The sequence below is a fragment of the Balaenoptera ricei genome, chromosome 1, assembly GCF_028023285.1.
Source record: "Balaenoptera ricei isolate mBalRic1 chromosome 1, mBalRic1.hap2, whole genome shotgun sequence".
NCBI classification, from domain to species: domain Eukaryota; kingdom Metazoa; phylum Chordata; class Mammalia; order Artiodactyla; family Balaenopteridae; genus Balaenoptera; species Balaenoptera ricei.
Window position 1 is genome coordinate 191444841 of NC_082639.1, and position 72089 is coordinate 191516929.

At 45.3% G+C, this 72089-nt stretch overlaps 1 long non-coding RNA gene across 1 annotated transcript; it reads right to left on the reverse strand.

Annotated features, from left to right (window-relative positions):
* Positions 1 to 12564: 12564 nt before the first annotated feature.
* LOC132354313 (uncharacterized) lies at positions 12565 to 47896 on the reverse strand. Its single transcript, XR_009499232.1, has 3 exons — positions 47825 to 47896; positions 46110 to 46178; positions 12565 to 13012 (listed from the first exon to the last, which is right to left on the reverse strand). It is a non-coding gene; the product is annotated as an uncharacterized LOC132354313 (long non-coding RNA).
* Positions 47897 to 72089: the final 24193 nt, after the last annotated feature.

Here is a 72089-nt window from a genome sequence, read left to right on the forward strand (position 1 = left end):
ACCGAGGGGAACGTCCTTTCCAGCCGTCTTTTCTACCAGGAGAAGGACCATTTCTCTCTAAGTAAGCACCTCACGGGGATTCCCATTAAATAAAACTGCTTGACGATGACCTAATTTGTTCATTCAAGAGGATAAACTCGTCCTATCCATACATTATTTTTGTTATGGTTTCCGTTGTTAAATTATACATAAAAGGCCACCAAGCCTACTTTAGAAATGCAACGTTTTCAGAACATGAATGTTAATGAGATCCTTATTTTACATGGTGCCTGAGAATGTGTGTTATTTTAGATGCCTCTTTATGTTTTCACCAATTTGTAATCCTAAAGGCGCTTTCTAAAAATTGTTGTAAAATGCATTTTCTTAGATTATGTTCATTCACTACCTTAGACCGGCCTGTTGCCTTTTTGGTTTTAGGTTATTTTGAGGTGAACGAAAGATAAAATATATAATTAAAAGAGGTTTTCCAAAATCATGCACCCTTTCATGCCCATCACCTGCAAATTAAGCCCCTTTACAGTTTCGCCTTTCCTAGGTCCACTCTTCTTCTGTAGACCTTTCCCACTTTTCCTCTGATAAAGTCTTTTCAAACTTGAACAAATACATAAACGCGTGTTTCCCGAGGTGTGGTTCTTTGTACGCCAGCCCTGCAAGATCATCGGTGGAAAGAAAATTGGCCAGCGCACCTGGGAAACCCTGCTCCTTCGCCCCTTGGGATGTTTACAGATCACATTAAGGCTCTCAATCAAGACACCTGCAGAATTTGGTGTAGCCCCGCATTTCTCAAATTTGCATGTGGAACCTGTATCCAAACAAGGCTCATTAACATGCTGTGGAACTTTTATGTCTAGGATTACATGTTGGGAATTAGTGATTTAAACCATCTAATATACAGAATAAGTCACCTAAAACTGGGATAAGTCAAGATGCAGCATAAGAATTTTTTTCAGAGAATGAAGAGGAAGCGGACCCTAACTGCCATTTGTGAATTTCATAAATCCACTGAGTTAAAAAAAAGAATGCTTTAAATATCTAGGTGAACAATCAATAGATGAATGGATAAGAAGATGTGAGATAGATATATGTACACACACACACACACACACACACACACACAATGGAATATTACTCAGCCATAAAAAGGAATGAAATTGCCATTTGCAGCAACATAGATGGACCTAGAGGGTATTATGCTAAGCGAATTACATCAGACAAAGACAAATACTGTATGATTTCACTTATATGTGGAATCTTAAAAACAAAACAAATAAACATAACAAAACAGAAACAGAGTTACAGATACAGAGAACAAATACATGGTTGCCAGAGTGGAGGGGAGCAGGGGGAGGAGAGAAATAGGTGAGGGAGATTAAGAGGTACAAACTTCCAGCTGCAAAATAAATGAGTCACAGGGATGAAATGTACAGGGTGGGGAACATAGTCAAGAATTATGTAATATCTTTGTACAGTGACAGATGGCAACTAGATTTATCATGGTGATCGATTTGAAATGTATAGAAATATTGAATCATTATGTTGTGTAACAGGAACTCACATAGTGGTGTAGGTCAATTATACTTCAAAGACAAACACACAAACAAACTCACAGAAAAAGAGATCAGATTTGTGGTTACCAGAGGCAGGGGATGAGGGAAGGGGTATTGGATGAAGGTGGTCAAAAGGTACAAACTTCCACAAGAAGGACCCACCATATAGTACAGGGAACTATACTCAATATTTTGTAATAAGTGATAAAGAAAAGAATCTGAAAAAAAATAGATATGTATGTATAGTTATACTTTGTTGTACACTTGAAACTAACACAGCATTATATATCAACTATACTTCAATTAAAAATAAATGAATAGGGACTTCCCTGGTGGTGCAGTGGTTAAGAAACCGCCTGCCAATGCAGGGGACACAGGTTTGAGCCCTAGTCCGGGAAGATCCCACATGCCGTGGAGCAACTAAGCCCGAGAGCCACAACTACTGAGCCCGTGTGCCACAACTACTGAAGCCCATGCACCACAACAAAGAGTAGCCCCCACTCACCGCAACTAGAGAAAGCCCGCATGCAGCAACGAAGACCCAACGCAGCCAAGAATAAATAAATAAATAAATAAAATTTTAAATAAATAAATACATTTTAAAAAAAATAAAAAGATCTCTGGAATTTGGAGGAAACAGAACATTTTAAAATATATCAATTATTATGAAAGTAATCTGATTTATTACAGATCATTTGAAAGCAAAAGGCCAGTGAAAAAAACAGGAATAAAAAATCTCCCATATTCCTACCAAAAAAAAAGAAAGGTACAAACTTCCAGTTATAAGATAAATAAGTACTAGGGATGTAATGTACAATATGATAAATGTAGTTAACACTGCTGTACGTTATAAATGAAAGTTGTTGAGAGTAAATCCTAAGAGATCTCATCACAAAAAAATAAATTTTTTTTCTATTTCTTTAATTTTGTATCTGTATGTGATGATGGATGTTCACTAGACTTACTGTGGTAATATTTTCGTGATGTATGTAAGTCAAATCATTATGCTGCACACCTTAAACTTATACAGTGCTGTGTGTCAATTACATCCCAATAAAACTGGGAGAATATATATATAAACTATATATATAAACTATAAACTAAATGTATATATATAAACTATAGAAACAGACACTGTATCAAAACCCTGAAACTACACAGAATAAGAAGTTTCCAGAAATATCTTTTTTCTCCTGCAGGAACTACAACCCAAAGTGTAGTAGATTCCATCTTTGTTGAGTCAGACTTCCTCAGCCCCCAACTCACCTGGAGTATTTAAAACTCATCCCCTAGATATAGACTCCTCCAGTGTTCTTGGAAGTGAATGCAACTCTCAGGAGAAGGGCCCCCAGTCCTAACCTGCTCCAGTGCTTGAGCCCCACCTTTGTCCCAAAAGACAACCCTGCACCCCAACAGGCTGTGTGCTCCCAGAAGGTCTGCATGGTTGACAAGTCTTTTTGACACCTTCTTTCCCTTAAGGCAGAGGAAAAAAACACGCAAACATCACCCTTGAGAACGAGAAAGTCATACTAGCAGCCTAAGGGCTGCTCAAACCTTGGCCCATCTGGACCAACTTTGATTGAATGAAAACATTTTATAAAAGGAACTCCAGGTGTCTCAAGCACCTGGCCTCATAGGAAGGGAGGAGCAGCCAGATGAAGGGAGTTGCATTTAGTCCTTTTCCATCAGAGATTCTTCAGAAAGTGAGAGAGAAGTGTTTACGTTAAAACACTTAACAAATTGCTTTTAGATACCCCTTCCCATCCATGGCTCCCACTAGCACCCTTTCTCCTCCACCCTAACCCCCCCACCACACACACACACACACTTTAAGGCACAAAAGGTAACATGAATATAACTAAGAAATTATGCATTAAATTTGTCTCATGTTCCTGTCAACACTTAGCAGAAACACTAAGCAAAAAATAGATGCTCCATAAATACTAATCGATTGGTTACTTAATTGATCAACTAACAGCCCTTCTAAAGTTACTTATTATCAGAGAGAACCTGGACTTACACTGTAAACACTTTGTTCCTGTTTTACCCAGGAGATTATTTTCTATTTCAAGAGAGTCTCACAGTTTAAACTGAACTGTGAAAAATGAACCAAAACAGGCGGGCAGATACTTCTCATATTCTATTCCACCCACAAAATTTGCATTATGTCTGATGACATTTGTCAGATGCCACCAGGCCCTTCCTATCCATCACCCTCTCCCACATAGAACAGCCTGAAACTGTGCACATTTGCTTTCTGTCACCTAATAATTATTAATTTTATGGAAGCTTTTAAAAGGAATGAAAATGATAGGCAAAATATATTTCATCTAAAGCCCACTGAATGGTTGCTTTTTAAGACACAAGCACAGGCTTAATTTCATCACTAAGAAATACAGGTATCACATTACATATACCATTAAACACATGAGTTTATCTTGAGAAATTTCATCGTACTCAGCCATATGAAGACCCAGCGTCTGCTACTTAAAACGCTTATATTGGCTAGATATGTTGAAAGTAGAAAAAGTTATCCAGTGCGCATCTGGTTAAGAATTTGCAAGCAAAGACCCATGCTTCTCATACTTTCACAGAAAATGAAAGTGATACTTAATTAGCAAAATAAAAATCCTCTGAATCTACATGCCTAAGACAACTTCCCCTTTTTCTGTTATTTTTAATCCCCCAAGGAGTGGAAGAACTGAAAGAGATCTTTCGGTGTTGATTCAAAGAAACTAAAGTCTTTTTCCGTTCGGAAGAAGTAATTTCTTAAGGCAGCTCATATAGTCTTTAAATAATGATACTTTGTAGTAAAATCAAGTATTAGTCTTACCTTGGAAAATTATATTCGATTTTATTCTATGTAAATGTAAGTGCTTTTGATTCAAGCAATGATTGAGCTCTGTGCCTTCCTGGCATTGGTGCTCAACGTCCTAAGAAAAGAACACCCAACTTTTGTCTTTCAAGTTTTGTGACCTTAAAGTCCAGGACTGCTCCTTCAGTCTTGCTCTCCTCCTCCAGGGCTATTTTAGGGAGGTTTGATGGGACCCATATCCACAATCTATCCAAGCCAAAGCAAGGTTACTGATGGGATATCCTATCATTGTGTTTACCCTTGAGAGTTCTCTCAGGTCAGGAAAATGGGGCAGCTGCAGGCTGGTGTTTATGCTGCCACCTCTCAGCCTTATAAGGAAAGACATCCCAGGGAGAGGAACGCAGACCTGTGTTACATGCTGTGTCCGTGTGGTATTCATACTTTTTACATGTGGGGAGGGCAGCTCACAGACCCTCTGGAGAGAACATTAGGAAAGCCCTGGACCCTCTTCCTGGAAAAAAACACATGCACACAAAAATTCTGACTCTGAAGCCCGTCCACGTACCCCTGTGTAGACCACACATGCAACAGATCAATCTCATTCTTTGTGCTATATCACAAAAATCTGTAACATGGAAGAAAGAGAGTTCTGGGAGGATGATTAGAATGCGACATTCAGAAAGGAATTTTGAGTTTTAGTTCAAAGTTGGTTGTGTATTGAAAGAAAAAAAAACCCTCCATCAACTTTTCCCTGCAGCCGTGAATGTTTGGATTTCATTTCAAAGTTAATCAATGGGAAAGGCTCATTGGGAGTTCTGGGTGGTATTTCCAACAGAAACATTATGCTTTGACACCTCCCTGGTTAACCCCTCAAATCCTCCCAGAGCTGCATTTGGGTCAGATGATGATCTGTAGTCTCTTTTTTGGGGGGGCGGGGGGGGGGGGAGTTCGTTGGGTCTTCATTGCTGCACACGGGCTTTCTCTAGCTGTGGCGAGCAGGGGCTACTCTTCGTTGTGGTGCGCGGGCTTCTCATTGCGGTGGCTTCTCTTGTTGTGGAGCACGGGCTCTAGGCACACAGGCTCAGTAGTTGTGGCACATGGGCTCAGTCGTTGTGGGTCTCGGGCCTAGTTGCTCCGCGGCATGTGGGATCTTCCCGGACCAGGGCTGGAACCCATGTCCCCTGCATTGGCAGGCAGATTCCTAACCACTGCGCCACCGGGGAAGCCCTGTAGCCTGTAGTCGCTTCATTGGCTTAGTTTACAGCAATGTCGCCTGTTTCTGCCAACACTTTTGCAGTCCAGGTAGCACAGGATCCTCAGCTGTCTCTACGTTGTTTTGAACATATCCCAGCTCTTTCCTGATCTGGAAGCCTCCCTGGTCCAGCTGGAAATGAAGCCACTGCCTCCCATTTCTACCTAGGGAAGGGGACGCGTCCTTAGAGCATCTGAGAAGCTGCTGGAACTAATCCACCCGGTCTTCCTCCCTAATGGGCGATTGGCAGACACCTAAAGAGCTATGGACTGGCTCAGACAGTCCAGCGCCCTGGTCATTTTACCTGTCAGTGTGACCAAGGTATTGACCCAGGAACATTTGGGACCCTATACACGTTCCCTCCGCGAAACTAACACTCTCTTTATGAGATCCCCCTTGTACCTGCTGTTTACTGAGGAAGGAAGCTATTTTTAACATCGTCAGAGACAGAACCTGATTGCTCCGTCTGCCTGAAGGACAAGTTCTCCCAATCTGCTTTTTGTTCTCATTGAGTTTGATTTTTATCTCTGCTTTGTTATACCCATAGCTCTCAGGTAGTGTGTAATTCCATCAACATCCAGTATTTTATCTTGAAAAATAAATCATCATTATTTTATGGGGGGAAAAGTTTTCCCAACGTGCTGCATGTTGGCTACAGCTAACAACGATTTGACAGATTCTTAGCTGAGGAAGCCATGAGCCCTAATAATATTGCCTCTACCCGGAGCTGGGCTGCTTCAGGAGTTTTATTAATGTAATAAAATGTAGCTTTTACAGTTATCTACAGTATGTAATTACAAATGCATATTATTGATATTATCAGTGTGATGCTTGAGTTTCCTTTTCCATTAATGGAAACTCTGCATTTTATATATTAGTTATACAAAGAATTAATGATGGTTTATACAAGTCTGTCTACAAGTAGACATTTTAGAAGCAATTATACTCATACTAGAGCAGTCCTCTCTTGAATAATGGTTTTGTTCCAAAAGATGATTTTAAATGCATTTGTTCATAAATATAACGTGGTACTCTACAAGGAGTAAAATGAACACGGTCAGGAAAAGCTCAGTTTTACAAGAGAACAATAGATGTGGAACATGGCAGCAGTTCTTGCGAAATTTCATGCAAAGATATTTTCGTTTGACTTTATTCTTTGCATCACTAAAAGTGTTGATAACACGGACTCCAAACTCAACTTCCACCTTCCAGGCCACACATCACAGGGGCTTCGAGGCACTAGTTCTGTTCCCAGTTTCCTGGTTAACTGTACTCATCGTTCAGATCCCCAGCTCGAGCTCCATTTGCTCAAGGAAGTTTTCCCTTACTAAGTCAGAGTCTCCTACTGCGAGTTTCTTAGCACCTTGTACGTTTTCCCAATATTGCAATTTTGTGATTATTAATGTTATTATGATTAATATCTCCCCCATCTCTCCGTTTTGTGAAGGCAATGTCTGCTGTGGTCCTCTCTCTAGTCCCCAGTGTCTTCAGTAACCAGCGTATAGTAGATGACGAATGATTGATTGAATGAATGAGTGAGTGAATCACAAAACAGTGCCTCATGCCAGGCATTGTAAGAGTCATGGACTCTGCCGCCAGACTTCCCAGTTTTGAATTCCAGTTCTGCCCCCTACTGCACGAACACATTTTCCACATCTATAAAATAAGAGCAATGATAATTCTTACCTTATGGGAGTGTTATGAAGTTTAGATAAGTTAATAGGTACAAATCACATTGAATTGTGCTGGACACATAGGGAGCACGTATATGTATCATTAAATAATTATTATTATTATTATTGTTGTCGTTACCTCTGACTTTAACAGTGATAAAGAAGAGTCTTAAAAAAACTAAAGACCTCCAAAACCATTATGGGGAATTCCCTGGCTTCCCAGTGGTTAGGACTCTGAGCTTTCACTGGGGGGGGCCCGGGTTTGATCCCTCGTTGGGGAACTAAGATGCCACAACCCGTGCAGTGCGGCACCCCCCAAAAAAAAAAATTATGATGTTAAATCCCTGGAGTTCTTATCCTGATCCTTGTGGCAAATTGAATTTATGACCCAGCTGAGGACCCGTCCCTTGACCAAGTACAGCACATGTCCTTGTTCACCATTTAAAAAAATTTTTTCCACGTTTATGTTGCCTCTCCTTACTAGAATTTTAAACTCTCTTGCTGGTTCTGCACTTGCAGGTCGTGAAGAGGTTAATCGTGTCTGGATGGCACTTCAGAAGTAAGTCCTGGCTCAGCAAGTGTCCCATAGGCTACAGCTGAATTAACATGACCCCAGGCGCCACCGGTCCCATCGCTGGTGGTGTGACTCACTCCTGTCACTCATGCCCTGGAGGGGACCCCTCCGGACAGGTACTCAGAACAGCCTTCCCAGCTCTCCTGCTCTTTCCAACCCACTTTTCTTTTCGTTTTTAATAAGGTATTTTATTTATTTATTTTTGGCTGCGTTGGGTCTGTTGCTGCGCGCGGGCTTTCTCTAGTTGCGGCGAGGAGGGGCTACTCTGCGTTGCGGTGCGCGGGCTTCTCATTGCGGTGGCTTCTCTCGTTGTGGAGCGCGGGCTCTAGGCGCACGGGCTTCAGTAGTTGCAGTACACGGGCTCAGTAGTTGTGGCGCAAGGGCTTAGTTGCTCCAAGGCATGTGGGATCTTCCCGGACCAGGGCTCGAACCCATGTCCCCTGCACTGGCAGGCAGACTCTCAACCACTGCGCCACCAGGGAAGCCCCTGGCCCATTTTTTAAAAAGTTTTTTATTGAAGTATAGTTGATTTACAATATCGTGTAAGTTTCAGGCGTACAGCACAGCGATTCAGTTATACGTGTACACGTATCTATTCTTTTTCAGTGTACGTGTATCTATTCTTTTTCAAAGTCTTTTCCCATTTAGGTTATTACAGAGTATTGAGCAGAGTTCCCTGTGCTTTACAGTAGGTCCTTGTTGGTTATCTGTTTCAGCCCATGATTTTTAAAACAATGCTAACTCCAGCTTGATTAAAAAGCCACCACACAGATCATCTCTAAAATTCAACGACATTAAGGGTCTAGTCTGGACTTCTTAAGCAACCAGAGTTAAATGGAATTGGAATAAGAACTTTTGGTTTACGGAAGGTGAAAAAACTTCTAGAACACGTTTCTTCCCAAGAATGGGATGGACCTCATCGGGCTCATGAAATCTGAGGGGAAGAAGAGGTTGGCATCCTTATTTCAGAACTGGGAAGAGAGAGGGGAGGCCACGGTGTTCCTGGGGCAGTGGGCAGGTGTCAGCCCCCAAGCTGGGCCCTCCGGGGCAGTTATCTCATCTAATTCACAGTGAGCACAGCCGCTGTGGTCTCATCTTCATTCGACAGATTAAAGACTCGATGCTCAGAAGATTCACATCTTACGCTAAAGGTACCACAGATATCAGCTGGCAGAATTAATACCTGAACGCTGGGCTGACACACAAGTGCATGCTTTTTCGTAAAGCAGGATGGGTGCCCTGTGAAAACTGTCCCCTCATCTGCCTGAATAGGGAGCTCTTCACCATGGAATGACGTCTACATCCCTTTCCTGTCATACAGTACAGCTACTGTTAATTTTCCTTTTTTTTAAATTAATTTTTATTGGAGTATAGTTGTTTTACAACGTTGTGTTAGTTTCTGCTGTACAGCAAAGTGAATCAGCTCTATGTATACTTATATCCCCTCTTTTTTAGATTTCCTTCCCATTTAGGTCACCACAGAGCATTGAGTAGAGTTCCCTGTGCTATACAATAGGTTCTCATCAGTTATCTCTTTTATATATAGTATCAACAGTGTATATATGTCAATCCCAATCTCCCAATTCATCCCATCCCCCCCTTTCTCCCTTGGTAACCATAAGTTTGTTCTCTACATCTGTGTCTCTGTTTCCACTTTGCAGATAAGTTCATCTGTACCATCTTTCTAGATTCCACATATAAGCGACATCATATATTTGTTTTTCTCTTTCTGACTTACTTCCCTCTGTATGACAGTCTCTAGGTCTATCCATGTCTCTGCAAATGACACTATTTCATTCGCTACTGTTAATTTTCTCTCCATATTTCCCTTCTCACTTATCTTCTAGAATGCTAAAATTGACCTCACCTCTGGGTTTTGGTACCTCACACAGACACCCTCTTTCCCAGCCTTGTTCTCTTCTCAGTGACCTCCACCCACTAGGGACATGGTGTGACCAGGTGTGACCGTCCCCAGCCCTCTGGGAATCTGAGCACACTCGCTGACCCTTCCCAGGATGCTCAGAGATCCTCTTGGATTTTGACATTTGACAGAAAAGCTATGAATAAAACACACATGTAAACTTGGTCTTGGTCATTGGTGACTATATAGTTATCACTCAACAACCTTCCACCCTCAGGAGTCAAGCCCGGACCAGTGATGACAAATGACACCAGCACAATGACCACAGTAATTCACTGTCCTGTTTACAAATATCATTTAGCAAAGTCAAGGTTAAAGCCACGTAATGGAACAGATTAAGGGGTGGTATTACGGGACCCTCCACAAGACTTGCCGTCCACCTCAACTAAGATGCATAGCTATATTTCATATTCATCTAAAATTAAAAAAATTTTTTTCTCTGTAACAGCCTTAAAATACCTCAGGAGAGATTGTTGGAACCCTCGTGAAAACTTTTTTCAGAACTTTTAGCCCATAGAGTCTTTACTTTTTCAACTTCCTTTTAAAACCCCTGACTATGGACAATTTAAGATTAGGACAACAGGATTGCTTTTTTCATAACTAACAACAGAATCCCATGAGAGTCTGATCAGTGTTAGCCCAATGCTACCATGTAATTCGCATTTATTATGGGGAAAAAAAGTCCATTTGGATTTTTTTTTAAGAAGCTGTAGTGAGAAGGTTCGCAGACATGAGCCCTGCCCTAACTTTGCACAGAGGGAAGGCCGCTGAGCAGGGAGACCGGCGAGAGCAGCCCGGATGTGTGCAGAGACTCTGCATCCTTGGTTTTAAAGGGAAAGATGTGAAAAGAGAATAGTTCATTCTGAGATGAATGGGGGCCCTGCTTAACCTGCCCCCTTTGTAATCACCCTGTGTATGAAACGAAGGGCAAGTGGGCGCTGCATTTTTAAGAGCTCCACAAGCTCACCTTTGGCGACACAGGATGTTTACAGATCCCTGGAGGGGAGGGTCAGGGTCCTCAGCCCACAGCCTCTGCTGACCGTCAATGCCACAGATCGGCAGTGATTTCACCTGATTAATAAATAACCACGGAGGTGAAAGAAACCATTTCACAATCTGCAAGTCGCCTCAATTTTCAAATTCCTCCAGGTCAAAAGCAATCACCAGCCAGGCTTTCTCCCCACCCCGGAAATATTTATTCTTCCTCTTCAGATGCAAACCATTCCAGAAGGTGAACAAAAACTACAGCAAACGCGGCCTGCTTGTCCACGGCATTTACACGCCTTACGTACCCTAAAAGTATGTAGCTTATTAATGAACTGAGTTTCCAGCCTCTTCAATAAGCCTTTTTATTAGCATGACAGTCCTTCACTTACAAGTGTCAAGCCATCTCGCCCTGTGTGAGCTTCCTTTCTGGTATTTAATATAAAGACAGAACAGTATTTATATCCCTCACAATAAGAGAACGGATTGTTTTCAGGTAATACAGCCATGGTGTGATAAAGAAAGAAGGAACCTTACGAAATGATAAATATTTTCATTAAAAAACTTTAAAACTAAAAGTTCAAAGATATGTTCTCCTCTCTTATTTCTTGTCAAAACATGACTTAAGACCCAAAACTAATCTACTTTCAATTTTATTCCATATTTCAGTGCTGTCATAGTACTCAGCGGAGAGTATTGGAATACGATCATTTTTTTATTTTGTTGATGTTACCGACAGCTTTATTTCACAAAGCAATCTTATACTATGTCTACCAGTGGCAGGTCACAGAGGTCAAATAGTCTATCCTTACAGGTAGAGAGCTTATTAAACGGCACGTCTATTAAACCCGATGGACAACATAAGGAAACATTCCAGCAAAATACTTTAAACATAGTTCAGTGAAGATATGGCTCCAAAGGGTAGTAAATAATTTAAACGGAGACCAATGAGGAATTTGTTATATTTTTTACTAGCATCTTCAAAATTACATTTCAAACAAAGTGGTTAGAATAGACAGAAACACAAAAGCTGCAGCGAAAGGCCCAGGTTCTATGGCAAATATTCAAGAACGTGGCTACTTCGATGCAAATCCCAGCATTAATTAATCAACAGTTCTATTGCCAAGTTCATTTAAAATAATCTAGGCGTAAATATTATATAATCGTGAGCTGAGATAACCGCTTTTAAAAAATCATCTTCCTGACTGTCATTTTTATTCTTGTTTTGGAAAACGGTTGATTTTTAAATTCGATGTAAGATAACATTTATTCATGACACCACTTCGCTTCTAAGAGAAAAAAACTGCGTCAGAAGAGTACAGTCAAAATAATGTGAAAAATATTTTCTTAATTATTACATCTTAAAATATTACATAATATTTTACATACACATCAAGTATTACATAATACCTGGTGTGAAAATCTAAATGTGATTACAAAGGATTTTGTAAAAGAAAAAAAGTTTTGATAATGCAGGATTTTCTTTTTTTCCCCTGGTATCTCTGGTAACTCTTCGATGATCAAAACATTGAATCTATCGTCTTTCTAATCACAGTGTTCCCCCCGTATTTGATTAACCACATTTACCAAAAAGAAAAAAGGGAATCCATGAAAGCGAACACAATTTCTTGTCCTCCCATGCAAGCTGTGGGTTTTCTACCAAAATGACAAACTGAATCAGTGCCTTTTGATAAGTTTATCGTAAGTAAGAGTATTTATGACATAAATAAGAGACAGAGCCTCTTCATGTTTTTTAACAAATTTATTTATTTTATTTTATTTATTTATTTTTGGCTGCATTGGGTCTTCGTTGCTGCGCGCGGGCTTTCTCTAGTTGCGGCAAGCGGGGGCTACTCTTCGTTGTGGTGCGCGGGCTTCTCACTGCGGTGGCTTCTCTTGTTGCAGAGCACAGGCTCTAGGCGCATGGGCTTCAGTAGTTGTAGCATGCGGGCTCAGTAGTTTTGGCTCGCGGGCTCAGTAGTTGTGGCTCGCGGGCTCTAGAGCGCAGGCTCAGTAGTTGTGGCGCACAGGCTTAGTTGCCCCCGCGGCATGTGGGATCTTCCCGAACCAGGGCTCGAACCCATGTCCCCTGCATTGGCAGATGGATTCCCAACCACTGCGCCACCAGGGAAGTCCTGAGTCTCTTCATCTTGATGTTGGTTACCTGGTGTCTGACCAGGCAGTTGGGTCCCTGATCTCTTACCAAGAATATAGACGACTTGATCAAGGGTCACTAGTAGATTCACCTGGCAGGACAATTAATAAGATACAGAAACGTAAAACATGAGTTGTTAAAGTTAACAATTACCTTCCCTCCCAGCATCACTCCAAAGGCACCGTCCCTGCTTCAGCGCCCAGTAAATCATCTACCTAAATGCATTTGCACCCAATCATTTTTTAAAGTCACAATCTTTGCAGTGTCAACTTGTCAAGGGTCAAAGGGAAGAGCAGGCAAGATTCCCACATCAATCTGCTTGTAGAAACCATCTCATTTCATTTCAAATCACCTGCTGTGCTTGAAGCCGACGATGGACAAACCGTCTTCCTCCATAAAACCGTGACAGCCCAGGTCGAACTTGGGCCATCATTCATCGGGGCAAGTCAGGCCACTTCTGTCATTAACTACTTTTAAACGGCTGTGCAGGGTTAAGTGATCTTGCAGGACAGCCACAGATATAAATACTGTTTGGACAGTTTAATGTCGAGACCATTCCTCTGAGATGAAAACTGTGTAACCCAATAGAACGGTTGTCGATACAAGGATTAAGGTGCCTGTATTGTCACTGGGAGCCGTGCCTTTACATGGGTTTTGTGTACATGACCCCATAGGAGACTCTGAATGTTGTCCATCCACCTGACACAGCTCCTAGACAGTGTTCTGAGAATATTAAAAACGACTTCAGGCATTCAGAGGGCCACCCTTCGGTAGGTGTTCTTAGAGGGTTTACATTTGTCCTTGAGAGGCTGATGGGAAAATGAGGGCGCCCTGCTGCTGTGGGCGGTTCCAGAGCCTCACGGTCAATTGGAATCTCAAAGGTCTACAGCTGGCCATAAAATCAGGGTGGGCAGTACAGTAACTTGTGCACAGAAGAGTCACGATCGAAGAAATAAGGCTGAAATGATGATCCCATCTCCTTTAGAGAGCTCTTTCCTGGAGGCCAACACTGTAATATCTAAAGGTGACAATTAATATGTACCCAGTACTTAGCATATATGGGGCACGCACTAAGTGCTTTGCATGCACGACCTCATTTAAATCTCACAACCCAATGAGAAATCTATTTTTAGTCCCACTTTACAGGTGAGAAAGCTGTGGACCAGAACTGGTAAAAATCTGCCCCCGGGTTGCACAGCTGGTAATGATGGAGAATAGAACAAATGTTGTGTCTGATTCAGGAACTAGTACAATCAGCTACGGCGCTAGACCACCTCTGCTATAATGATGTTCCCTGTGGGAAATTCCCCTTGCTGGACTTATAAAGTATTTATAATACACACTGGCTTAGCTCTCTTTAACATGCTTTAGCTGTGTGCAAAAACAGTCTGAATCATTAAAAGAAGAGAGTTGCTAAGTTACTCGGAGACCTCGAGTGAGTTAAATCCAGCCAATATACAAATAACATGAAGACTTTTCAGGGGGTGTGTGGGCATGGATAGTTCTGAGAAAATCCATTTCGAAATCCTCAGTGTCAGTACGTTTTCTTTCCTAAAATTGGTCTACCTGAGTAAACATCATACACATTCTAATTTTCTACCCCATTCACAACTGCAATTCTCCAACCTTACTTCAAAGGCACCCTCTCCACCCCCGGAGTCTTACCCGGCCCCCAAGGTGAAAATCTCCAAGTCACCAAAGACTATCTACCAGGCCCCTAAAGATCCCTCCACAATTTATCCTGTGAAGAAATGAATTTCAACCAAGAGGTTTCTGTGTTTAAAACTCATCTATCAGGACTTCCCTGGTGGCTCAGTGGTTAAGAATCCACCTGCCAATGCAGGGGACAGGGGTTCAAGCACCGGTCCGGGAAGATCCCACATGCCGTGGAGCAACTAAGCCCGAGAGCCACAACTACTGAGCCCGCGTGCCACAACTACTGAAGCCCGCATGCCTAGAACCCATGCTCCGCAACAAGAGAAGCCACCGTGATGAGAAGCCCGCGCACCGCAACGAAGAGTAACCCCCGCTCGCCGCAACTAGAGAAAGCCCGCGTGCAGCGACAAAGACCCAATGCAGCCAAAAATAAATACATAAAACAAATAAATTTTTAAAATAAATCAATAAATAAAACTCATCTATCGAATGTTGTAATATATACTTACGGTGTTTGATCGATTTCTAATGCTACCTCAATATGGGAGGAAAGTGTTAACCTTTAGAACCTCACAGTTGTAGGAATTGGAAACAAATTCAATTTACATGCAGAGTTTTGTAGCAGAGAATTACATGGTAACTAGTAAGGCTTTCAAACATAAAGATATTTCATCAGGATAAAATTCTGTGGGGAGTGAGAATGGAAATACAATTTCAGGAAGAAAAAAGAACAATGTTATAGAAGATGATGATTTTTTTGAACGGATGCTGCTGAATATAAAAGCACCATGATATTCATATTCCTTAGGGAACATTCAAATCAAAGTTTCTCAAACCTCAGCACCGTCGACATTTTGCCCTGATAATTCTTTCATGCACGTTGCATTATAGGATGTTCAGCAGCATTCCTGATCTACACACACACGCACACATGCACACACGCACACACGCACACACACACAGAGTTGTGACCACCACAAATGCCTCCAGATGTTGCCCAGATGCTTCCCTGGGAGGCAAAACCGTCTCTGGTTGAGAATCCTTAAACAAGGGACGTAACATTTATTACACGTTTTCCAAATTTAGTATTTAAACTTATGATGAAAAATGTTAAATTGTTCACTAGGAATTATGCAAGAGAGAACACAATTTTTCAAAATTATTTTTAGAGGAGTACATGGACAAACACATTTCAAGACCATCGAGTTCAATAGAAACATTCGTGGCCAATGTGGGGTGAGCAGGAAGAATGTGGGCCGAGCCCGGGACCCCAGGGGACCTCGGCGGGGGCTCATCCCTCTCAATCTTAACTGCCAGGTGACCCAGACCCACAGAACTTGAAGAGTAGCTGGACCATCCTAAAGGCAGGAGCAATGTCATATTGGAACATGGCGACTTTGAATAATGAGCAATTTAAAAGAAGCAGAAATAACAACCAGTGTGCACTCTTCTTCAACAATTGCAAAGTGACATCTTTTGAAGAATAAATCGAGAAGGCCAGGTTCGGGGGAACATGAAGAATTTCCCAGAAATGTTAAGAGCAAAAGGTCACAGATGACATGGAATTTCTGTGACTCTGTTGTAGTTCTGTGTATCGTAGTTATTCATGCTTACAGGGCACTTGCAAAATTGTTTCACTATCATCATCTGGATACAAAGTTGGGAGTCTGGAGTGGGTAGAGCCCAGGGGACCTTAGTTTCTCGTAGGCCTGATGAACAAGCCACACACCAGAAGCCAGGCCGGATGAGGGACCAAACCACCTATCAGACTGTGGCAGGAAAACCACAACCCCTAAAAAAAAAAAAAAAAAAACAATGGAAACCATCCTGTTATTTTATATTAGTTATACAATCACCTAGCTACATCTATTGTATAGTATCAGATATTTACAGTAATGATCCTCAAGTATCAACTAAATATCAAAGTGTAAGTACAACCTTCTTCTTGGATATCTTTAATGACTTTTTTTTAATGACTCAACTAAGTTAAAAAAAAAGTTCATAATAGCAGAACTAGGAAATGCAGATAGGCAAAACCGAGGAGATGAAATTACCCGTAAGCTTATCACTCAGAGATAACAAAAGTAGAATCTCGGGCATATTCTTTTGAAACTCTGTGTTAAAATTGGCACCTTGGGCTCTGTTCCAACCCCTGTTTTTTGCTAATAAACTCTCCAGATGCCCCCTTTTATTTTCATGGTCCTCTGCAACGATAATGCCCTTATGACGGGTCGTCTCTCCTGACCTTGGGGAGAGCAACGCTCCAGCTTTATAAGTGAGGAAGCAGAGGCCCGGGAAGCTCAGGGTCTCAAACCCACATCCTGTGCTCTGTCCTCTGAGCCACGAGCCTCCAAAAACGAAAGTAGCAACAGTCCTGGAAGCGGGCCTCATGTTCACTTCCAGGTGAGCTGCCAACGTGAAAACACTTTCATACATTTGATCCTAGTTAAGAAGGATCAAAGCAGAAACAGACTCAGAGACATAGAGAACAGACTTGTGGTTGCCAAGGAGGAGGGAGGGTGAAGGAGGGATGGACCGGGAGTTTGGGGTCAGCAGATGCAAACTACTGCCTATAGCATGGATGGACAAGAAGGTCCTACTGTAGAGCACAGGGAACTATATTGAATATCCTGTGATAAACCATAATGGCAAAGAATACGAAGAAGAATGTAGGTATGTGTATAAGTGAATCACTTTGCTGTACACCAGAAACTAACACAACGTTGTAAATCAACTCTACTTCAATAGAAGAAGAAGAATCAGCCAGCCAAGGGTGCATTTGGTACCTGAATCTTTAAAAGCAAAGAAAGTCAGGACGCTTCATCCTTGGATGTTCAGAACAATCTTTCTGGAAAGTTCTACCTGGATTCTAACAGGCTGCAGCTCCGTTGCTGGATATGTGAATACATCCATCCAGCCCCGGGGGTGGGGATTGACAGCACACAAACGAAGGCTTAACAACAAGAAGGTTAGTACTGATGAGAGAGGTGTGGTACCACGCAAGCCAAATACTGCAGCGCCCAGCAAACAAAGGAACGGCAGGGTCAGGAGACTAGCGTTCACACCCTCAGCCTATGTGCCAGGCAGCGTCCTGGGCTCTGGGGACACAGCGATGGTACAGACCAGGCAGCCAGGTGCATTGGGTCAAGCCAGGCAACTGGGAGCTTAAACCCTTCTGCCCCTCCCTCGGCCAACAAGACAAACTCTGTCCTCTCTGAGCCTCAGCCTCCTCGACGACAAAATGAAGGGAATGTCTAGTCCCTTGTACGAAATCAGGCAACATATCTAAACTACATGGTACATAGTAGGAGAACACTTGTTGTTAGGGGAAGCTCACCTTGACTGAGAGCTGACCAGGTCCGAGGGGTTGTGCCGTCACGTCACATGCGTTAGTTCATTTAACCTCGTAATTTAGCCTCATCCTGCGGTGTGGACTCGGAGGCATGGTAACTGGTCCAAGCACGTCAGGCACAAAGGGTAAGGTCAGTATTCAAATCCAGAGGACCTGTCTCCAGAGCTGGTGCTCAGGGACGCTCGAAGTACGTTAAATGAACAGCAAATCTCTAGGGATAACAACCCGCAAAGAGCTGGCATTATCCAAGACTCTTCAAACATGAATGTAATAACCACAATTAATGAGACCAACTTGGGAATTCCCTGGTGGTCCAGTAGTTACGACTCCAAGCTTTCACTGCCGAGGGCACGGGTTCAGTCCCTGGTTGGGGAACTAAAATCCCGCAAGCCGCATGGCTCAGCCAAAAAGAAGAAGAAGAAAAAAAGAGGCCGATTCTATGGAACTTCTACAGAAGTAGTATTTTTTACATGGAATTAGTACAGTGTGTTTTATAGAATAGATCGACAAAATAGTGATAATGCTGATTTTATTATTTTATTATTATGAGTTCAATGTTTGCCTGCCAGGGTTAGCACACGGTCACTACCTGCCGGGTGCACAGCCCCTGGGGGTGAGGCCAGAGGGCTGCACTCTGCCCTTCCTGTCTAAGGACCGGGCAGGAGCTGAGCTTTCAGATGGGGGACTGGAAAGCCAATGCTGGAAACTGAGAGGAGCCCCACCCTCTTGCCACCTGGATCCCTCACCCTGGCTGGCCAAGTCTTCCCACCCTGGCAGCTGCACCTGGAGGAGATGCGCCCCGCACCCCCATCCCATGGATGTAGCCTCTGCCTTCCTGGTCCCTGACCTCGGAGGGCCTTCCTTACAGCACAGCTGCTTCTCCATCCTCCTCTCCCGCCTCCCTCAGCGGTCCCCCTGCCACCCCACCTGCAGCTCCCTCTCCAAGCCCCCACCCCTACCTCCTGCATCTTCAGTACATGGTCTTGCCTCCTTGCCTATGAACACAGGCAGAGCCAGAACTCTCAGCTCTCGGGGCTCTGCCTGCATCTCCCCACCTGCCCCCCAGGACCCCACCCTCTGTGGGCCAGGCACCGCTGCCCGGTGAGGAAACGTGGAAGACACACTACGGGCTTGCAGGAAGCTCACTTGCCTCCGCCTGCCCCTCCCCTGTCCACGGTGAGATCCTGGATCTGGCCTTCAGAGCGTCCCCTCCTGAATCCCCCGGGACCTTGTTCCATGAAGCATCCCGTCACCAGGCACTTCTGTTTCTAATCTCTCCTTTTCAACCGCCTCTCCAGCCTAAACACGGGCTGCAGAATTCTCCTTCTGTTTAGTTTCAAAGCATTCTTTTCATACACACACTACTATATATAAAATAGATAACCAACGAGGCCCTACTGTCTAGCACAGGGAACTCTACTCAATATTCTGTGATAACCTATATGAGAAAAGAATCTGAAAAAGAATGAATATATGTATAGGTATAACTGAATCACTTTGCTGTACACCTGAAAGTAACACAACACTGTAAATCAACTACACTCCAAAACAAAATTTTTTTTAATTAAATAATAAAGCGTTCTCTTAGCCCTCACTCTCCTTCTAGCAATGTTACACATTCTCCCAACTCTCTACATTATTGAAAAAGTGAGTCTCGCCTCCCCAGGTCCCCATCGCCCGCAATCTGGCCTCCACCCGCAGTGCAGGCTGGCAAAAGTCCACTCTGGAGAAGGTAACTCGGAGGACGCCCTCCAGCCTCGTCTGACTTCATTACGACAGGGAGGCCTCTGTGTATGGTATCGGGCCCTTTTCACCACTCTCTTTTCCCTGACACTATTTTCCTTGGCTCGGCCCCTTTCAGATTCCCTCCCTGACCCTCCTCCTCCCGACCCACAAGCAGCCGTGTCCACCTGGGCGCCCTTAGGCCTCCGGCTCTCACTCTGGACACACATTCCCCTTGACCTGTGAACTGTCATCCCTCGGACACAGCCCCAGACGAGATTCTTCTGCCAATCCTTTTTATAAGAGGAAAAGAAAACAACATAGGGGACTTCCCTGATGGTCCAGTGGTTAAGACTCGGTGCTTTCGTTGCCGGGGCTCCGGGTTCAATCCCTGGTTGGGGAACTAAGATCCTGCAAGGCCCAAGGCACGGCCAAAAAAAAAGAGAAAACAATATAAATACCCCAAGCCGTTCCACAAAACGAGCACCCGTGACTCTGGTTCCCTCGGCATCTCTTTCCCTAAATGTCTCTGGACGGTGAGTCTCATGTTTCCAGACACTCCTGGCTCCGAATGCAAGCCACGGCTTCCTCCCAGGTTCAACTCAAACTCTGGAGCAAAAGGTGTCATTGTTGGACTTGGACGTCACCCTCCAACCCAGCGCCTTCTCAAGAGTTTTCAAGTATAATATACGCAATTTCACCTCATACCTTACCTTAATCTGAAGAAGGTGTAAGGTCTAAAGTCAGCGAGAAGGTGAAACTGAAATATACTCAGAATTACTCCCTGGAAAGTCCCATGCATGGTCCATAACACACAAAACACTATTCGGATACATATAATCCTATACAATAATGCATATGGATACAGTGAGGCCCAATCTGTAAAAAAGAGTATGCAAAATACTTTAGAGCTGAACCACTAGATGAGGGTTAGCTCACATTCCGAGTCCCTATTGTAGGAGAAATGCAGAGGTCAATTTGCACTTGTAAATTAAGTTATATTTGGGACTTCCCTGGCGGTCCAGTGGTTAAGACTCTGCCCTTCCAATGCAGGGGTGCAGGTTCGATCCCTGGTTGGGGAACTAAGATCCCACATGCCCTGTGGCCAAAAAAAAAAATCATAAAACAGAAGCAATATTGTAACAACTTCAATAAAGACTTTAAAAATTGTCCACATTGGGGCTTCCCTGGTGGCACAGTGGTTAAGAATCCGCCTGCCAATGCAGGGGACACGGGTTCGAGCCCTGGTCCGGGAAGATCCCACATGCTGCAGAGCAACGAAGCCCGTGCGCTACAACTACAGAGCTTGTGCTCTAGAGCCCACGAGCCACAACTATTGAGCTCACATACCACAACTACTGAAGCCCGCTCACCTAGAGCCTATGCTCCACAACAAGAGAAGCCACTGCAATGAGAAGCCCGTGCACAGCAACGAAGAGTAGCCCCCGCTCGCCGCAACTAGAGAAAGCCCGCGCACAGCAATGAAGACCCAATGCAGCCAAAAAATAAACAAATAAATAAATAAATAAATTTATTAACAAAAAAGGTCCACATCAAAAAAAATCTTTTAAAAAATTAAGTTATATTCATATCTGATCCTTACTATGTAATCAATGCTTCTTAGCTCTCTCTAAAGGGTCCCAGAAAATCTCCCCAGAGAATAAGGGCAGGAGTTGACCCCTCTTTCCTGCTCAGTCAGTGTCATTGAATTAAACGGGAACAATATATAAAAAGATTGAGGGCTTCTCTGGCGGTCCAGTGGTTAGGACTCTGTGCTTCCACTGCAGTGGTTGCGGGTTTGATCCCTGGTAGGGGAAGTAAGATCCCGCATGCCACGTGGCCAAAACAAACAAACAAACAAAAATATGTAGAAAGATTTAGAGAGAAAGAAGAGCACAAGTTTTGGCAGAAAATACCAAGTAATACCAAATACCAGATATCAGTGCTGTGCAGGTATAAAGTGTGAGGTAGGGATGAGGGGTGGGAGGGGGGAGGGCAGGTGGGCAGTGGTGGAAGATGGTCTGGACAGGTGAGCGGGGCCTACCTGTCACGTAGCCCCCTAGGTACTGGGCTGGGACAGAACATAAAGCCTTGTGTGCCAAGCTGAGGACTAGAGATTTCACTCTGGAACCTCTGGGAAGCTTGTGCAGGGGAACAAGGAAAGAGGTGGCAAGGTAGGATTGGCATTTTCGGGTCCTGGACACCAGACAGAGCGTCAATTGGGGTGGGAAGAGAACACGGGCAAGGAAACCCCTTAGGAGTTGGTGAGAGGCGACCTCCTCTTAGAGGGAAAATAAAGACGTGGCTGTTTGACCCTCAAGGCAGTTTTAAGGAAAATAGTCTTAGATTAAAACACATCTGGTAAATTGATGATTTGCTGCTTTGCAGAGATTAAAATCATGACGTGTGTATTCCTTCCTCTCCGTGTTAAAATGTCACCATATCTTAATCCATTCTCTTTTCTCCCATTTGTGTCTCTGAGTAACTCTCCACACCCCTCACCCCAGCCCTCTTGCTGGTCCTTCCTTCTCCCCTGGCTCCCCTTTGTCTGTAAATGCAAATGCTCTCAGCCACCGGGGGCTGAGTTTTTTTTCTTCTGGAGCTTTCTGGAGCCCTCTGGAGCCACCTGAGCCCAGCACCCGACCCCTCGCCCACCAGCCCGCCCCGCTCCCTCTGCCCAATGTCACCAAAGAACGAGCGGTACTCAGAGCCTCACCACCGGTGCAGCCTGGCCTTGACCCTCCCGGATCCGGCCTGCAGGGGCCCTGACTCTTGCAGGATGAAGCTCGTACACAAACTGCACATCCCAGCGCAGTGCCAGAGCAAACAGAGAGCCACGGGGGAAGGAGGCAGGTGATGACCTGAGCTGAGGGAGACCTGAGCTGGTGCGTGACCTGTGCCTTGAAAGACATGCCACCTCCTTCTCGTAAGTGACAAAAAATCTAATTCAAAATAATTGAAGCAAAAAAGGGACTTGACCATCCCCAGTGGCGGAGAAGACCACGGCTGAGGCCAGGGCTCAGCTGGTGCCTCCAGGGCACATCTTCCCACCCTTCACCTCCTGTGGGAAGTTGTTCTCAGATAGGTTTTTCCAAGTCCTGGAATGAATGGCCAGGCAGCCTTGGAGTCGATGGTCCCAGAGTCCCTCTCCAGGGGTCCACATCAACCCTGAAAAAGGCTGACTGCACAGCTCGGGTCACCCACCCTCTCCCCAGCCTCCAAAAAAGGACAGCCTGTGACCCTGAAAGAATAATCAGCCAGTATGAAAGGATTTTAACCAACGATCACATGGAGGCAATGGTGAGATGGAGATGATGACTGACAGGGCATATTTTGGGGAGAACACATGTTCCTGTGTGCAGGGAGGAAGGTATGAAAAGACATTGTAAATAAAAAAGAAGCTTTGGGGCTTCCCTGGTGGCGCAGCGGTTAGGAATCTGCCTGCCAATGCAGGGGACACGGGTTCGAGCCCTGGTCCAGGAAGATCCCACATGCTGCAGAGCAACTAAGCCCGCGTGCCACAACTACTGAAGCCTGCACTCCTAGAGCCCGTGCTCCACAACAAGAGAAGCCACCGCAGTGAGAAGCCCGTGCACCACAACAAAGAGTAGCCCCCGCTCGCCACAACTAGAGAAAGCCCGCGTGCAGCAACGAAGACCCAATGCAGCCAAAAATATAAATTAATTAATTAATTTTAAAAAAAAGAAAAAGGCTGCGATAAAACATGGAGTAGGGAGTTCCTGCTGGTACAAGGAATCACTAGTCATGGTGGTGGCCCTCCTGGACTCATCTGGGTAGGGTGGGCGTCGCTTCACAGTCAGAGCCTCAGGTAAGTAGGCAAAATAGCACCCTCCCCAGTAGGAAAAGGGGTAACTACTTCCTGTGGAAAGACAGTGGGTAGGACAGCAGACTCGTGGTCCTGAAGATTCCCGGCGAAGGATGGTTGGGCAGGGGGAGTATCAGCATAGTTTCTAGTGATAAATCCTCCAAGCCTGGCAGGACAGCCATGCTAGCTGTTAAAATATTAAAATACTTGTGTGTCAGTTGATAAATAGTCAATACCCTAACACTCCCTCCCAGGGCCACTCCTCTTCATCTTGAACCCCAGAACCCTGAGACCAGCCCATGTTCCAGCAACTACTGCATGGAGTCTGAGCCCTGGGGGGCTTCCAGAACCTTGTGCCTCCTTCCCTGGCCCACATCCTCTGTGCCGACTGGCTGATGCCTGCGCCATATTGATTACTGAGTGCTTTGGGTGAGAGCAGACCCCTCGTGGAGAAGCGCCCTCAAACTATTTCCCAAAATCCAGGGAGCTGGAGAGGCTGGACCAGGGAGGAGTTGGGGGGTGGGAGCTGCCCCTACAGGGATGGGCCAGTCCCCTCCTGTGAGCTCACTGTGTCCCAGGCAGGCAAACGCCCCAATCTTCGCTATGTCCACTTCCACCAGGAAGTCGCCAGCCAATGTGATGTTGGGAGATCATCAGTTTTATCTGTAATCATGTTATTTCCCATCTACCTGCCTTGGGGAGCCGTGACATTTAAGCAGAACTCAGCATAAAATGGAAGATGAGCGCTAACTCGATCTGCCCTGGGATTACTCTGTATCCACCCAAATCACGAAGGAGATTAGAGGGCTGCCATCTGACCCAGAAAGTATAAAACCAAAGTGGGCAGTGACCGTATAATCGATTTATAACCATCCTCTTAAGAGATGCTGGATTTTGCAAAAGGCTGAATATTGTAGGAAAAAGCCAACTCTGCCAGGAAGTAAATACAAAGTGGTTTGTGTTTGCTTGTTCATTTAGCAAACTATTCTGAGTGCATTCTGGCCCCAAAGAAACCTCTTAGACTTTTAATATTCAGTCTAGAAATATAACCATTCTTTAACACATCCCGTAATTTATTTTGTAATATCAATTGTGCAGTAAATTTTTATTGTAAGAGGGGCATTTAAAAAGCAAGAGAAGGACTTCCCTGGTGGCGCAATGGTTAAGACTCCACCCTCCCAATGCAGGGGTCCCGGGTTCGATCCCTGGTCAGGGAGCTAGATCCCACATGCATGCCGCAACTAAGAGTTCACCTGCTACAACTAAGGAGCCCACGTGCCACAAGAAAGGAGCCGGTGAGCCGCAACTAAGGAGCCCACTTGCCACAACTAAGACCCAGCACAACCAAATAAATAAATAAATTTTTTTAAAAAAATAAGCAATTAAAAGGCAAGAGAAAAGACAGTCTGGTGGTTTCTCAATAAGTTAAACATAGAACTACCACATGATCCAGCAATTCCACTTCTAGGTGTGTACCCGAAAGAATTAAAAACAGGCTTTCAAATAATAACTTGCACATGGATGTTCATAGCAGCATTATTTACAACAGACAAAAGGTGGAAACAACCCAGATGTCCTCAAGGGGTGAATGGATGAATGAAATGTGGTCCATCCATACAACTGAATATTATTCAGCCATAAAAAGGCATGAAGTACTGACACACGCTGCAACAGGGATGAACCTAGGAAACACATGCTATGTGAAAGAAGCCAGATCAAAAGCCACATATTGCATGATTCCGCTTGTGGGAAATGCCCAGAAGAGGCGAATCCGAATCCATAGATGAAAGGCGGGCGCGGGGCAGGGAGAGATGGGGGAGGACTTAACGGGGCGGGTCTCCTGCCGGGGTGGAAATGCTCTGGAATTCGATCATGGTGATGGTCGCACGACATGGTGAACGTGCTAGATGCCACTGAATTGGAACACTTTAAAACGGTTAAATTGGTGAATTGTGTCATATATACTGTACCACAATTTAAAAAAAAAAAAGGTAAGAGAAGACCACGGGGTTGTGAGGTCCTGAATACCTGGTCTGGTGCCCACAGCTCTGAGAGAGCCTTGGCATCAACTCCCCGCCCCGTCCCCTGCCCCCCTCCGCCCCCCCCCCCCCCGCAAAAAGCACCACCTCCCCTCCCCCAGAGCGGCAGTCTCTCAGTCCCCGTCCCACAAACAGCAATGCTTCCTCCCTGGCTGGCCTTTTTCTTTTTTGTTTTTAAAGAACGCTCTGATTAGGTTTTGAATCTTCAGTATTTAACTTCTCTAATGACACTGCAAAGACTTTTGCAAAGTATTTACTTCCCTGACACTTTATGTAAAGGAACTAAGGACAGACTACCTCTTCCTTAAAAAAAATAAGGCATGGCTCAAGCAAACCAGACATGGTTAGCTCTGTTTTTAAGGGCAAGCCTGTCCTGAGGTCCAAGCCAGAGAAGCTTCAAGTTAAAAAGCCGTCTGACGGCCACAGATTATAACCTGAAGGCCGCTGGGCTGAGCAGCTCTCACGACCAGGACTCACGGAATGAGAAAGCAACCCGTCACCAAAACCAACACAGAGTCTCCCTCCTTCTCATGCCAGGGCGTCTGCACACGTGCGTGCAGAAAATACCAACATCATCGCATTGTTCGCTACCAGGAATAGAAGCAGCTCATTTCTTGTCTGTGGAAAATACGGAAAATTCTTCCACACACACACAAGCACACACATAAAAAGAAAAAAAAAAAAAAGATACAATTTTAGATTTCCTATGGATTTCTGAGTCAAAAACAACATCTAAGGCTGCTATTTTAAAACCAAATTAGAGAATTTTTTTTACCACAGGAAACCGTCCTAACAATGACACCTTATTTCCTGAAAACGACAAGAAAATTCCACATATTCCCATGTTGACTGTGCCATAGCACAGGGGCTGCAATTCCCACATCGGAGTTGCACAAATGTGTATTTTGCATCTATCATTTGAATCAAAGCATGCTTTATATTCTGGGGTCCTGATATTTTGAACACTATGTAGAGGGTTGGACAAACTAAAATACAGAAAACATTGACACTTGAGAAAGGTTTATATGATCCAGTTTACTTTGATTTTTACTGAGACATCACAGTAACTGTAACCGAAAAATTCTCGGGAAACTCCAAGCTAATTCTGTATTATTAATATCGTGTCTGATTATTAATTTCTACAAAACTTTCCTAACAAAGTGTTTACAGAACCAGGAAACATGGTGTGACCCTCATCCCCTCCCAGCCTAGAAACAGCAGCGAACTGACACAGGACGCAGACTTTTCTGTACTCACTCAAGTGTTTGGGACTTCTTTTTGTTGTTGTTCTTTTCTGAATACTATAATTTTATTTAATCTTTAAAAACAAATTATTAATAAAAATTAAAAGAATAAAAATAAAAATAAATAGATAAAAATAAAAACTCAAGAAACCAAATTATGAAAGAAGAATGTATATATGTGTAGAACTGAGTCACTTTGCTGTACAGCAGAAATCAACATTGTCAATCAACTATACTTCAATAAAAAAATAAATAAATAAAATTATCTTCTTTTACTAATTCTTAAAAATTGAGGAATATTTAATTTTTCTTCTAAAACCTTCTAGGGCTGGCCTATATTAGTTTGTTTGTTTGTTTGTTTTAATTGAAGTATAGTTGATTGACAATGTTTCAGGTGTACCGCAAAGTGATTCAGTTTTATATATATTCTTTTTCGGATTCTTTTCCATGATGTTATTGCAAGATATTGACTATAGTTCCCTGTGCTATACAGTAGGTCCTTGTTTATCTATTTTATATTTAGTGGTGTGGATCTGTTAATCTCAATTCCCAATTTATCCCTCCTCCCTGTTTGGGGCTTAAGCTAAAATGGAAAGAACGAGGCCCGAGGCAGCATTACCCAGGAGCACCTGTCCTGTGCCCTGAGGTGGGCAGGGACGTGGCTGAGTCTGGTCCCCGCTGTGTACAGCGTCCCCTGTCCCTGCCCGAGGGCCACGGGAGTCTCTGTCGAGAATCCTACCTGGCTTTGCCAGCCTCCACATTCCCCATCCTTATCTGACCACTCCCCCTTTTCTAGAAATGTGATTAACATTCCACAGACACCTCAGGCATTGCTGGGCTGGTCGGTTCTGCTAAAGGTATGGTCCCTGATATTCTGGACACTCAGGGTTCGAGCTGAGAAACATCCTGGGTTGTCGCGATGTTTTAACTTTACAAAGTGATGACAACCCCACCCCAGCAGAAAGCACGTCTGTCAGTCCTTCCGTCCTTCATGCAGTTTCTGGCCTGTTAGGACTTTCAAGTCCCTTTGGTAGATGATGGTCAGCCTGAGCGACCAATTTTCTCCTTGGCATGTACCTGAGGGCGTGACCAAAAATGCCATTACAGAAAAAAGAGCCACAGTTTCTACCCACACAGCTTTCAGGTCACGGGATATGCCCACATGCTCGGCCTGTCCCCACGAGATCAAACCGCCTGTGTTCAAATTCCAGGCTCCCTGCTTCACAGCCATGTTCCCTTGGGCCAATTCCTTCACCTCTCTGAGCCTCAGTTTTGTCACCTGTAAAATAGGAGAACAATAAAAGTACCTACCATTTAAAGAAAAGATTTTAATGAAAAGATTAAAAACGGCAGTGCCTGTAAAAGCACTGAGGGTGCTTGTCCTGGGCACCTAGCTGACTGCTCTTATTTCTTGTTCCTCCAAGCTCCTCCTTAGCTAGTGTAGTTGTAACAGCTGGGACGGGGGACAGGAAATGGAAACCGTGGCGGAAGAGGAAAAAGGGGCCTCTGCGGCTCTTTCAGATGTATTTACAACCCCAGGTGGAGACAGGGAGGCACAGGCAGAGAGCAGGGCTTCTGAGCCTTGCCGAGTGACAGGTGAGCCCAAACTGAGAAGGATTAGAAAATCCTCCTCTCAGGAGCAGAGCCTGCCCACCCGCTTCAGGGCCGATCCTGCCCAAGGTGTAGGGTCAGCCCCACGGATGCACGAGCCTTCTTCCCATCGACAGCGACCGCATGCCCCCTTGACAGAGAGGTGTAGGGCTGAGGGATTAACACAGATTCACTGTTCAGCCACTGGGGCCCCTTGTCCCCAACGCTCTGGACACCCCTCCACCAGCTTAGGGGGACAGTCAGAGCTGAGCCCCTTGACCTATTTGGCGGAAGAAGTAGATGCTCAATAAATATTTGTTGAATAAATAAATGTTTGAGTGAAGTGGAGTCAAATACGCACATGAATAGTTGAAGATCAGGAAGCAGAGAGGCTTATCAGTGTCCAAGCAACTTCTGTCCATCCTGGAGGACAGGGGTGGGCAAACTTTTTCTGTAAAGAGCCAGAGAGTCAATATTCTAGACTTGGCCATCCAAACAGCCTCCCTGCAACGAGTCGAGTCTGCAATGTTGCAGGAAAGCAGCCGGAGACAACGTGTACATGTGCGTGTGGCTGTCCTCCAATAAAGCTTTGTCTGGACGCAGAAATGGGAAGTGTGTATCATTTGCACATGTCGTGAATTCTTCTTTTAATTTTTTCCAACCGTTTAAAAATGTAAACACCACTTTTAGTTCACAGGCTCCATAAAAACAGGTGATGGCGGATCCGACCCTTGAGCTGTAGTCGCCAGCCCCTGCTTTAAGGAAACACGAGAGCCGAGCAGGTGAGGAACTACGGAGGTGACAAAAGTCTTCTTCCTTGGTGGCCACACTACCTCTTCCTCTGTGTCTTCTCCTCTGTCTCAAATCTCCCTCTGCCAAGGACACTGGTCATTGGATTTCAGGCCCACCTGAATAATCTCCTCATCTCAAGGCCCTTAACTTCATTATATCAGCAAAGACCCTTTTTCCAAATAAGGTAACAGTCACAGGTTTAGATAATTCCTGAATTATCTTTACTTGATTATACAGTCACAGGCCACCAACAAATAAATGTAGATCTACTGGAAAACCACCGCTGGAACAATTGACTCGGGCAAGGATCAGCTTAGATGCTAAAGCCATGGGGTGAAAGGTCCCTGGAAGAAAGGATAATCACCCAAACTCTAGGAATCATCCAACAGATTACTTATTAGTTATAAAGGAGACCGCTACTACCTGGCCAGCCAAGAAGCCTGGTGGGCACCTCTGGGCCAGGTGACCAGGTCTTGCACTGACATCACCTGATGTGATGCTCAGAGAGGACCCACATCACCCGTGTAGGATGTCGACTGTCCCCCTGACTCTACCCACGAGGACCTGGCCGCAGCCAGATCAACGCATATTCTGCAGAATAACTGATCTGGATTTTTCAAAAATGTCAATATCCGAAGTCCAAAATAAAGGCAGGGGAGGGGTGTTCTCGATTAAAGGAGACTAAAGGCATGGCAACCAGATGCAATGCCTAAACTTCAGTTACATCCTGGATTTTTTTTTTTAAGCCATGAAGAGCATTAACAGGAAAATTGGGGGAAATGAATATAGACTGTATACTCCATCATAGTATTGTATCAGTGTTAGAGTCTTTAGTGGGATGATTGTATTATGGTTATGTGGAAAATGATGCTTATTTTTAGGAGTTACTAAAATGTAAGTGTCATGATGTCTGCATCTTACTTTCAAATGGTTTAGAAAAGAGAGATTCAGAGACAGCACAGGGAACTCTCCTCAGTACTCTGTAATGACCTATATGGGAAAAGAATCTAAAAAAGAGTGGATATATGTACATGGATAACTGATTCACTTTGCTGTACAGCAGAAACTAACACAACATTGTAAATCAACTATACTCCAATAAAAATTAATTACAAAAAAAAGAAAAGAAAGGTAACGTGACAAAATGTTAACAATTGCTCAGTCTAGATAAAAAGAATACTGACGTTCATTGTATTATTCGTTCAACTTTTCTCTAGATTTGAAATTTTAAACAATAACAAGTGGGGTACAACTTAAGCTAATACAATGTTATATGTTAACTATAGCTCAATAAAACTGGGGGCAGGGGGAGAGATAATGAAGGGTATCAGAAAAATGACCCCAGGGCCATTCTTAAATATCAGAAACAAACTAAAAAGAGAATTTTTGAAAAACATCTGAATGATGGAAGCCTTGTTTGCCAAAGCTTCATGTAATAAAAAGAGAAAATGGGGGCTTCCCTGGTGGCGCAGTGGTTGGGAATCTGCCTGCCAATGCAGGGGACACGGGTTCGAGCCCAGGTCTGGGAAGATCCCACATGCCGCGGAGCAACTAGGCCCGTGAGCCACAGCTACTGAGCCTGCGCGTCTGGAGCCTGTGCTCCGCAACAAGAGAGGCCGCGACAGTGAGAGGCCCGCGCACCGCGATGAAGAGTGGCCCCCGCTTGCCGCAACTAGAGAAAGCCCTCGCACAGAAACGAAGACCCAACACAGCCAAAAATTAATTAATTAATTATTAATTTTTTTTAAAAAAAAGAGAGAAAATGGGTTGAAAGGGTCTGCATATATAGCAGTGGGCTGGCCACAAACTATGGTGGAGACGGAATAGCCTCTAGCCAAGGACGGCCATTTCTAGTCCTTGCCTTGCTATGTGAGACCCGGAACCTTAGTGTTCCAGGCCTTGGTTTTTTCACATTCGTAATGATAGAGTCACGCTAGGTGTGCTCTAAGTTCTGTTCTGTGCACAAAATTACATGGTGTAGGTAAACAAAAGGGAGACTGCTTCTGGCTTGGCCTATACACTATGTAATGCACGCAACGCTAGAAGACATGAAACCATGGCTATATTCTGTTGCGAAATACGAAAAAAAAAGAAAAAAATACCAAGTTGGGGGAGGCATGAAGTCACAGCACATGAGTATCATTTCTTTAGCAGGGAGTTTCACCATGACTTGAAAACAGATGCTGTTTTACTCGATCCTCTTTCCACTTTACCCACGCTGCCCTCTCCCAGCTGCCAAAGCCACCCCGATACCCCCCCCACCCCAAGTACCCTTCCCACCCTCGGCAACAGAAACACAGAGAATATTCACACCGGATGTGCCCAACCAGGCCCGCCAGTCACTTTTCTCAAAAACATCGTAGTTCTGCAAATCATTTTGTTCATATAAACCACTGGTTCTCAACCTTAGCTGAGCCTCAGAATCCCCCTGGGAGCTTCTGGAAATGCAGACACCCCAGAGCCAACGGTGAAGATTCCAACTTACTTGGTCTGGGGCTGTGCTAATGTGTCTGCATGTAAATGTTTAAAGATGTGAAGATACATCTGAAGAGCTGCCACGACGTGAGCCCCAGAACAAACATCCCCACCTGAGTTTCTGTCTGTTTATCCACTTTTTTCTGGCTAAGAATTACCATTTTACAGTTAAGAAATTCTAAAATTGAGGGACATTTCCGTGGTTGCTTTACCACACTTGATCACCTGTACTCTATGTAAACCTGGACGTAAATCTTGTTGTAAGAGGTAGTAGAATTAAATCAGACATATATATTTAATAGAAGGAATACCAGTCATTTACAAAAATCCATCATACAAAATATTCAATTGCCAGGGCTTCCCTGGTGGCGCAGTGGTTGAGAATCTGCCTGCCAATGCAGGGGACACGGGTTCGAGCCCTGGTCTGGGAAGATCCCACATGCCGCGGAGCAACTAGGCCCGTGAGCCACAATTACTGAGCCTGCGCGTCTGGAGCCTGTGCTCCGCAACAAGAGAGGCCGCAATAATGAAAGGCCCGCGCACCGCGATGAAGAGTGGCCCCCACTTGCCGCAACTAGAGAAAGCCCTCGCACAGAAACGAAGACCCAACACAGCCATAAATAAATAAATTAATTAATTAAAATTGTATAACTTTAAAAAAAAAATATTCAATTGCCAACTAATTCAGGAAAAAAAATACTGAAGTATCTGAGAAAAAAATGAATTTCCATGTTTTCCTCTTTCCATTATTACAAGATAAGTTGAGTCAGAGAGCTGTGGGTTGCAGGCAGACGAGCTCTGGGGTCTGAGGGTACCAGGTACCTGTCTATGGTCTGGCAACTGCTTAGGCCCTGGGTACCTTCATTGGAAAAATAGGGATAACAAAACCTATCTTTGGTGATAATCAGAATGACATATACTGACAAGTGTTGGCGATGATGTGAACAAATCAGAATTCTTAGACAGCTGATGGGAATGTAAAACAGTGTGGTCACTTCGGAAAATAGTCTGGCAGTTCCTCAAAAGAAGAGAGTTAACGTATGACCCAGCAATTCCTTTCCTGGGGATCCATCCAAGAGACGTGAAAACACACATCCACACAGAAACTTGGACACAAATGTTCACAGCAGCATTATTTATAATAGCCCTAAAGTAGAAACAACTCAGATGTCCATCTGCTGATGAATGGATAAATAAAATGTGCTATATACGTGCAATGGAATATTATTTGGCCATAAAAAGTATGGGGTACTGATACTTGCTATGACATGGATGAACATTCAAATTGTGTTATGTGAAAGATGTCAGTCACAAAAGACCACATACTGTATGATCCCATTTATATGAAATGTCCAGAATAGGCACGAGTGGTTGCCTCGGGTTGGGTGACTTGTGAAGAAATGGAGACAGGCTGCTGATGGGTGGGTACAGAGTTCCTTGGTGGGGTAATAAATGTGTTCTCAAATAGATTGTGGTGATGGTTGCACAATCCTGTGAATATACTACAAACCACTGAGTTGTACACCTTAAATGGGTGAATTACAATGGATGTGAATTATGTCTCAATAAAATTTATTTTTTAAAATAAACTTATCTTGCGTCATGCTTGTAAACTTTAGATAATTTATGTAAAGTTCCTGGCACAGTACCTGCTAAGTAACTGAAATTCAGTAAATGGTGTTAGTATTAGTGGTTATTAATTATGAAATGCAGGTCCACCAGGAAGTGACACGGAATAAATGTGGATCTTGGATGAGCCAATGTTTGCCAAGCTCACTTGATTGTAGTGTTAATCACTACAGTGTAGTGTTGCTCCGCAACAAGAGAAACCACCGCAATGAGAAGCCTCTGCACCGCAACGAAGAGTAGCCCCCACTGTCCGCAACTAGAGAAAGCGCGCGCGCAGCAACAAATACCCAACGCAGCCAAAAATAAATAAAATAAATAAATAAATTTATAAAAAAAAAAGAACCCATGTTAAAAATCTAGGCTCCAAAGGAAGGAGGGAAGGGAAGGAGGGGGGAAGGGGAGGAGGGAAGGGAAGGAGGGGGGAAGGGGAGGGGGAAGGAGGAGGAGGGGGGAGGGGAGGGAGGGGAGGGGGAGGGGAGGGAGGGAGGGAGGGAGGGAGGAACGGGGGAAGGGATTTAAAAAAAACCGAGGCTCCATTGCATAACCTGCAAAACTTCATCAGTGCGTGTTTCCAGGACCGTCCTCAAGTCTCTCCCTCCCCGACACCGACTGAGCTCCTGGAGGTGGGAGCTTTGCCTGATTCATCTTCGTGTCACACAGGCTGATGTGTCAGCGTTAGTGGGATAGCTGGACACTCGCATGCAAAAATGATAAACACCGTCCACCTGACTCCTTATTTCAGCCACTGTTTTGTAATCCAAATCCAGCTTGCTTATCTGTAAAATCATCAAGTTAGGCAGCTTGAATTGTAACCCCACCAACGAAAAGCAAACAACTTTAGAAAAATGAAGTAATTCTAGTCGGTAGATGTTTTCCTTAGAAATGACAATGAAGCATGAAGATGTGGAGAGGCTTCGTGCATGAGGTATTCTTAAAATGCAAACCAAACCTCTGTAGCTTTTTATGCACCCCAGGCAATAGCCCAATAATACTAGGCTTTGGTCATCTGTTTTAATTAATTCAATTCTACATTGAATTCAGTATTCTTCAAGAACTCCCTTTTCCAAAAGTGCATTTGAGGTACTGATGTTGACACTTTATTAACAGCTCTGCAATAGCTGAGCTCTACATAACACTAACATCAAAGATCCAAAAATAAGATGACCTGGAAAGAGAAAGTCAGTTTTTTCTACGCATGCTTTGACCCTATTTGCAAAATAAATATAATACGTATACATGTGTATGAGTGGCCAATAATTTATCCAAAAATCCAGATTTCTGTTAAGTGCCTAATATCTATCAGATACTGCGGAATTCCATTACCAGTGAGGTAGTTTGTAAAAATGACCACAAATTCTTTTCCCTACATCCATATTCTTGCAGTCATAGCAAGGTCCTTCCCATCAAAAGGCAGAGTCTCTTTCCCCAACCCTTGCATCTCTGTTGGTCCTGTGACTTGTGAAGCAAATGTGATGCAAACAGTGGCTTTAATCCCCTTCACTCCTGGGGGGGCGGGGCGGGTGGTGGTTACTGCACCTGGGGCCCTAACACCACCATGTGAATGAGCGCAAGCTAGCCTGCTGGAGGAGAGACACATGCCTATTGCCAGGCACATCAGCAGGGCCCTCCTGGGTTATCTGGCCACCATCTAACCCACTGCTGGCTCTAGATCAGTCGCCTGCCCAGAAGAAATCAGCTGAGTTGCCCAGACCAGAACAGTCTGACCGCAGAATCACAAGCTAGAGACTTGGTTGTTTGAAGCCACTAAACTGGGGAAGAGGGGGAGAGATTGTGTTCCTAGCAAAAGCTATCTGATTACAATGGGGCAATAGTTTAACAATTCAGAACACTATATTGAAACGAATTCTAACTCATGGACTTAACGCAGTACATTCTTATAACGTCAGAGATGCAAAGTCTCAAGCCCACTTGCTCCGTGTGGCAGACAGAGCAGCTATCCTACTAAGCACACGGAAGCTCGGGGACAACACCGCGTTTCCCAACCATCTGTCAAGTCCACAGGAACACGAAGACTATTGAGTGAGTCAGGCTCCGCCCTCAAAATCCTTACTCGGGGGAAATGGGAAAGCACAATAGGAATCACATGAGGAGAATACAATCTGGTCATCACTGGAGGTGGTGGGCAGCAGAGGGGAAGAGAAGGGACTAAGACCTCCCGGTCCTGACACCCCGGAGTTAGCCGAGAAACTGGGGTGGGAGTTTACATGACAGATTAGCAGAGAGACCTAGCCGGGATCCCATTCTTTACAACTTCAAGTCGTTCCTGGGATTGGAACCCAGGAGACAAACAGAGAAAGCAGCAGGGTGAGCGGAGCTGAGGGACAGAGGGGAGGGGATGGCGTTCAGGGCGCGTGGATACGTCACGCTAAGAAACCTGCATTGCATTCCCAAGGTAAAGGGGAGCCACTGACAGCTTTTAAGGTGGGGAGAGGACAGGACAAGTTCCAGTGAGAACAGCGAGAGGGAAATCAGCCGAAGGCAGGGGGACCACGTGGAGGTGCAGCCCCACTGACAGACCGGGCGGGGGATGCCTTCAAATAGGGGCATCTCCTCGAGGCTGGAGGATGGAGACCAACGCCAAACTTAGGCACAAAGCCGGGTGGGGTGAATCAGGAGGGTGAAGACATCATCAAGGGTGACCTATGGGCTCAGTGATGTCATGGGAGCAGGTTGGAGGTCAGAGTTGTTAGGTGAGTGTGGACAGACTCAGTTTGGTGTCCACGGAAACCCCAAGTGAAATCCGCACTGGTGACGCGATGCCTGCCCTGGAGCTGGGTAGAGAGAGGGAAGCTACAGATGCAGAGCTGGCGAGACGGACCCAGAGACGCCCCCTTGGGAAAGCAGCTTTCGGCTCTGAGTCCGCATCTGTGAAAGGAAGATATAAATCCTTATGCAACAGGGGTGTGGTGAAAATTATGTGTAATATTGTTAAACACAATGCTTGGTGCACGACAGGCGCTCAACACAGGCTGCCTGATCATCAAGGAAAATCAGGAAGAGAATGGATCAGTGCAAAGGCCCAGGAGGGGCGGGGGTTGGGGGGACTCCAGTATTTAAGAAATGGGCTAAGGAGCAGACACAGGACAGCAAGAGGAAAAAAGTAAATAAGCAAAATAAACAGAACAAAATCCAACAGCAGGTAGCCAACCCTCCAAAAAGCTACTGACTCAGGCTTCTACAGAAGTTTATATACATTGACCCAATAATTCCCCCTCTAAGCATCTAGCCTAAGAAATAGTAAATGTTTTAAAAATTAAGAAATATCTGGGTCTTCCCTGGTGGTCCAGTGGTTAAGAATCTGCCTTCCAATGCAGGGGACGTGGGTTCCATCTCTGGTCGGGGAACTAAGATCCCACATGCCGCAGAGCAACTAAGCCCATGTGCTACAACTACTGAGCCCACGCGCCTCCACTAGAGAGAAGCCTGCACGCCACGAAGAAGAGCCCGTGCGCCACAACTAAGACCCAATGCAGCCAAATAATAAAATAAAATGAAAAAATTAAGACAAATCCTTGGATATAATGTTGAGCCTTAAATAAACGTGGAGAACATCGACAGAAGAGTTATCTAAATTGTGGTAAATTCACAGGATTTATTTTCCAACTGGGGTGGCAGCTCAGAGCTGGGAGAGGGATAAGAATGTTCCCAGACTAGAACAAACTACGTCAGCTATTAACAGAGATCAGATCATATTATATGAGAATTTCTGATTTTTGTCAACATCCTTAATTTGTGACAATAAATATGTATTATGCACCTATATACACCCCACACCTCCACCTGAAAAATAAATAAATAAATAAAAGGCATGGTAAAGCAAGTATACTCCAATAGAGATGTTAAGTAAATAAATAAATAAAAGGAATTACAGAATATTTTACGGGGTGGGGGGGGAGGGAAGAAGTACTCACCTCGCTTTCCATTTCACCCACAATATGACCTCTCCCTCCCTTTCTATGGTTGTTTCTGATGATTCCATAATCTTCCTCCAGCCAAACTGGGCATGTCGGCTCCCTGGAGCTTTCCTACTTCCACTGTCCCCCCCCCCCCGACCCCCAGACGCCCCCCTCTGCCTGGAATCGTGCCTCCCAGAGACTAACACCCCACCCCAGCTGGGTATTAGTTGTGGGGGGGGGGGGGGTATTAGTCCTATTTGATAGAGAGGACTGTCTATCCAAACACCACCCAACCCACCAGCCCCACCCAGCCTTTATCTGTAATCGCTGTCTCATCAGTGACTATGGCTTTGTGTTTCCCTGAAGGCATGACTATTTCATTTCAGGCCAAAACTACTCACCCCGAGGTCATTCCTACAGACCAGCTCTGGGGCGTCTAAACAGTCTGAAATCATTGCAAAATCGTGTGCGTGCACATCTGTGCATTTTTCTGGGAAAGAGGACCCACGATTTCACCAGATTCTCAAATCTTCCATGACCCAGAAGAGGGTAAGACACACCGTTTAATTCTCATTTGGTCCTTCCGTCCTACCCACTCCAGGGGAACCTCCAGGATTTACCCGGCGCGGCGTCTCCCTGATGTTTGGAGAAGAGCCTCACCGCGCACAGGCACTGGACTGTGGAATCCTCGGCACACGCTGGCCCTAACCCCGTGGAAAGGGGAAGGTTTTAAGAAGAAAGGGGGAAAAGAAAACCTTAGCTCCTCCAGTTTAAAGATCCTATCACAGCTCAAAGGAGAACAAAAGCGAAAGTGAAATTATTGCATTTTTCTTTCAAATGTGAGCCAAGCCGAGCCTCCAGCAAGGCTGGGACTGGAGAGCAGGCCTCCCAGTCAGCCCCTGACTCACTTCTGTCTTGAGTAACAATCGTCACACGCTCACTGAACCTCATTTCCTATTTGTGCAACACGGAAAACAGCTCTTGCCCCTTATCTACCGAATGAGGAGGGCGTAAGGACAGCAGAAGACACGGAGTGCCTCTGGGACACTCCATCAGGCGGTGTCTTCACTAATCCTCTCATCAGAGAGCCTGTCGTTGCAGAGACAGCTGAGTGCTTGTTTCCATGCCCTGCGGGGCTGCCTTCTTGCAGGTCTAAAATATTTCCAAATGTGCTCAAATTTAGCAATGGTGGTAAGAGAACCCGGGGCCGAAATGCTCTCTGACCACACTCCAGCGCAGCGTTTCTCAATCATCTTAAACCCACGTTCCCATTTGATAAGGATTAGGAACCTCGCTCCCTTTTTACATTTTGTTATGAAAACAAGGGTTTGGGGTTTTCCCCTTTTTAAAGCACACAATTACTCGGCAGCGAGAAGGAATGAACTGGTGATTTACAACAGCCTGGCTGAATCTCAGAGGTGTTACAGCGAGTGCAAGAAGCCAGGCCAGAAAGAGGACGTGGGTTGTGAGTCCATCACATAAAACTCTAGACAAGCAGACAGGCAAGTGGATGAGCAAGTGCTGGGGATGGGAGGCCGGAGGGGCTGCAGGACACTCTGTGGGGGGAGGCGTGATGGAGGCATTCCTTACCTTGACTGTGATGTTTTCACGGTGGATACCTACGTCACATATGACTCACCACATATGTGCGTTGATTGCATGTGAATTACACATCAGTGATGCTGTTCTGAAAAATTTTATTATGCCACTGAATTTCTCCAAGAACAGTGAGCACTGTCCGCCCTACCCCATTAAAAATGGTTCTAAAAGTGAGCTTAGGACTTCCCTGGTGGCTCAATAGTTAAGAATCCACCTGCTAATGCAGGGGACACGGGTTCGAGCCCTGCTCCGGGAAGATCCCACATGCCGCGGAGCAACTAGGCCCATGAGCCACAACTACTGAGCCCGCGTGCCACAACTACTGAAGCCCACGCGCCTAGATCCTGTGCTCCGCAACAAGAGACACCACCTCAATGAGAAGCCCGTGCACCGCAACAAAGACCCAAAGCAGTCAAAAATAAATAAATAAATTAATTAATTATTTTTAAAAAGTGAGCTTACCGACCCCCTCGGCTGTCTCTGAGTCATCCCGTAGCCTCCGGGACTCAGCACAGTACTCAGCACTTAGCCCCAGTACTCCTCGCTTCCCCAGAGGCCCCGCACCCGATCTGCTCCCTCCCTGGAAACGACCTCCTGCGTCTCCCTCTCCTCTTCACTCCTCCTTCCAGGTGAAGCTCAGAGCTCTCCAGAAGGGGCCCCTGAGGCTGAGCACAGCCCCTCCTCGGGTCCCCGTGGCTCCTGGGTATTTTTCTCACCGCCACTCACCACTTCTTACGACTTTATCTGTTCAGGCTTCTGGTCCCCCCACCCGCCGCCCCAAACTGTACACCTAAAGGGGTTCTTAACCTTTTCTGTGCCCTGGTTTCCTTTGGCAGCCTTGTGAAACCTCCTCAGAATCAAGTAAAGGGAGTTCCCTGGCGGTCGAGTGGTTAGGATTCCTCACCCTCACTGCCAAGGGCCTGGGTTCAATCCCTGGTCGGGGAACTGACATCTCACAAGCCGCACGGTTCGGCCAAAAAAAAGGGAAAAAAAAGATTCAGGTAAAATACACAGGCATATGCAGAAAGTTGATTACGAAAAAGTTATCAAAACATTAAAATACATATTTGATGTAATACATAACATATGTGCCTTTTTATTCAATGCCAAGGTCTAGTGGTAGGTCAAATAACTACCATTATTTCAAAGTAGTGATACGTATGCACAATATTTCAAGAGAACTGCAAACAGTTCTAATGCGATATGAAAATACGTGTGATTTCCTGGTGACAGTCACAGGGACAGCTGATACTACTGTGGTTTTCCATCACCATTCATCTCTGAAGGAAATACTACATCGCAGCTGGAGTTTGCTGAACATGTAATCTTTTCTCCATCCAAGTTCACAAAGCCCCTGAATTCCAACCAAGGACAAGGATCCATGGCCGCCTGGATAAGAACTGCTGTTTAGAGAGGCCGTGTACAAATTTATCTTTGTGTTCTCAAGGCTCTTAACACACAGAGGGAACTTAATATCCAGCTACAAAACACTGTAACAATAACAGTGATGATACTAAGTATAAATTCAAAAACAAAGATAAGGGACTTCCCTGGTGGTCCAGTGGTTAAGAATCCGCCTTCCAAATGCAGGGGACGCAGGTTCGATCCCTGGTAGGGAAACTAAGCTGGCGAGCCCTAGAGCCCACACGTCACAACTGGAGAGAAGCCCACGCGCTGCAACTAAATATCCCACGTGCCTCAACTAAGACCCGATGCAAACAAATAAATAAATAATTTTTTTTTTTTAAAAAACCAAAGATAAATAATTTCCCCTGCTAATAATTGTTACCATTACTACTAGGATGCTTACACCCAAGTAGAGCCTGGAAGACTGTTCACTGACTGCCAAGGGGCTTCAAATGCATCTACCTGGAACCACAGTCTTCTATTCTCCAAGCGTTAACACAAAACCGTGGAAAGAGAATAGAGGAGATTCAGGGGATATACGGGGAGGACGTCAGTTCCCTTGCCATGACCTTGCCATGTGCAATGTGACCTTCAAATGGGCCGTGCGGCTCCAGATACGTGAGTGACAAGAGATTCCCTTTGCTCGGTCTCTTTCCTCGCCTTGCCGCGGATGCTAAAGCGAGATGCTTCATCCCGACCGCGCCCCTCTCTTCCTGTTACTAAACAAACACCTCCTCTCTTCTCTCTTGTTGGGGCAGTTATTGTTGAGAGCATTTGCTAAGAGCGTAAAGATGCTGAAAGGGGGTCAAGAGAACTGCAGGGACGAAACAGCGCCGCGGCGGGCCCTGTGTGTCTTCACGGGACGCCTAGTCTCGGCCTGCACGCTGGTCCATGATTCATGTGCCCAGAGGGTTGGGGGATGGGGCGCGGGCTTGGACGAGGGCAGCTCCCATGCCTCCACGCTTGGACCCTTGCCTTGAGCAGCGGAGGAGGCTCGGCTTCTAACTTCCAGCGTCATTCCAATGAGCCAAGTGAGTGCAAGTGTTTACCTGAGCGCTCCTGTTCCCTCCAACCCGAGATACTGAGGAACCGCTCTTACCCGCAATCAAATTCAAGACGGCGGAGCAAGCGTATCACTCCCCCCACCCCATCCGCATCGTGTCGTAGCGTAAACACCCGCCCACTGAACGTGGGCCGTGTGGAGATGGGCCGTTTGGGGAGCGGGGTGTCTGAAGTAGCGGAGAACAGGCAGATTCCCACGGGGCTCCCTTAGAACCATGGCGCCCCAGCTGCTGGGAGCTCTGCGGTCACGGGAGGCGTCCTCCCCATCTGGCTGATCTGCAGGACGCCCTGCACCGTGCGGGGATGGACGTCTCTCCTCCACTTCACTCTCTCTCACCAGCCTCTCACCTCCCATCCGCAAACATGCTCAAATTGATTGCATCCTTAGAGTGGCAGCAACTACCTGTACACCACTTCTCCCCAGAGTTACCAAATTTCTGCCCCGTTATCTGTTCCAACTTCTGAAGAGCGAGGTCCGAGGTCAATGTCTTCACTTCCTCCATCTTGCTACCTCCTCTGACCTCCCTAAACTCTGCTTCCAGCCACCAGCTCTGCACTGGACTGCAGCTAATTTATTAAAACGGATGGTGCCAGGTCGATGACCTCATCATTGCCGACTGGTCCCCGAGGATGGCTTTGCATCTTTGGCCGGAATAATCCCAGGTGATGTCTGACACCCCCTCCACCTGGAGTTTACTGAACATGTAATCTGGAACCTGGAAACTGCCCCGCCCACCCCACTCTCCTCCCCCCTCTTAGTTTCTCCTGCATGCATCGTTTGTGGGATCTTACCTCCCCAACCAGGGATTGAACCCCGGCTCCAGTAGTGAAAGCACCGAGTCCTAACAGCTGGACCACCAGGGAATTCCCAAGGCTGGTGTTTCTAATTCTCCTTCTTCAGTCTTTGGTCTCACTCAATCTAGCCATTGTCTTTAGGAGATCTAATCCATTGGGCTTCAAGCTCTTTTGCTCCTGAATCCCCTAAAATACAAACTGCACGCCCCTAGGCAATGTCTACTTTTGGCATCACATGGTTTTAACCCAAGTTTAAATGGCTGCAAAGCATCTTGTTAACTGGGTTTTGCACATGCACAAATCTTTTTAGTAAAGCCAGAAATGGCACATCATTCTTTCTTTCTGTTTTAACTTCCATTTCCACTCCACTTACCGCACAGATTTTTTTTAACAGTTTTATTGACAGATAAGTCACATATCATACAATTATCCATTTGAAGTGTACAATTTCATGGTTGTTAGCATAATCACAGAGCTGTGCATCTATCACCACAATCACTTTTAAAACACTTTCATTACCCCCAAAGAAATCCTGTCCCCACTGGCAGTCACTCCCCATCCCCCACTCCCTGCCACAGTCCTGAGCAGCCACTAATCTATTGTCTGTCTATAGGTTTGCTTACTCTGGACATTTCATACACATGCGATTATACAATATGTGGTCTTTTGTGACTGGCTTCTTTCATGTAGCGTAATGTTTCCAAGACTCATCCTTGTTGTAGCATGATCCATGCTTATTCCTTTTTATTTTCCAATAATATCCCACTAGACAGATAGACCACATTTTGTTTAGTCATTCATCAGTTGGTGGACATTTGGCTTGTTTCTGTGTTTTGGCTATTATGAATAATGCTGCTATAGACATTCGTCTACAGGGTTTTGTGTTACTCACAGATTTTAAACCAAATTTATTTTCATGCTTCAACATCTTTTATCGATAACCTTTTCATGTATCTCATCCACAAACTGTGTACACAATTCAAAATTAAAATTTACGAGCGCCACAACTACTGAGCCCACGTGCCACAACTACTGAAGCCCGCGTGAGTGCCTAGAGCCCGTGCTCCGCAACAAGAGGAGCCACCGCAATGAGAAGCCCGCGCACCACAACAAAGAGTAGCCCCCGCTCGCCGCAACTAAAGAAAGCCCACGCACAGCAACGAAGACCCAACGCAGCCATAAATAAATAAATAAATTTTTTAAAAATAAATAAATAAAAAGTTTCTGTGACCATAATTCATTAAGTACACACAAAAAATTCCTCTGGATTGAGCAGCAGTAAATTCCAATTAATCAAAGCATCATAAGTATATTGCAAACTTTGACAATTATTAAACATAAAAGGTAAAATCTTATTGGAAATACATCCCTTAATGAGAGGAACTGGGTTTATTTTCCAATGATTAGCTCATGGGTCTGTGGATGCCTCATTATTACAATGAAACATTTTGGCATAACCTGGCATCACTGCTTTTCTTTTTATAGACACAATCCCTGAGAAACTCTTTTCAAATAAGTAAGTGAAGCAGGAATTCCCTGGTGGTCCAGTGGTTAGGACGCTGCACTTTCACTGCCGGTGCTCCGGTTCAGTCCCTGGTTGGGAAACTAAGATCCCGCAGGCCGCATGGTGCAGCCAAAATAATAATAATAATAATAAGTGAAAAAATGAAGTATTCTACTCAGAGCAGTGTTAGTCATATCTTTGAAATCTGGGCAAGTCACAGCCCCAGAATCACTTTGTCATCTCTACTCAAAAATCACATTTAGGGAATTCCCTGGTGGTCCAGTAGTAAGACTCTGTGCTTCCACTGCAGGGGCCACGGGTTCGATCCCTGGTCAGGGAAATAAGATCCCACAGGCTGCACGGTGCAGCCAAAAACAATTACATTTCAATCCCCCCAACGTGGTAAAAGCAAGCAGCCCAAACCACCTGACTTGCAAGGAAGTGTCTCCCGGTCCTCATGCATCAACCCTTTGTCTGGAGCCCAGGGGTTTGTTACACACGCCCCAGAACACGTCAGGCAAAGAGATGTGCCCTTTTCCTGTAAAGTGGGAGACGGACTTGTTCTCAGGGGATCCGTTTCAGAAAAGGGTATATACGTGGTTGATGAACATCTGAAATTGCTTCCCTCGCCCGGACCGCTGACCCCTTTCCTTCACCGACTGCTGCACGGCTCCGTCAGCCCTCAGGCCCCTCAAGAGCTGCGCTGACCTGCCCCAAATCTATCTCCCTCCCCAGGTCCCAAGCACCCTCATTCTCTCTCCCACGCTGCTGCCGCCAGATCAATATGCACCAAAGCAAATCCCATCAAGCCACCGCCCTACTCGACACCCTTTCCTCTGCCTGTAAAGCACCTCCTCTGGGGGACAGAGTGAAGCTAGGTGTCTCCAGGCAAAGGACGCAAGCCTCAGCTTCTGACCCTCTGACCCCTGGCTGAGAAGGGCCAGACCCAGGAGAAGACAGGCTAGTGGTTAAAAGGAGGGACCCTGGAATAGGACCACCTGGGCAGTTACCGGCAGTTACTGGAAGATAACCTTGAGTGACATCTCTGACCCCTCTGAGCCAGTTCCCTCAAGTACAGAAGATAAGGACACTCCCTTTCTTACAGGGCAAGTATAAAGATTAAGCGATTAAAGGTATGTCATGTGCTTAGCAAAGTGCCCTGCACATGGCAAATGAGAGCAAGGTCTCCGTACACCCAGCCGCCATCACCTTGAAATAAAACAACCAAAGTCTTACGTTGAGCGCCCACATCCACTGCAAGTGGGGGACGCCCGTCCTCCAGCCTCACGTCCAGCCTCCCCCCTCATCTTCCCCGCGAGCTCCCTGGGAGCCCCATCTCCAGTCTCCTCTGCTGACCCCACTCTTCTTCCAGGACTCTCAGGGTTGGCATGCCCCAAAGCCCAGCCCTTTGACCCCTTCTCTTCTCCATCCACACACACCCCCTTAGCGGTCTCTGTAAGTCTCCAGGCTTTGAACATTTATATGTTGACAATTTCCAAATGTGTGTCACCAGACAGACCCTTCCCTTCCCACCTGGATACCCAGGGGACATCTCAACGTGGACAAAGACGAAGTCTTGGTCTCCCCCCAGACCTGCTCCATCTACATCTCCTTCCCCATTCCGCGTGTTGGCAAACTCCATCCCCATAGATGCTCATGCCTAAAACATCCCATGTCTAGCCCCTGAGGAATCCCGCTGGGTCTGCCTTCAAAACATACCCGGGACCTGATCACTTCTCACCCCCTCTGCTGTCACGAACCCCAGTCAGATCCCTCCCCGTCTCCTGTCTGGATTACTGCCCCGGCTCCTAACGGGCCTCCCTGCTTCAGGCTTGATTCTCAACACAGCCATCAGAATGATTTTTTTTTTTTTTTAATTTACTTATTGGCTGTGTTGGGTCTTCGTTTCTGTGCGAGGGCTTCCTGTAGTTGCGGCGAGCAGGGGCCACCCCTCATCGCGGTGCGCGGGCCTCTCACTATCGCGGCCTCTCTTGTTGCGGAGCACAGGCTCCAGACGCGCAGGCTCAGTAGTTGTGGCTCACGGGCCCAGTTGGTCCGCAGCATGTGGGATCTTCCCAGACCAGGGCTCGAACCCGTGTGCCCTGCATTGGCAGGCAGATTCTCAACCACTGCACCACCAAGGGAAGCCCAGAATGATCTTTGTAAAACTTCATCACCTCCCCGGCTCAAAGCCCAGCAGAGACTCCGTATCTCTCGTCGTAAAAGTCCTGGAGAACATGCTGGGTAGTCTGACCCGCTGGCCTCTCTGACCTCACCCTCTACTACTTTCCCACTCACTCACTCTGTTCCAGCCGCACTGAGTCCCTCGTCCCTCTTCTTAAATCTTGCCAGTAGGCAATTTCCTGTTTTGCCTCAGCTGTTTCCTCTGCCTGGAAACCTCTCCCACCGAGACCCCCGCACGGGTAACTCACTCCACGACTTCAGATCTTTGCTCACATCTCATCTCCGCAAGGAGCTCCGCCCTGAGCTGACCACGGACTCGGATACAGGCACCTGACTCAGAGCATCCCTCCCCTCCAAGGGTCTCCCGGGACGCCCTGTCTCAGGGCTGGTCATACCTGGGCCTCTGAGGATGTGAGAGGACAACATCCACCTCGCTGCGTGTCTCCTCCAGCCCACGCTAGGACCTGTGAAGAAACCATCCAAATTTCTCAGGCATCAAATCAACGGTCCCAGCTCACCGGGCTCCTAACCACTGAGACTCAGAGCCGTGTCTGCCTGACGCGCCCGTCTGCACCGGGTCAGGCCCGGCTGACCGCTGGCGCTCCACGTCCTTGCCCTGCCTGCGGCGATATCTGCCCGCCTCCGGTTCCAGACAGAGTCAAATGAAAGGCAGGTAGCCTAGGGTTTTTGTTTGTTTGTTCTCTTAATGCCAAGTCGTTGTATTATGGCCGTCAATCTAAGCTGGGAAAAAAACACAGCAGATTTTCAATACAGTTCACGTCTTCAGCTCTGTGAATTACACACTAGCTCTGAGTAGAAAGCGCACTAAGTTCGAATCTTTCTCTGAGCCCCTCCAGCCTCCTGGGTGGTTATTTGCAGCTCTTCTGCCGTTTCCCCCTAAATTGCTCACTGAGAGAAAGCAAGGATTCCAACCCACTGATGCCGTTCTTCCCATATTTAACATTACTGGCCGGTGAGTAGTCATGTGTACGAGCTAGAGGCGCTCTCCACAGGGACATCAGGGCTTAGGGTCCTGCCTGGGTGCAAACTCTCACTTTACCACGGCGAGGAGTCCTGTGGGTATGATTTAGCCTCTGAGTTTTCATACACTCGGCTTGAAGGTATTAAAAGTACAAGCTGCTCAGGACTTCCCTGGTGGTCCAATGGTTAAGACTCCACGCTCCCAATGCAGGGGGCAAGGGTTCAATCCCTGGTTGGGGAACTAAGATCCCGCATGCCACACGGTGCGGCCAAAAAAAAAAAAAAAAAAACAGGAAAAAAATGTACAAGTTGCACCTCGTAGGTGACTGAGGCCGGGATGGAGAAGGCAGTGGAGGCACCTGGCACCGTGGCTGGCGTAGGAAGCGGACACACAGGGCAGCGCCTGTGTCACTTCACAGATGGGTTCAGGGACACTGGTCACCAGGGCTCAGCCATGCAGAGACCAGCGGCCGCTCCCCACTCGTGACGCAAACACGCTGGACGATGACCACGTAAACTGGCCCCATAGTAAATTTCCACCTTGTGAAATGACTTTAGGATGTTGGTTAATACCGGTGAACAGTCATTTCTGACTTCCTGGAATGTTTGCACTCTCTTTAGTCCCAGATACTAACTTTAAAGGAACCACCTTTATAGTGTAAAAATAAAATAGCAGTTACAAATGACAAATTATTCCGACTTTTATCTCCATCTGTAGTCCACATTCCCATCAGGAGTTCTATAAACTTTCTTTCTGATTCGAAGGAAACGGTAGCTTCCTGCCACTTCCTCTGTTGATATAGTTGTAGTCATACCTGCTCACGGTCTATCCAACTACGTGATCAAAATAGGAAAACAGACTTCCGAAAAGCTCAACTACAATTAGACATCAGCTATCGATATCTGGTTCACTACTATATTTTGTTTGTTTGTTATTACTTATTTAAAACTGATTCAAGAAGCTTAATTACGCAAAACTTCAGAATAATGGCCAAGACTAACTTTCTCCTGTTTTCTAAACCACACAAGACAACTGCTATACCATTTATATTCGTTTTCCCTTTCTAAGAACGGGAAGAAATATTTAAAGAATTTCACCAACACATTACCAATCAGAAAGAGCACTTACCAGGCTATTAGAAATCTCCAAAAACAAGTTTTAAAGTTAATACTAAGTTACTCTGTATCGACGCATTAGCCCTTTCCAGTTTTCTTACTGGCATTTAAATTAGCCACATACCAGCTCACAGTTTGACTTGTCTGCAGTACTTTTCCTGGGTGCAAAACATTTTGACTCAGCAAAGACCAGGTGACTCAGCACATTCAAACTGCAGACCTCAGGTTTACAGGGTGGATCCCTTCCTGTCCTCTTGCAAATACTGCTGAGAAGATATCAGGATGGGATTTTTTGTTTTTTAATTTAAGGTTTGAAATGTCAAAGAATTGAAACATACGCTTCTCTGGCAAAAAAAATAGAATAAAATAAAATAAATATAGAATGGAGAAAAGAGAAATAAGGTTTTCATAAAAAACAATTCTAATCTGATTGCTAAAAAGATTGTTGGACTTAACTGCATTAGCATTTAAATTGCCCCAGTAGGACACGGGGGAAATAGCCCCCTGGTGCTAAAAATGTTGGGAAGACGGTGAGGTTTGCACCTTTCCTTCTCCTATTGTTAAAGTGGAGCCAGTTTTTTCCACCAGCAGGATAAACAGTAAAGATAAAACAGGCCTGGAGAGATGGAATCTTGTTTACGAAAAGGCAAATAAACTAGTTTTTTTTTTTTTTAATTACACAGACTATAAAGCTGAGAATATTGAGCCCTAGGCTTTTCTAGTGGCATATGTGCTAGTGGTTCCCAAACCTTGCAGATTATCAAAACCACAAAGGAGGTTTTTATAAATATAGATTTACGGTCCCCTTCCTGCTCCCTGTTCTGATTCAGTAGGTGTGGGGTAGGGCCCAGGAATCTCTAAAACACTCGCCCAAGTGACCCCTATGCCCGGCTGGGTCTGCGATCAAACAGAGCTGATAAAACACAAAAGTGCAGCAAAACAAGCGGTGGATCACACTCGCCACCGCCAGCCCAACTGCTAATTGTATGGTGAACAGTCAAAGAGTACTTTAAGATGTAGTTGAATGCATCTTCTTAGGTGAAAGCTGTTATAACTATGAGTGACATTCTTAACTGTCTTAACTTTTAAAATTCCCAATGAAATTCTAACTTTGAAAAGTTATTTTAGGACATGACCTTGTCTCCCAGTTCCTGTTTAGAGTGATGAGCTAACATATCTTTGTCTGAAACAAAGACTCCTTAGCCAGGCCCCGTGCTGGCTTATTTCCTTCCATTAGCTCCTATAATCTTCTCAGCCACCCCTGGAGGTGGTTACAATTATACCCATTTTACAGATGAGGAAGTGGAGGCTAAGAGAAGCAAACTGTTCTAGTGATAAAGCCAAGATTTCAACCAAGGGCTTCTACTGGTCTGTTGGTTGGTTGGTTGTTTGGAGGAATTTACACCTGAGATTTGGATCCATTCAAATCTTAGGCTCTCTGGTCTGGTGTCATCCTTATACATTCGGCAAACACTGGTGGCGATGGGCATCGGGCCAGCCTCGGCAGACCCGGAGAAGGCCGACAACTCCCTGCCTGGGAAGGGCCTTCCCAGCCCCTTCACGGGGCGGAGAGGGGCAGAAAGGAACGGTCTCCTGTGGTTCTCCTGGGCCTGGTCCAACCTTCTGTCTCCGGCGGCTGTGGGAACTGCCCTTCTGATTGAGAAGCGGGTTCCCCCAGCTGACGGGCCCCCGACGCCTTGGTGGGACGGGCTGCTGGGAGCCCTCTTTGAAAGGCTTCGCAGAGGATGTGGCTTGTGAGCTGAATGTTGAAGGATGAAAAGATGTCAGTAGGCAAAGGGGAGGGAGGGTGCCCTAGGCCCCGAGTGGCCTGTGCTGCGCCCGCCTTTTCACCTGCTCTAGCAGGAGACCTGGGGGCAGAGGTGCAGCCGGCAGGAGAGGGGACAGAAGGAAAAGACCGAGGAGGGGCTTCACGCGACGTGCGGAGTTCGGACTAAAAGATGCAAAGGGAACCAACCATGGTTTCTAAGAGCGGAGTCATAGGACTGAAGTTGTATTTCAGAAAGATACGCAAGACTTGTCACAGGGTGGAGAAGGGGCCGTGTGAGAGGCACAGGGTCTGAGACATCAGGTGGAAGTCTGTTGCAACTACTGGGGCCAGATCAGCCCAAACTGGGGCTGTGACCCTGAGGCTGGAGAAAAATGTCTGAGGTCAGGGCGCGAGCTCAGGAGTCAGGCGGCCGGCCAAAAGCTGGCTCCCGACCTCCAGCCTGCATCCCGGGCATAGCCTGCGTGGCTGATGGGCTGAGGGTGGGTGACGGAGGAGGGCAGAGTCCAGGTTTTCTCCCAGGCTTCTCCACGGGTGGGTGAAGACCCACGTGGTCAACCAGGCTGGGGATGGCGGGGCGGGGGCTTGGTTTAGAACAGGCTGAGCTGGGGAGGCCGACAGGATTTTGCTTTATTAATGGTTAGTTGGAAAGACAGGGGGAAAGAGGGGTCAGGGCTAGAAGACGAGGTTCACGAGTCATTCAGGATCATATCTGGAGCTTTGGGAATGGAGTTTCAGGGACCAGGAATTCCTAGGGCCTATGGATGGGAAACCAACACAGCAGACAGAGAGCCACTCAACAAACACGCGCTGAGGGCCAGCTGCATGCCAGGTGCTGCCCTCGAGCCCAGGGCCCGAAGGAGCAGACAAGCCCCAGGTGCAGGGATGGAGGGACCTCCAAGCGGCAGGAAGGTGGGGTGCAGGCGGAGGGCAGGGGTGTCCGGTGCCCCGGGGAGGCTCCTGCACCAGGAGAGGCCTGGATGTGTGAGCTGAGACCTGAGATGCACAAACATCGCCTGAGAGCTCCCCAGATTCAAGGCTCCTTCTAGGCCTTTTGTGTATTATCCCCTTTAATCCTTACAAGAACCCAAGGACGTCGATACTGTTATTATCCCCACCTTAAAAATAAGGAAACTCGGGACTTCCCTGGTGGCGCAGTGGTTACGAATCCACCTGCCAATGCAGGGGACACGGGTTCGAGCCCTGGTCTGGGAAGATCCTACATGCTGCGGAGCGACTAAGCCCGCGAGCCACAACTACTGAGCCCGTGTGCCACAACTACTGAAGCCCGCGCGCCTAGAGCCTGTGCTCTGCAACAAGAGAAGACACCGCAACGAAGAGTAGCCCCCCGCTTGCTGCAACTAAAGAAAGCCCGCACGCAGCGACAAAGACCCAGCGCAGCCAAAAATTAATTAATTAATTAATTAATTTTAAAAAATAAAATAAAATAAGGAAACCCAACCACAGACGTGATGAGTAACCTGCCCACACTGCTAGTGAGCTGGTACGGAAGACCTTGACCCAGGCAGTCGAGCTCCAGACAGAGCCCGTGCTCTCACCTCCCGCACAAATTGCCTCTCACTGTCTGACAAACGGTCAGAGAAAAGGAGAGTTAAAGAAGGAAGAAGCGGGGCTTCCCTGGTGGCGCAGTGGTTGAGAATCTGCCTGCCAAGGCAGGGAACACGGGTTCGAGCCCTGGTCTGGGAAGATCCCACATGCCGCGGAGCAACTGGGCCCGTGAGCCACAATTACTGAGGCTGCGCGTCTGGAGCCTGTGCTCCACAACAAGAGAGGCCGCGATGGTGAGAGGCCCGCGCACCGCGATGAAGAGTGGCCCCCGCTCGCCGCAACTAGAGAAAGCCCTCGCACAGAAACGAAGACCCAACACAGCCATAAATAAATAAAAATTAAAAAAAAAAAAATTAAAAAATTAAAATAAAAAAATAAAAAAAAGAAGGAAGAAGCGATCAGCAGTGTATCTTAGTGGTCAAGACCACAAAGGCTGTGTCTAGAAATAGTAGTAGTTGGTGTTTGCTATGTTATTATTTAAAGCATGGCAGCTTCACAGAGCCATTTGGGTCAGAAGCCCCAAATTTAAAGGCAGGCTTAATTGTTCACTAATTCTGTAACCTGGGGACAAGTAACGACCTCTGTGAAGCTCAGTTTTTTCATCTGTAAGAGAAATCTAACACACAACTCAAAGATACTCCTGAAGATAAAGGGACTTAACTCATAGGAAAATGTATTTCATTCTCTCTACACAACGTTATCTTCATAGCTGGTGATGCTGGAGAAAGGTCCCCACTGCAGTTAACACACCATCACTTCTTCATAACAGGCTAAAGCTCAGAGTGGGCACAGCATCGAAAACAAGATTGTTGATTACTATTAAGTATTAATCACTAATTGTTATTCTGAGGAAAACCCTCGGTGGGGTGGAAAAAGTCCCGTTGAGACCTACAACTGGTCTTACCAATTATTAAGGAAAATTAAATTTCTTTGATTTATCACTTTATTTGAAAGTCAGCTTGGACCCACCAAAGGAAAGTTGGTTTCACCGAAACTCAGTTCATTCCAAAGTGACTCCAGGGACTGCCCTGGTGGTCCAGTGGTTAAGACTCTGCACTTCCACTGCAGGGGGCGCAGGTTCCATCCTGGTCAGGGAACAAAAATCCCACATGCCGCATGAGGCGGCCAAAAAAGAAAAGAAAAGAAAAGAAAAAACACAAAGTGACTCCATCAGAAAATCAGAAAGGACAGGCTTCCTCTGTATTGTACCTTTTCCCCCTCTACCTACTCATTCTAGGTAGACACAAAACAGCAAAATGAAAGCAAATTAGCTCTTGGGAAGAACGGACACCAAGATCCCAAGGCACTTTGCAAAGTGCCATGTGAGGCACCATCCTGGGCTGTGGACATCCAGAAAGATCCTCTGGGCCAGCACACTCAGGGATGGCTACGCAGAGGGTTGGATCACCGCTTGAAAGGGCGCTGCCTCTCCCGGCAGCTGCCACCCTCCTAGCCCGCCCAGCCACTCAGCCCTGAGCGCAGCCCTGGGCTTCCTTGCACCTGGGCCAGCTCCGCAGCGACTCGGCCGGTGAGTGAGGCTCACGCCACATCTCAGGAGGAAGATCATCTCCCTGAGTACCTGACCTTCTAAGGCTCCCACCTGGGTGGATATGGCCGCGACCCCCGACACCACGCCCCCAACACACACACCATACAAAATCTCACTGACCTTCTCCTACTTTACTTTCTTCACGCACTTAAAACTATGAAGAGTTATCTCGTTCGTATTTTTACTGGTTTCTTTTCTGCCCCTCCCCACCCTCTGCTCCATCACAGCCTAAATATTGTCTTTCTTGTTCGCCCTTATACCCCCAGCACCTGGCAGGAAGCAACGAACTCAATAAATATTTATTGAATCAATAAAGAAACGCAGAAGAGCATGATCAAGTTGCAGAGGTAGAAAAGGAAAAGCTGAGTCTGGGAACGTGGTGAGTGGCTCGCCCTGGAGCAGCTGCCCAGGGACCTGGCTGCCCTTGGACCTGGAAGGAGCGCAGGGCCCCCGACAGAGTTTGACCAGGAGCACCCTGGAATAGAGTGGATGGAAGTGAAGCTAGAAAACCCAAGAGAAAACCACGTCCCCCCTAAAATCAGCAACAATTAAGAAGTCTGCCGGGGATGTCACGTACAGCACAGCATTGACAATACTGTCCTGTATGTTTGAAAGTTGCTAAGAGATTAGATCTTGAAAGTTCTCATTACAAGAAAAAGACTTTTTTTTAATAAATAAAAATAATTCGACCAGCATTGGAGAACATTGGGGAAAGAGTTGAACATCAGTTTGGTACTATATCTTAAAAGTGAAATTGGGCATATTCACAAGGTAGCAATTCTAGATGTAGACATCAAGCCTAAGGAAACTATTCCTTATATCTGACTTAGGGAAAAGTAATACAAGCATTATTATTATTACTTTTTTTTTTTTTTTTTTTTTTTTGGCAGTGCCACGCGGCATGCAGGATCTTAGTTCCCCGACCGGGAATCGAACCTGTGCCCCTTGCATTGGAAACTCGGGGTCCTAACCACTGGACCACCAGCGAAGTCCCAACCATCATTTATATTAGTGAAAAAATGTTAACAATCTGCATATCCACTAATGAAATAATTAATAAAATATGATAGTATGCATATCACGAAATACCAGATGGCAATTAAAAACAAGTGTGTACATACAATATGTGTGTATATATAGAGATAGATAGATACAGATAGATCTCAAAAACAATGTTCAGTGAAAGTAAGCAAATCATAGAACAATAGGTAGTTATGGATCCATGTATATAAATATATATATACACTCATGAAACAATGCAACGTACTAATTATGAGTACACGTAAATATATATAAGATATTTTAAAAGCACACATCATACTGAACATGGGCTCCGTGAGGTGAGGACAGAGGAGGGAATGGGATTAGTATTTAAAGGGAACTTGACCTTATCGCCAACATTTCATTCATTTAAAGAACTGAAACAAATGTAACAAAAAAGATAACAGTTGTTAGTTATGGATGATGGGAATGTAGTACAGTTTTTACTGGGAATAAGAAGAGAGATGCTGGACACAGATGGAAAAACTAAAAGGATTTCAGGAGTAGCTGGATTAGTAGAGTAGAAAGAAGGCTGAAAGAAGGAGAGTTAAATATTATACTCTTTTTTTTTTTTTTAATGATGAGAGGCTGGCTACACCATTAAAAGAACTAAAAAACATTTAGCTAGCTCCATATTAGAAAGGTTTGCTCTATTAATGAGATTTCCAGGTGATGTCCAACAAGAAGTCAGAATTCAAAAACCCAAGCTGTACTGAACAGTTGTCCAGGGAAAGTGAGAAATACAATGGTTGCCTGCATTGCTTTCCTTAACACACACTCTCTCGCGCACACACACACACACACACACGCACAGACAATTTTGTAAGGTCCCTAGAGAAACCCAAGGACCGTGCCCTGTACTCAACCAATGTTAGTCTCCCTCTTGGAAAGTCAGGTTCCTAAATTTTAATGTACTTTTCTAAAACGCCTGGGGGTCTGATCTCTGCTAATCAATTAGCTACTCTAGTAAGGCAACTTGGTAACGGTTTCCTTTCAGTAAACAACACAATTACTAGAGCAAATAAGGACCCAAACTCACACTGTTTAAATAAAAAATTTCAAACATAAAACTCTTTTTGAAACCAAACTCCTTAGTCTTTCATAAAGATAAACTTCCACTTATCCAAAGAATGCATTTATCTTTATTCAAGCGTGTCCCCTCCAATGTTTCATATTTACATGTTTGCATAGTGACTTTCTACCCTTTTGTAATGTGTTTTGCAACCCCTGAAAAAGTCAATAGTCTCAGCTCTTCTGTAAAGAGGGATACACAAGACAGTGGTCAGGGTGACTCACGGGCAGAGTCAATATTGGAACACAGGAGCCTGGAGCCTGGCATTCCCAGTTCCTAAAGCCACCGGCTTCCACTAACCCCATAGAATCTACGCCTTCACAGGACTAGGCTTCTTGGAGGCCTCGGGGACCGGAATGTTAGTTTCCAAAGCTTTCTCCCTGAAAAGCAGTCAGCAGTCAGAAATAAGAGCTGGTCTGCAGGTTGGAGCCCTTAATCATTTAAGAACATCTGAATGGAAGGGATTCCACTCTTCAACCTTTGCTTTTTAATAAGGCGTAACTAAACTCCACCCATACAACCTAACAATCTCCTTCATTCATGTAACATTGCTGGTGAGTTTTTTTTTAAAGGGTCCTCTGTTCAGACTGGGTTACATTCAAATCAGGGGTACTGTTAAAACTCTCCATGCTGTGTATTTGCTGGAATTGGTGCTATCTTGGACTTGATGAGCTCCTGACAGCCTGAGGGCTGGTCAGCTAGGACTGACCTTATAAAGCCAACAGTTAGGGGCTGCGTATAAAGGGACTTAAGGGATTATTTTACCAGAATAAATTTGTTATGTAGCCATCCTGTGTAAATGGCATTTCTTTCCATTAACAAATTGAAAAGTTCATAAAGCACCTGAAATTAAATGATGGCTTAAAAAAATAAACTAACATACTAAAATTGAGGTTTACCGACAAGATCGGGTGTTTTCACTTAAAAAAAAAAAAAACCCAACCCGCTGTGGTTTCTGACTGTGCCTTTTTTCATGGGATTTTAAAACACTTTTACAAATTTTTTTCACCATCACATATTTCTCATTCGAGTTTTATAAGTTAAAAAAAAAAAAAAGGAGAGCTAAATAACTTACCCAAAGTCGCATAGCTAGATCATAGCAGAAATCAAATAAAAGCCCAAGTTTATGTAAGGATCTGATAAAGTGTATACTTTTTGCTAGGCTGTATTACCTCCTTATTTTATGTCCCTTAAAATATAATTGTTTCCATATCAGCGAGTGGTAACATTGACATAGAAAAGGGAGCCATCGTTAATTAGCAGCAGGTCCTTTCTTGAAGCAACGAAAACAATCCAAAATAAGCTATAAAAATAATGTTGTGTCTTATCATTTCACCTACAAGTTCAAGCCTTCATCGTATTCATTCATTAAAACACCATAAATCTTCCTTTCCTTTTGCTAAAATATTCTCAAACTGGCGTACAAAGCACCAAAATGCACCTCGGCCGCAACACCCACAGATCCATCACTCAGCCTCGGTCCATTAGTCTTGCCAAGGTCAGTATCGAGTATTCCTGAAATTTTCACTTGTAGAATGAATAGATGTTTTGTAAGGATTATCTATTCAGGCAGAAAAAAAGGGGGGTGGGGAGGGAATGAAAACAAGAAACAATTAGCTATTCAACTGGCACTGAGCAAATTCCAAGTATGAAATCCTTTGTTTGTTTTTATTTTGTTTTTGTTTTTCTGACCTACCTTGGGACTCCAGCGCGTGAAAAGAAATACATCTTGTGAGGTTTTTCTAGAGCCTTTCCACAGACCTCTGTGGGGACACTGATGCCAGCTTTGGCTTTATTTTGCAGCTGGGGACTGAAACCCAGAGCGGTCTATTTGCATTTCAACACCCTTTTGTTTCCTGCCCCTCCAGAGGTTCACCCCATTCAAATAACAGGTAAGGCAGTTAGATCATTCTAATGACCCTAGAAAACTCAGTGGAGGAAACGTGCAAACAAAGCGGTTATTTTAGCTAAAAACGACCTCTTACTTCATCAGTCAAGCCTACAAAGCCCAAGCTGGACCATCTTGTTAAAAATTTACCTAAGACTGTTCTTAATTCTCTCTCTGGCTCAGAGAAGGAAGAGTGATGGACGGGCAGAGGGGGGAGGGGGAGGGGGAGGCGGCAGGGCCCAGGGCCCAGGGCCCAGCTCTGCCTTCCTGGAATCCCCCCTCAATAAATATCAATGAGATGTTCAGATGCTCATAGGAATTCACAGGTCACAGTATCGCGTCTCATTCTGAGAGGAACAGCCTCTATCCTTTCTGCTGAAGGAGCTCTCCTATAGAGCTCAAACAAGATGAAAAGAAAAATCCGTGTTAGGTGGAAACAGTTAGAGAAATCAGGTAAAGATCCAGCCATCCCAGGACCTGAAGGACACTTAACCCAGATGCTGCTGGTATACCATTCCCGTCACACCCCCTCAGATGACCGCATGGTCATGTGATCCGGAAGGCAGCTTTCCAAGAGTTTACTCTTCTGAGAGGTATTGGCAGATAAATATTTGCAAAATTGCACATTTTAACAGGCAAATGCCTCAGGGTCCATGTTGAAGGTCAGTGTTTGGGAAAAGACTACAATCGTGAGGCCACAGAGTCACAGATTAGAGACGGGAGGGACATGAAAGTTCATTTCCTCAAGGCCCTTAGTTACGCAGCCAGTCTGTGCTGGGCTGGGAAACTTGGGGTAGGTCTCTGGGCTCCCAATCCCATGCTCTTTGGATTTCGGTTACCAAACCTGCTTAGGTAGGATCCTAGGACTCAGGGAGAGTATAGTGTATGGATTCCAGGACTTGGCAAGTCAGCCTAGGATGAAGACGTATCTGTCTAGATTTCAAAGGCCCGACCCATCTCCACCACTGAGTTGGACATCCAGCTCTTCGATAAGCATCTCTCCTTCCAACCTCCCTGACCTCCAGCGCCACCTGTTCTCAGGAATGATGGAGCCTCCAGTCTACTTTCTCCCCATTCATCAGCCCTCTGCTTCTTTCACTTTCCTCCTTCTTCAGTTTAGATTCCGCAATCTGTCATCACATCCTTCTCACCAACCCCGTAAACTCCCTTCCCCTTTGTATTTCCCGCAAATCCATCCAGGAAGCCATCAGCCCTGGAGGAATGTGGGCATCTCCTTTCCCTTTACCTGAAGGTGAGCAGTTCAAACTCTGCTGGAGAACCTCCAAAGGAAGGGGGGTTCATGGCCACCAAGTTCAAATGGGCCCCAGCACTGCCCAGCACCTGTATTGTTTCTCCCTTCAGCTCACTCACCACCATCCTTAAACTTCCAACACACCCGTCTTGCCCCTCACCTCTTCCGGTGAGGAGGGCTCTCAGACCTCCTTCCACCCACGGCCCTGCCTTCCCTCCTGGTTCAAGATGCCTGGGACACCCCCCCCCCCCTCCGCCTGGGCTTTGCATTCTCTCCTCACCATCATCACCCATGGCACTTCATCTCAAATCACACATCAATTCCATCCAAAAAGCCTATTGGTTCTGCCTTCAAAATATATTTGCACCAACCATTTCTCATCATCATCAGCAGGACCATCTCATCCAAGACTCAATCGTGTCTCATCCAGACGATTAACGGCCCCCCAGCTCTCACCACTGCCCTGTTACGGTCTATTCTCAACACGGCGGCCCCAGAGATCATAACTTGGAGCACGTTCATCCTCTGCCTGACGCCTTCCAGTGGGTAAACCCTTCCATTTACCCAGAGCAAACCCGAAGTCCCTACAAAGGCCTGTAAGGCTCTCTCAGCACTGTCCAATAGAACCTCCTGTGGTCATGGAAATGATCTATATCCCACTGTCAACGCAGTAGCCACTAGCGATGCTACGTGTGGGAAGTGAGCCCCGGAAACGTGGGTTTTACAATTGAGGATATAACTTTGGGGGGTCGGGGGTGGCCGAGCTGCACGGCTTGCAGGATCTGAGTTCCCCAATCAGGGATTGAACCCACGCCCTCGACGGTAAAAGCGCCGAGTCCTAACCACTGGACCACCAGGGAATTCCTGAGGATATAAATTTTTTTTTTTTTTTGGTCCCTCTGTGCGGCATGGGGGATCTTAGTTCCCCGACCCAGGATCGAACCCCGGCCCCCTGCAGTGGGAGCATGGAGTCTTCACCACTGGACCGCCAGAGAAGTCCCTAAATTTTTAATTAAAAAAAAAACTTAATTAACTTTCATTAAAATAGTCCCCTGTGGCTACCATATTGGAGAACACAGCTCTATGGGATCTCCCCCTTCCACCTGGCCCCCCCTCCCTGACTCTACATCACACTATAAAAGCCCCCTTGAAATCAGGCAAAGTCTCCATGGCTTCCCTTCTGACTCAAAATGAAAGCCAAAGAATGTCCTTATCTTAACCTACGCGGCTCTCTGAGGCCTGGCCACCGCCCCCCCCCCCCCCCCCCCCCGCCTCCCTAGTCAGTCCCTGCCCATTCTCCTCCTTGTCCGCTCCAGCCACAAACAACACCGGCCTCTGCAGGCGACGGTACCAAGGACGCTGCTCCTGCCGCCGCTGCCTCAGGGCCTTTGCTCATGCTCTCCTCTCTCTGGGACGTCTTCCCCCAACATTCTCATCGCCAGTTCAGAGCCCCGGCACTTCCTGCAGGACAGGCCCCGGTGTCTTCCCGTGAGAGGATCTGATCCAACCTTATTTGACCTGAAGGCCCTGCCCCAAACCCACCCTGCGCTCTTCCCTGTCTCCAAGCCTTTTCTTTAGAGATCTTATCTCCATCTGATAAATAAATCATGTTTGTTTACTTGTTTATTGTCTCTCTCCCCCAGCAGGGCAGGGCCTTTGTCTGTTTTGTTCACAGCAATATTCCTATTACCTGAAACAGTGCCTGACACTCAAAAAAAAAAAGCTGAATTTGAGGAAAGAATGTGGATGGCTTTATGGTGCTAAAAACGACTTCCAACTGTCTCGGTCCTTCAGGCCACCCTCCCGCAGCTATTCCCTGGGGAGAGCTGAGACCTGGGTTCCTCTCTAAATATAGTATCCTCACTTGCAAGAGGGCAGCTGGGTGCTTTAACTGCATTGGTTCTAATCTATACAACAAGCAGAACCAGACAGGTGAGGTAAGCTGCTCAGGTTTAGCGGGAGTGAGCCTCACCTTGCCTCTCCAGGTGGGGTTTCCATAATCAACAGAAAATCCTTCTGTGGGCGGCTACAAAGATAAACGTGCTACAGTGACCACACAGCCTCATGCTTAAATCTCTCTTCTGACTCTATGCCTTCTTAGGAGGAAATGAGAATAATTACTTTTGTAACAGACCAAATGAAAAATAATTCAGTATTGCTAACAGGAAGTGAACCCTGAGCGAACCCACTTTCACCCTTTATCCCTCCCCTAAATGGCCCAAGTGTCTCTTATCAAATTGCCTTTAGATTTTCAAAATGCTATGCTAAATAAAATATTATTGGCCTTCATGTCTGAAGATGTTGCTGCTGAGGTTGCTATTTTTTATGCTAAACTGTTTGCAGTCAGCAAACAAAGTCATGGCCAGTAAATTCCAGACCAGTCCCACAGACTGGGTCAACTTCCTGTCAACCTGCTGGACAGGAGTGAATGCTCTTTTTTTTTTTTTTTTTCCCCTGGGTTTTATGTTTAACATATTAATGAGGAGCAGGGATGACCTAAGTAAATTCAAGCCACAGGGAGTTAAAATAGTTTTCGCTATTAGTCTATAGGCCGTGAAGCCTCGCGGTGGAAATGGAAAACTGTAAACATAGGTTTATGTCTCACGTCCTGTTCTTCTCTGCTGTTGCCTGACAGCAGCACCAGTGAATGGGGAAATTACATCTTTGGCTACAGAAATGCAGACACGACTGGTGTCACCCACTGGACAGAAAACCTAAAAATTCTTAAGGACTTTGGGACTCCTGTTTCCAACATGCTTGCTTGTCAGAGGGGGGAACCCAGGTCAAGCAGTTTGCTGCAAAGCACAGGCGCTGTAATGCATGCAGGCATCTTGATTTCCCTGCAATCCGTGTGTTTTCACTGAAACCTCATGATTATCCTCCAACTGGTATAGGGGGGAGGAAGAGAGAGAGAGAGAGAGAAGTTCCGCGGAAGGCCTGCATATGACTGTTCCGATGCTATTCGCAGTTATGAATTGCAAATTACTTTTCAAAATTACTTCTCTCAAAATACCCAGACACCTGGCCCCAGGCTGCCAACCTAATGCTAAAATAGGCACCTTGACCCGCTCACCCCAGGACTTCAACCACTCAGCTGCCTTTGACCACAGCGACAGGTGATCCCTGCCAAGAGAAATATGAACAACTCTGGGAACCGATTACAAAATTGGGATTGATTCAAACTTTCCAAAAGTGATGGCTCTGTTGTTTGGAATGTCCTGCAGCCGGAACATTTTTCTCAACAAGTCAGCTCTATGTAATGAAAGCAATTAGAAGAAATTCGAACGTGCACACATCTCTCTCTGCCTAATGTGGGAATAATAATTAACTGCCCCAGAATCTAAGCACTGACTCATGGCTGATGATTCACCTTTAAAGTTGCGCAAAGAAAAAGGTCAAACCTTTTGTAAAGCAATTTAACAGTGTGGATCAAGAGTCATAAAAATGTCAATTCCCTTTGACACGGTAATCTTATTGCTGGAAACTGATCTTCAGAGATGATCCAAAAGAAAAAAAGATGTACACTACAAAATCTGAAGCAACCTAAATGCCCAATGATAGGAAATAGGTTAATTACGTACGGTACACCTTCCTAGTGAAATATTACACAGCCGTTAACAGGAATTAAGAAGAGTGTCACGATATGGGGACGATGCCAGTGTCGGCATTACTGTCAGACACAGTGAGATCGTCCAGGCACGTGGCTCCGCCTCTGGAAGACCCCTGACTCACGCCCTTGGTCGGAGAATCTGTATCCTAGGCCCCTCCTGCTTCCAGAGAGGAAATGGTTTGTGAAAAGCTGTGGGTCCATCCCCTGCAGCCCCCTCGTGCTCTGGAAGGCAAGTAAGCCTTTCCTAGACTAGACTTTGGATACTGGACCCAAAGGTAGGAAAGTCTCCATCTGTGAGACCTTGGTTTTGATGTTTGTTTCTCAAAAGCAGACTTTCCCCACCCCCACCCCCACCCCCACCCCGAGAGGAGCAGCGCCCTCCTGGACACATCTAAGGCTCTCCTCAGGTAGATGGAGGGGACGGGGGGCTGCCCCTGGCACTGGGGGCTGCTTCCAGAAGGGGTTAATCATCCCCACAGACAGTGCAGGGGAGGATCCCCGCCTACACAGGCGTTCACACAGATACTGGTCCTTGATGTTTACACGTGAAAGGAGACACAGAGTGTATCTGTTAGAAAAAGCATTAAGTGTATGGGGGGAAAATCTACTAAAATCTACCGGTTTGTTTCATTGTTTTGAGATCAAAATGTTCCTAAGAACTCAGGAATCTGCCTAGAGAAGAAGAGCTTTTGCTCAGCTAATGCTTAGTAAACTCAGACACAGTCGTCTTGGTGTGTCTGTAAACAAGAAGAAATGAAAACAGTCCCCACTGTCATTACTGATATATGTGACTTACAGTGTTTCAGATGAATGCTTTTGTCGATAGTTCTTCAAAGGGAAAATTTTAAACTCTACAGGATTTGTTCTTATCTGTGGAGCTTTTCCTAAACCGTTGTGACTCTGTTGCTCAAAAACTGCTGTGACCTTGGGTCAAGGAGACACTGGCACTGGTGCTCAACAGAAAATGTGCTTCTCACACTAAAATGGCCACTTAAGCAAGAATGTGGAAATGATTTATCTCGCAGTGTTTGGAGTTGGATCTTCCCTCCAGATATGTCAGGACCGCATAATCCGTCAGGGACAACTGGTTATATGCTCCCAAACAAAGAAGAACGCTCTAATGGCCAAAAGAGTTGAGTATCTAGCATACCAAAATCACCTTAATAAAAGCTAAATTACCCACATCCCAAAGAACACAATCATCGACAATAAAAATAATGTTGGTTTGTTTTTTTAGCCATGCCACGCGGCATGTGGGATCTTAGTTCCCTGACCAGAGATCGAACCCGGGCCCCCTGCAGTGGAAGCTCGGAGTCCTAACCACTGGACCACCAGGGAATTCCCTAAATATGTTTAAGGGTTAAGAGGAGCAGAACATATTGTAAACTACATCTATTTACGTCACATAACGATGGTCTTCCAAATATGACATGAAGCAGTGACATTCACAGAATATTAGGATAAAGTCAGAAAGAAAAAGAAAAGCAATCAAGTGTCATAACCAGAGGCTATTTATTTTGTTCACTTCAGTATCTCCAGGACCTAGTAGGTTCTCAAATAAATATGTGTTGAATAACAAATGGATAAATGCACAAATAAAGAAACAGAGCTCATCAAAATAGAAACACGGTTTGTGATGTGAAGTTATAGAGGCACACGTACTTCCCTTCACAAGTCGGAGGAGAGGCTCTATCCAAAAATGGATGTTGGCTACATACATACTATATTTAAAAATTGGGTGCTAAAATTTAGGTACAGAGGCTACATTTAAAAGATGGCTAAAATATGAATAGAAGCAAATTGGGGCGAAAAAGGCTGTCTCAGTAGACTCAGTCATGTTCAAGTTCCACGAGATTCTTGGTCAAATTGCCTAGCAGGTTTTGAGCACCTCACCTCGACCCCACCCTACCTTAATCTCCTCCACCCCTAATTCACCATTTCAGTTTTGCACACTAATGGGCTCAGAGGCTGGGACTGTTAGGATGAGACACCCACTGCCCAAGATGCATCTTCACTCTTCTAGAGTCCCGTCTAAAGCACCCCCATCCACACCCTTCCCTGGCTCGGGGTCCCGGGTCCTTCTTCGCAGCACTTATCAAAATCCAGTTATCTTGTTTGCTCTTCTCCATCTGTTACTCCCACTAGAATGCTACTCCCAGGAGAGCAGAACCTTCAGTGTCCTAGCTTATCAGTGTCTTCCAGAACCTGACACAGTGCCTGGTACCTGGTAGATATTCAAATTCTTAAGAATGAATGAAGGACTAAAGGAATACTAGATCCAAGGGCGAGGCAAATACCTTATCAGTGACCACAGGAAGAGCCCTGTAAACACGTTCTCAGACTGCTTACGCTAGGCTGCTATAGGACAATACGGAATTCTGTTTTTAAGTAAGATTTGGTAAAAGGCTTTCTAAGCGATTGACTTTATTCTCCATGGATGAACGATCCAAGACTCCCCATTGCAGATAGAGTCTCAGAAAGATCTTAACAGTTCAAAGTTCAAACTGCTCTCAAATTTAAGGTATGGCCTACGTTCCTAAGAGTACATTTTTTTTAATTGACATATTAACACCTGCAGGAGTCCAGCTATAGAATCAAGTCTATTCAACTTAACAAGCAACTATAAATGTCCTGTCACGTTTCTTATTTATCACCGGTATAGTAAAAATACTCAATTCACTAACTCAACAGTGAATCTGTAGAAACCCCAGATTTCTTCATTTTGCCCTAACCTAGTAACTTTAGGATACTCTAGTTTTTCATTATATCTGGATTCTCAGGAAAAGACGTTACTTAATGGGACCTTTTCTGATCAGAGGTATGAAATTGAATCTAGACCGTCTCTAACTTTACTGCCGGTTCAATTCTAGCGTCACTAATTGCAGTGCATTCACTTTGTGTTCCCTGAATTATTGATTGATTTTACAATCTGGTCAGGTTCCTTGGGTGTCTTAGGTTCATGGTCTGAGTCTACTTTGAGTCATCTTGGGGATAGAAGATTGTATTGATACGATCCACACAACTTGTCGAATGTGGGACACAACAACCTAGATGAACGCACCCCAGATCAACCTCCTCGCGATACATTCAGACACGGTACCCACTGATGTTCCATGGTATCACCATGGTAGTTCAAAGTCTAGCTAAAAATTAAGAAGATTGAACATTCACTTTCAGCTGTTTCTTTTGCTTTCATCAGCTTCTCCATATACTGGGTTTGATATAATAGATAAGATTTTTGCCTACAACAATAATCATTCCTAAATTAGGTATAGCATAGGGTATGAACTCATCTGGCTCTGTTTTACTTTTGCACAGACATTATAGCAACATGAATGGAAATCAGTATAAAAGAAGAAAAAAAGTATGAATGGCATAATACTGCCATTGCACCAAACCAAGTACATCATTCCTTATCCGTACACGAACATAATCTTAAATTGCATTCATAGTATACATGCTATTTGGGGTTTTGTCCTTTTTGCTTTATTTATTTCCATGTTGCCAGACACTTCACATTTATAATTTTCAGTGGTAAACATTCCATCTGATAAAATTCCATAATTTTTTTTTTAATGCTCCTTCTGTGGGACATATCTCTTGTGTAGGGGAGACCATCAAAAATAACACCACAGATACATCTGACTAGATTCTAAAACAAATTCTTGGACTGGGATTACCAAGTCAAAGAATATGAACATGTTCACATCTTGCTTACGTACATTTCCACCCAGATTTCACTCTGTTCTCAGAAAGAAGCATGAGTAATCTGGGTGTTCCGCGAAAAACAGAATGAATGTGAAAATACTATGGTTTTTGTTTATGTCAAGAAAAGCAGTGGAGAAACAGGAAAGAAGTCATACCAGGAACTGGTCCATCCAGCCTAGGAGTTTATGGGAAGTCATGGTCCCCTGAGACAGCTTAAGAGATGTGCCCCCAAAATAGCTTAGGTTTCCTTAGCACCATTTTGGAGTAATGATGCATAAAACTATCTAAATACACATTCTAGAAGGGAATTCCCTGGTGGTCCAGTGGTTAAGACTCAGTGCTTTCACTGCCAGTGCCCGGGTTCAATCCCTGGGCGGGGTATTAAGATCCCCTAAGCCATGCGGCGAGGCCATAAATTAAAAAATGAATAAATAAATAAATACACGTTCTGTTCAGGAAACAGCTTAAAGATGCTGGCTATCCACCCTGATGGCCGGGACATTACCTGTTCTGTTCATCACTGCCCCCCGCAGGGTCTCAAACAGTGCCAGGCAGGAACTACGCACCACTTGTCCACCGGCTCTGCTACATCCATGCTAAGAGCACTGAACAAAGTCTGAACTCACTACATACGTGTAAGTTGGGCAAAATTCTTTCTTTTCCACTCAGGGAATCTGAACGTACTGACCTACCTGTTATGTGACAGATCTCTTGGTCAGGACCCGTATCACGGAAGGAAGGTAACAGAAGAGGTGAGCCTCTCAGGGAAGGTCGGGTTCAGATCCTAACCCCTCTCTGAGGTCCAGCCATTCTAGCCAGGCTCAGCTTGATAAGGTGTGTCCCGCACAGCCCAGTACCCTGACACATGGCCACGCTCTTTGCTGAACGTCTTATATTTTTCTATTCCCTAAAGGACCAATCTCTATATGAGGATATTATACAAATTTAATAGGAAGAAATAAAGTGAGAAACAGCCGTGGTGCCAATCAGGAGTAGCCCTCTTTCAAGGAGATGGAGGGAGGGAATCACAGAATGAAAAGACCAAACCAGGGGCTTCCCTGGTGGCGCAGTGGATAAGACTCCGTGCTCCCAATGCAGGGGGCCCAGGTTCGAGCCCTGGCCAGGGACCTAGATCCCACACGCATGTCGCAACTACGAGTACGCATGCCACAACCAAGGAGCCCGCCTGCCGCAACTAAGACCCGGCGCAACCAAACAATAAATATAAAAAAAAAAAAAAAGACCAAACCACACATCCCAGGGGAAGCAGCAGGGGCCCTTCTGCAAACCTTACCACGTGCAGCTCTGCAGGGTCACCAGGGAATCCGAACTAAGGGAGAGCGGAAAAGAAAGCCCAACAAAGAAGAGGCTACACAACAAACAAAAAGCTTTATTCGGGCTTCCCCGGTGGCGCAGTGGTTGAGAGTCTGCCTGCCAATGCAGGGGACACGGGTTCGAGCCCTGGTCTGGGAAGATCCCACATGCCGCGGAGCAACTGGGCCCGTGAGCCACAACTACTGAGCCTGCGCGTCTGGAGCCTGCACGTCTGGAGCCTGTGCTCCGCAACGAGAGAGGCCATGACAATGAGAGGCCCGCGCACCGCAATGAAGAGTGGCCCCCACTTGCCGCAACTAGAGAAAGCCCTCGCACAGAAACGAAGACCCAGCACAGCCATAAATAAATAAATGAAAATAAATAAATAATTTAAAAAAAAAGCTTTATTCAATTGCCTCACAATTTGTTTGTGGCTTCTAGTTACTAGAAGTTGGTCGGTAGTGGAGTTCAGCACAAGCCGTCTTTACAATAGTGCACTGAGATTTCCTAGAACGGTTCCTACCGAAGCAGTCTTCAGGATGTAAGCAGACTCCACACTTTTCTCAACTCCATGGACAACCCTGCCCAGTCACTCATCACCAGGTTCGGGGCCCCCTGTCTCCAGCCACGCTGCAGTCTCCACATTCGCGCTACCCACGTGGCTCTTGGTAACTAGCAGATGCTAATAGCTGTGCGAGGGAGAAAGAAACGGGATGCTGCAGTTCCAGCGATGACAAAAACTAGAGCAAAACTCCAGATGGGCTGCTCACCGCGGAGGACAAGAGTACAGCCGGGAGTGTTAAAGAATGTAACAGATCACCTCTGTTAAATAAAGACACAGGTTATAAACAACTAGAATGAGTTTCCGTCACAGTCCTTAATATTCATGTGGTTAAAGAGAAACCCACTCAATATCATGCAGCAACCTAAATGGGAAAAGAATTTGAAAAAGAATAGAAACATGTATATGTATAACTCAATTACTTTGCTGTACACCTCAAACTATCACAACATTGTTGCTTTTTTAAAAAATTTTTATTTATTTATTTATTTTTGGCTGCGTTGGGTCTTCGTTGCTGCACGCGGGCTTTCTCTAGTTGTGGCGAGCAGGGGCTACTCTTCATTGCGGTGCGTGGGCTTCTCATTGCAGTGGCTTCTCTTGTTGTGGAGCACCGGCTCTAGGCGCGTGGGCTTCAGTAGTTGTGGCACATGGGCTCAGTAGTTGTGGCGCACGGGCTTAGTTGCTCCGTGGCATGTGGGATCTTCCGGACCAGGACTCGTACCCGTGTCCCCTGAATTGGCAGGCGGATTCTTAACCACTGCACTGCCAGGGAAGTCCTCACAACATTGTTAATCAACCATACTCCAATATAAAATTAAAAGTTTTTTACAAATTGTAAAAAAAAAAAAAAGAGAGAGAGAGAGAGAAAACCCGGTTCAGTCTCTCTTTATAATTAATCTTCCTTCAAAAAGGTATAGGATTTATTTGCCAAACACAGAAGTATCCTAGAACAATTCTAGACTTTAGAAAAACTCTGAACACATCCTAAGGACACTGGATTAAGGTGTCTTCTCTGCACGGGAAAGGCAGCATCTCGGCCGACTGACAACGCAAGTCAGAGTAGGGCCAGAAGTTGTCATATTAGCATTTTAACAAAGATCTACCGAAAGTCATGAAGATGAATTTATATTTCACATTAATTCAAGATGGAGCAAATAGTATTTCAATTAAATGATGAGAGTAAGTTTAAAGACACTTTGCATTAGCTTATTTTAAAACACATAATAATATTCCAACTAAAGCAACCATGTATCAATATACTCTATAACTCTGTGTCAAGTGTGCTTTTTGTTTCGGATAACACTGACACTTTATGAAATTTAGGCCACCTCATTTTTGTCTTTTGCAGAGCTTTAATTTTTACACATATGTGTATCACTGTAGACAAATTAGAATACACAGATAAGCAAAGACTTAGGGAAAAAAACCACCCACAACCCCATCACCCAGACATAACACATTGTTAACCATTCTAGACTTTTCCCTATGCATTTATTCTTATAAAAAGAAAATAGGGGCTTCCCTGGTGGCGCAGTGGTTGAGAATCTGCCTGCCAATGCAGGGGCACGGGTTCGAGCCCTGGTCTGGGAAGATCTCATATGCTGCGGAGCAACTAGGCCCGTGAGCCACAATTACTGAGCCTGCGCGTCTGGAGCCTGTGCTCCGCAACAAGAGAGGCCACGATAATGAGAGGCCCTCGCACCGCGATGAAGAGTGGCCCCCACTTGCCACAACTAGAGAAAGCCCTCGCACAGAAACGAAGACCCAACACAGCCATAAATAATAAATAAATAAATTAAATAAAATAAAAGACAAAACTGTAGTTCCCAGAGGCTCTCAAAAAAAAAAAAAAAAAGAAAAGAAAATAGAAGTCATCCTATATTTTACAGCTTTTTTTTTTTTAACTAAATCAATATTGAGCACCTTTCCATTTTTACAAATTCCCTTAGTTTTTTTTGGTCGCGCCATGCCAGGGATTGAACCTGGGCCACAGCAGTGAAAGTGCCGAGTCCTAACCATTGGACTGCCAGGGAACTCCCCATAAAATCACTTTTAATGATTGCACTCTAGAAATAGAATGGGTCAGTCAGCTTGTCTGGACATCTAGAATGTTTCCATTTTTCACTTATAAACAGTGCTGGAATGAACATCATTGTTCATCTTGGTACACATCCACAATATTCCCATAGAAAACACCCCTAGAATTGTAACTGGGAGCTCAAATGCTCTATGAATATTTTAAGGCTTTTGACATAAACTGCCCTCCAGCAAAGTTGTACTTAAACTACGAACTGGCAGTATAGGAAAGTTTAGTCCATTTCAAAGGGAGGTTACATTAACGGTGTATTTAACTTACGTGATGTCTTAAATCAAAACATAGGCAATATCCATTAACAAAAGAAAAACAGCCAATGAACATTAAGAACACAACCTTTGAAATAATCACAAAAATGCAAAGTAAAACGACTGCATTTCCCCTCTATCTAAATGGCAACATTTCTTAGAACCATCTGGAGTTGGCAAGAGTGGGCATCATGGGGCTTCCCTGGAGGCGCCGTGGTTAAGAATCCGCCTGCCAACGCAGGGACACGGGTTTGAGCCCTGGTCCCGGAAGATCCCACATGCCACGGAGCAACTAAACCCGTGCGCCACAACTACTGAGCCCGTGTGCCACAACTACTGAAGCCCGCGTGCCTGGAGCCCGTGCTCTGCAACAAGAGAGGCCACCGCAATGAGAAGCCTGTGCACCACATCGAAGAGTAGCCCCTGCTCGCCGCAACTAGAGAAAGCCTGCGGGGAACAACGAAGACCCAATGCAGCCAAAAATAAATAAAATAAATAAATTTAAAAAAGAAAAGAGTGGGCGTCATCTGGGCACTTTCATACACTGTAGCTGAGTGAGCACACATGCATACATTTCTGGCAGTGAATTTAGCAGTATCAAAGCCTTGAGAATATTCAAACTCTTTAACCTATATTCTGCTTACAGACTTAATCGTAGTAAAGTTATCAGAGACAGGTACAAAGAAGTATACACAAAGGCATTCAGAGCTTTATATATTTCATCATCACAGCAGTGAAAAATTACCAACAACCAGTAACAGGGAAGCAACAAACTAGATTTTTAAAATTACACAGAAATATCATAAAAAGGACAAAAATGATACGTGCATAGGGAAAACTGAAATACGACAAAATGTTAATTACATGGTTTTCTAAGTGTTGAATGCTTTTTCTTTTTTTTGTATCTTCCAGCTTCTTAGCAATAAACATCATAGTCTTGATAATCAGAAAAAAACAAAAGAAACGTAAAAATATATGCAGTCATTGAACTTTCTTTCAGTAAAGTAAAAATGCTCCCAAGTCCTCCTTACCTTCTGGAGTTTTATCTTCAGCATCTTGGCTTATACTGTTAACGGACTTTGTTCACCTAAAGGGCTGTAACTTAAAATATGTTTGCTTCTAAATGTTGTCCCATAATTTCTGGAGGCTTCATGAAAGTGTTTAAAATTTGCCTTTCTTTAGGATGATTTATATGAGCTTTTAACAGCATAGTAACTTTGCAATTAAGGCATACCTATGGCACGTTTGGCAATAAAAGATTTTTCCCTCGAATAAAAACAATTAAGAGTGACAGAATGTGGATAAAAGGAAAAGAATTAGTCACTTGTTCTCCATTTCATTGCCCTGTGCAACAGACATTTGGAAATAGAGCAAGGAAAAAGGGATGGGATGGGGCCTTTCGAGTTATGTGTTTATTCATTCAGAAATACTCAGAACCTGACCTAAATATTGATGTAAAACCTAGAGTCACAAACAGAAGCCCATTTTCCTCCCTTTCCATCTCTCTCCCTCATTCCCCCTAAGGGGACAAAATCAAGACAGGCATGTAAGCTACTCCATCATTCAGGGGAAGGGACACTCTTCACTTTCTAGAACAGTGTTTTTCAAGTTATAGATTGGTTTTTAGTGGGTCCCTTTCAGCACTTTTTAAAAGATGAAATCGAATGAAATATATCAGAGGGCAATAACAAAGATTTTTTTTTCTTTTTGGAAGAATGAGACTGTTCATTTATTTATTTATTTATTTATTTGGTTGTGCTGGGTCTTAGTTGTGGCAGGCGGGCTCCTTAGTTGCGGCTGGCGGGCTCCTTAGTTGTGGCATGTGAACTCTTAGTTGCAGCATGCATGTGGGATCTAGATCCCTGACTGGGGATTGAACCCGGGCCCCCTGCATTGGGAGCGCAGAGTCTTAACCACTGCACCACCAGGGAAGTCCCAACAAAGATATTTTATGTGAAAACTTTGTATCTATTACACGATTTGTATCATAGGTGATGTAAAATGCATTTTTTAAAAAAATTTATTTATTTTTTTTGGCCACACCATGTGGCACACGGGGATCGTTGTTCCCCAACCAGGGATGGAAACTGCGCCCCCCCCAGCATTGGAAGCACTGTGTCCTAACCACTGGACCACCAGGGAGGTCCCTAAAATGCATTTTTGACTGTGGGGTCACAGGCAAAGTTTGAAAGCTTCTCTTCTAATGCAATGGAGAAAAAAATGAAACCAACAACAAACTGTTCTTCCCCACTCAGGATCAAAATTAAATCCCCAAATCAAGTATTCCTGGAAAGTATGAAAAACTAACGTGGGGCAGGATTCCATAGTCATGCCCTAATCCAAGCCCTAACCCTGCAGAAGTTTTGAGTTGCCTGAAGTCAAGTGAAGTGTTCGCAGCTTGGCCACACTGAGTCCTGGTCCATTTGTTGACACCGAGTTTCCCTGTGACACCGTGATTACACAGCCTGTTACACCACAAACCCCAAGCTCTCTGCACTGCCACTCTCCTCGCCAGACTGCTCCCTTCAAAGCCTGCCTTTGTAACCCCGGCAACTCACATCCCAGATTAAACTCTGCTACCCCC